General features: G+C 40.9%; 3 protein-coding genes across 4 annotated transcripts; 2 read left to right on the top strand and 1 right to left on the bottom strand.

Annotated features, from left to right (window-relative positions):
* Positions 1-6,348: 6,348 nt before the first annotated feature.
* LOC133543551 (UPF0449 protein C19orf25 homolog) lies at positions 6,349-12,003 on the top strand. The gene is made up of 3 exons (XM_061888172.1): positions 6,349-6,515; positions 11,351-11,503; positions 11,574-12,003. The coding sequence occupies exons 2-3, from the start codon at positions 11,362-11,364 to the stop codon at positions 11,750-11,752; spliced, it is 321 nt and encodes a 106-aa protein (XP_061744156.1). The 5' UTR covers positions 6,349-6,515; positions 11,351-11,361; the 3' UTR covers positions 11,753-12,003.
* A 2,482-nt stretch (positions 12,004-14,485) lies between these two features.
* LOC133543946 (adenomatous polyposis coli protein 2-like) lies at positions 14,486-46,538 on the bottom strand. The gene is made up of 13 exons (XM_061888882.1): positions 45,847-46,538; positions 45,659-45,749; positions 45,264-45,588; positions 45,086-45,194; positions 43,632-43,745; positions 43,489-43,563; positions 23,826-23,912; positions 22,207-22,612; positions 21,827-21,925; positions 21,618-21,757; positions 21,309-21,503; positions 20,984-21,198; positions 14,486-20,793 (listed from the first exon to the last, which is right to left on the bottom strand). The coding sequence occupies exons 1-13, from the start codon at positions 45,973-45,975 to the stop codon at positions 15,327-15,329; spliced, it is 7,452 nt and encodes a 2,483-aa protein (XP_061744866.1). The 5' UTR covers positions 45,976-46,538; the 3' UTR covers positions 14,486-15,326.
* Positions 29,590-41,356, top strand: LOC133543947 (tripartite motif-containing protein 16-like protein). 2 transcript variants are annotated; one of them, XM_061888884.1, is made up of 5 exons: positions 29,590-29,639; positions 29,713-30,214; positions 30,287-30,380; positions 30,445-30,476; positions 34,301-41,356. In XM_061888884.1, the coding sequence occupies exons 2-5, from the start codon at positions 29,773-29,775 to the stop codon at positions 34,858-34,860; spliced, it is 1,128 nt and encodes a 375-aa protein (XP_061744868.1). In that variant the 5' UTR covers positions 29,590-29,639; positions 29,713-29,772; the 3' UTR covers positions 34,861-41,356. The 2 variants fall into 2 exon arrangements, with proteins under 2 accessions (XP_061744868.1, XP_061744867.1); XM_061888883.1 differs by having other exon boundaries at positions 29,598-30,214.
* Positions 46,539-58,480: the final 11,942 nt, after the last annotated feature.

The raw sequence follows: 58,480 nt of genomic DNA, 5'->3' as shown, positions 1-58,480 counted from the left end.
TACACCCTCCGACAACACACCGACGAGGCATGATGTCTCCAAGGTTCCAAAAAATAGTCAAAAAACGGAAAATAACAGAGCTGAGACCCGGTGTTTGTAATGTGTTGAAAATGAAAATGGCGGGTGTGTTACCTCGGTGACGTCACATTCTGACGTCATCACCTCCAGCGCGATAAACAGAAAGGCGTTTAATTCGCCAAAATTCACCCATTTGGAGTTCGGAAATCGGTTAAAAAAATAGATGGTCTTATTTCTGCACCATCAAGGTATATATTGACGCTTACATAGGTCTGCTGATAATGTTCCCCTTTAATACAGTACAGTCGTCCTGTGCCATGAGCAGAAAAACACCCCCAAAGCATGATGCTACCACCCCCATGCTTCACAGTAGGGATGGTGTTCTTGGGACGGTACGCATCATTCTTCTTCCTCCAAACACACATAGTGGAATTATGACCAAAAAGGTCAATTTTGGTCTCATCTGTCCACAAAACTTTCTCCCATGACTCCTCTGGATCATCCAAATGGTCTTTGGCAAACTTAAGACGGGCCTTAACATGTGCTGGTTTAAGCAGGGGAACCTTCCGTGCCATGCATGATTTCAAACCATGACGTCTTAGTGTATTACCAACAGTCACCATGGAAACAGTGATCCCAGCTCTTTTCAGGTCATTGACCAAGTCCTGCCGTGTAGTCCTGGGCTGATTCCTCACCTTTCTTAGCATCATAGAGACCCCACAAGCTGGACTGTATATATCAATCCATCCATTTTCTACCGCTTATTCCCTTTTGGGGTCGCAGGGGGCGCTGGCGCCTATCTCAGCTACAATCGGGCGGAAGGCGGGGTAAACCCTGGACAAGTCGCTACCTCATCACAAGGCCAACACAGATAGACAGACAACATTCACACACTAGGGCCAATTTAGTGTTGCCAATCAACCAGGTGCATGTCTTTAGAGGTGGGAGGAAGCCGGAGTACCCGGAAGGAACCCACGCATTCACGGGGAGAACATGCAAACTCCACACAGAAAGATTACCATTTGGATTTGAACCCAGGACTGCAGGACCTTCGTATTGTGAGGCAGACGCACTAACCCCTCTGCCACCGTGAAGCCATGTTTAAAAATCTCCGAGCGAGGAGTTTTAGCACTCATTTGTGCACATAGCTTGTGCACTTTTCTTACATACTTATATGTGAGTGCACAACTTGTGCACTAATGTTGCACTCCTACATCAACACACAACTTTTGCACTTACTTGTCGCTCATATGGTCACACAACTTGTGCACTTATTTTACATACTTATTTACAGTGGGGCAAAAAAGTATTTAGAGAGCCACAGATTGTGCAAGTTCTCCCACTTAAAATGATGACAGAGGTCTATAATTTTCATCATAGGTACACTTCAACTGTGAGAGACAGAATGTGAAAAGCGCTCACTGATGGAAGGAGGTATTGGCTCAAAATCTCACGATACATGGCCCCATTCATTCTTTCCTTAACACGGATCAATCGTCCTGTCCCCTTAGCAGAAAAACAGCCCCAAAGCATGATGTTTCCACCCCCATGCTTCACAGTAGGTATGGTGTTCTTGGGATGCAACTCAGTATTCTTCTTCCTCCGAACACGACGAGTTGAGTTTATACCAAAAAGTTCTATTTTGGTTTCATCTGACCACATGACATTCTCCCAATCCTCTGCTGTATCATCCATGTATCCATTTTGGTATAAACTCAACTCGTCGTGTTTGGAGGAAAAAGAAGACTGAGTTGCATCCCAAGAACACCATACCTACTGTAAAGCATGGGGGTGGAAACGTCATGCTTTGGGGCTGTTTTTCTGCTAAAGGGACAGGACGATTGATCCGTGTTAAGGAAAGAATGAATGGGGCCATGTATCCTGAGATTTTGAGCCAAAACCTCCTTCCATCAGTGAGAGCTTTGAATGGTTGTCCATTTTTTTTTTTTTTTCTTTGTCATGAAAAAGGGAGGTTTTTGTGGTTGGTGCACTAATTGTATGTGTATATTGTGTTTTTTATGTTGGTTTAATAAAAATAAAAAAATAATAATAATAATAATAGGATCCCCCGGGAAGAGCTAGACGAAGTGGCTGGGGAAAGGGAAGTCTGGGTTTCCCTGCTTAGGTTGTTGCCCCCGCGACCCGACCTCGGATAAGCGGAAGAAGATGGATGGATGGATGGATGGATATATATATATATTTTTTTTTTATAAAAATAAATAAAAAATTATTCTGCGGCCCGGTGGTTGGGGACCACTGCCCTAAGGTGCATAGACAATCATTTGGTAATGTGAATATTAAAAAAATATTTAAAAAAAAAAATTAAGGACAAAAAAGAAGATATGTATTTATATATATAAAACTCATTTGTATACTCAAGCCCAGGGGTCGGGAACCTTTTTGGCCGAGAGAGCCATACAAGCCAAATATTTCAAAAATAATTTCCGTGAGAGCCATATAGTATTTTATTCAAGACTGAATACAACTAAATCCGTGCATTTTTAAGTAAGACCAACATTTTTAGTGTATAATAAGTCTCTTATTCTTTTTAATAACATTGTTATTCTGAAGCTAACCAACAATAAATAAAAAACTTCTTACCATTAATGCAACTTCTTGAACAGGTGCGGTAGAAACCGGATGGATGGATTAAAATGCATGAGAATGTTTTATATTTTGAACGTTAGACCAGTTGATCTGCCGCTTCTTTTCTTTTTCTTCTCTGTCCCCCCCCCCCCTCCCTTGTGGAGGGCGTCCGGTCCGATGACAATGGATGAAGTACTGGCTGTCCAGAGTCGGGACCCAGGATGGACCGCTCGCCTGTGTATCGGTTGGGGACATCTCTAGGCTGCTGATCCGACTCCACTTGGGATGGTTTCCTGTGGACGGGTTTCTCGCTGCTGTCTTGGATCCGCTTTGAACTGGACTCTCGTGGCTGTGTTGGAGCCACTATGGATTGAACTTTCACAGTATCATGTTGGACCCGCTCGACATCCATTGGTTTTCGGTCCTCTGGGAGGGGGTTTGCCCACATATGAGGTCCTCTCCAAGGTTCTCATAGTCATCATTGTCACCGGCAATATATAGCCCTAAATCACAAATGTCTCAAAGGACTGCACAAACCATTACGACTACGACATCCTCGGAAGAACCCACAAAAGGGCAAGGAAAACTCACACCCAGTGGGCAGGGAGAATTCACATCCAGTGGGACACCAGTGACAATGCTGACTATGAGAAACCTTGGAGAGGACCTCAGAGGTGGGTAACCCCCCCCCCCCTCTAGGGGACCGAAAACAATGGATGTCGAGCGGGTCTAACATGATACTGTGAAAGTTCAATCCATAGTGGCTCAAACACAGCCGCGAGAGTTCAGTTCAAAGCGGATCCAAGACAGCAGCGAGAGTCCCGTCCACAGGAAACCATCCCAAGCGGAGACGGATCAGCAGCGTAGAGATGTCCCCAACCGATACACAGGCGAGCGGTCCATCCTGGGTCCCGACGAGCGGTCCATCCTGGGTCTCGACCCTGGACAGCCAGTACTTCATCCATGGTCATCGGACCGGACCCCCTCCACAAGGGAGGGGGGGGACATAGGAGAAAAAAGAAAAGAAGCGGCAGATCAACTGGTCTAAAAAGGAGGTCTATTTAAAGGCTAGAGTATACAGATGAGTTTTAAGGTGAGACTTAAATCCTTCTACTAAGGTAGCATCTCGAACTGTTACCGGGAGGGCATTCCAGAGTACTGGAGCCCCAACGGAAAACGCTCTATAGCCCGCAGACTTTTTTTGGGCTTTAGGAATCACTAATAAGCCGGAGTCTTTTGAAGGCAGATTTCTTGCCGGGACATATGGTACAATACAATCGGCAAGATAGGATGGAGCTAGACCGTGTAGTATTTTATACGTAAGTAGTAAAACCTTAAAGTCACATCTTAAGTGCACAGGAAGCCAGTGCAGGTGAGCCAGTACAGGTGTAATGTGATCAAACTTTCTTGTTCTTGTCAAAAGTCTAGCAGCCGCATTTTGGACCAACTGTAATCTGTAGTCCTTGCTCTTATGTGGGTTCTTCCGAGGATTTCGTAGTCGTAGTGGTTTGTACAGTCCTTTGAGACATTTGTGATTTAGGGCTATATAAATAAACATTCATTGATTGATTGATATATATAAGTATATATCCACACACATGCATACATCCATACACATAAACATATAACAATATTGCACATTATAGTCGGGAGAAAATAAAAAGACATGACACATGAGGAGATGACGGACACTTTGTGCTCACTCACTGCCTGTTTAATGCTACTTTGGCTATTGGGTAAAAACTGTTTTTTAGTCTATTTGTGCCCGCTTTCAGTACAACAATGTAATATTCAGTGTTGACAGCTAGATTTTTGGTGGACATGTTCCATAAATATTGATGTCCTTTTTTTGTGAAGAAATGTTTAGAATGAAGTTGATGAATCCAGATGGATCTCTATTACAATCCCCAAAGAGGGCACTTTAAGTTGATGATTACTTCTATTTGTAGAAATCTTTATTTATAATTGAATCACTTGTTTATTTTTCAACAAGTTTTTTGTTATTTGTATATGTTTTTTCCCCCCAAATAGTTCAAGAAAGTACACTACAAATGAGCAATATTTTGCACTGTTATACAATTTAATAAATCAGAAACTGATGACATAGTGCTGTATTTTACTTCTTTATCTCTTTTTTTCAACCAAAAATGCTTTGCTCTGATTAGGGGGTACTTGAATTTAAGAAAAAGTTCACATGGTATGAACTTATTTCATCACTGAAAAAAGGTTGAGAACCATTGCCCTAACCCAGGGGTCGGGAACCTTTTTGGCTGAGAGAGCCATGAAAGTCAAATATTTCAAAATGTATTTCCGTGAGAGCCATATCATATTTTTCAAAACTGAATACAACTAAATGCGTGCATTTTTAAGTAAGACCAACATTTTTAGAGTATAATAAGTCTCTTATTCTTTTTAATAACATTGTTATTCTGAAGCTAACCAATAATAAATCAAATGTCATGTCTGTTGATCATGTTTTTGTTTGGCCATGTGCTGTTTGTCCTTTGGACTCTTTAAGTTACTGGTTTTTTCCACTCTCTTGTCTGGTTTCCTTGGTTACTCATTTTGTCCACCTGTCTCTGGTGGACAAAATGCCCGCTCACCTGCTTCCCGAGCATTAATCAGAGGCAGTATTTAAGCTCGTCTTTGCCAGTCAGTCGCCCTGTGCTGACTTGTTTCATGCCTTGCCATAGTTTCGTGCTTCATGCCATGCCAAGTAGGTTTTGTTTGATTTACATTCTTAGTCTGTTTATGCGTTAGCTTTGTTACTTAGCCCAAGTTGTGCCTCCACTGTGAGCGATTTTTGTTTGTATATTTTTTTTGTTAAAATTAAATCATGTTTTTACCTAAATGCCATGTCCCGAGTAGTCCGTCTGTCTTCCTGGGAGAACGACCCCGCAGCATGCTGCGACCCCCCCCATTGTGACATAAAATACTTCTTACCATTAATGCGACTTCTTGAACAGGTGCGGTAGAAACGGATGGATGGATATAAATGCATGAGAATGTTTTATGTTTTGCACGTTATTTTTAGCACTGTGATTACCAGCGAAACTATTCATAATTATCGTGTTAAGCAATGTCAGCTAAGATTTATCTGAGAGCCAGATGCAGTCATCAAAAGAGCCACATCTGGCTCTAGAGCCATAGGTTCCCTACCCCTGCCCTATAGCGTCGGTCCGAGGATAGCAGTTCTAGGCCGACATTTTCTAATTGGCTTAATAATTTACAATCATCAATCAAATCTTGGAGGATGATTAAGTGTACAAAAACCCTTATATTGATATAATTGTTCTTTACCACATCTGAAGTGATTCAGGTAGCCCTTTTTGTCTTTTTTTTTTTTTTAATTTCTTCATGTTATTTATTAATATTTAATACTCTATCTGTATTAGCTTTTTGTTTTCTTTCCTTGACATGGTTTGATGATGTATTGATTTGCTCAACCTGATCTGTAGATTGTTGTTTATTTTGGAAGTGCCTTGACTTGTGTGTGCATTATAAATGTATGTTTGTTGTTCAATAAAAAAATAAATAAATAAATAAATAAATAATTTGGGATATTTATAACTGTCAGGAGTTTTGAGAATCTAGTCCAAAAGTGTGCTAGTTAGCTCACTGATTACTGCAAGGAGATATAAAAAGTGTGTATTTTAAACAGCCTGTAAAATTTGTATTCGACGTTTTCACTCCGATGCGGCAGGCGGCGCTAACAGTCTTAAAATCGGCGTCATGGTCAAATACGAAAAACGAAGAAGAATTGAGTGACGTAATATGTTGTGTACAAAACCCGTAAGAACGCTTTCAGCTTCATTTTGTGCGCGAATGGCGAATTAGATTGAATACATTTGTTGCACATTAACTTGAGGAAGAGCTCACTGATGAAACGGTGACGCTTACCGGTTGAAGAGGTAAAACAAACGCGTCTTAATTCTCATTGTGTGGATGGAGTTGGGCTGCAAAATGTGACGTGTCAGTCATTTTTTTAATTTAGCAGCTAGCTTTTTCCACGTCACACCGTCTTCAAAATGACAAAAGTCAACATTTCTCATTGTGTTGTTGCTACTGTACATTGGATGTATGCTGCATTCACGGTCACTTGCATGATGACGTAAAAGTCAACATTCCTCATTGTGGTGTTGCTACTGGATGTATGTTGCATTCACTGTCACATGCATGATGACGTAAAAGTCAAAATTCCTCATTGTGTTGCTACTGTACATTGGATGTGTGTTGCATTCACGGTCACATGCATGATGACGTAAAAGTCAAAATTACTCAGTGTGTTCTTGCTACTGTACATTGGATGTATGTTGCCTTCACGGCCACTTTCATGATGACGTAAACATTCCTCATTGTGTTGTTGCTACTGTACATTGGATGTATGTTGCCTTCACGGTCACACGTATTATGACGTAAAAGTCGACATTCCTCATTGTGTTGTTGCTACTGTATGTTGCATTCACTGTCACAGGCATGATGACGTAAAAGTCAACATTTCTCATTGTGTTGCTACTGTACATTGGATGTATGTTGCATTCACGGCCACATGCATGATGACGTAAACGTCAACATTCCTCATTGTGTTGCTACTGTACATGGGATGTATGTTGCATTCACTGTCACTTGCATGATGACGTAAAAGTCAAAATTCCTTATTGTGTTGTTGCGACAGTACATTGGCTGTATGTTGCCTTCAAGGTCACATGCAGGATGACGTAAAAGGCAACTTTCCTCATTTTGTTACTACTGTACATTGGATGTATGTTGCATTCACGGCCACATATGATGACGTAAAAGTCAACATTCCTCATTGTGCTGTTGCTACTGTACATTGGATGTACGTTGCATTCACTGTCACTTGCACAATGACGTAAAAGTCAACATTCCTCATTGTGTTGTTGCTACTGTATATTTGCTGTATGTTGCATTCACTGTCACTTGCACAATGACGTAAAAGTCAATATTCCTCATTGTGTTGTTGCTACTGTATATTGGCTGTATGTTGCATTCACTGTCACTTGCATGATGACGTAAAGACAACATCTATCGTTGTACTGTTGTTACTTTCTATGCATGTTGCATTCACTGCCCACTTGCATGGTGACGTAAAAGTCAACATTTGTCATTGTGGTGTTGCTACATTGGACGTAAGTTGCATTCACTGTCACTTGCACAATGACGTAAAAGTCAACATTTCTCATTTTGGTGTTGCTACTTTCTATGTATGTTGCATTCACTGTCACTTCCACGATGACGTGAAATCAACATTCTTCAGTGTTGTTGCGCGTTGGACGTATGTTGCATTCACTGTCACGTGCAAGATGACATAAAGGTCAACATTTCTCATTGTGGTGTTGCTACATAGTACCTATGTTGCATTTACTGTCACATGCATGATTACGTAAAAGTCAACATTTCTCATTGTGTTGTTGCTACTGTACATTTGATGTATGTTGCATTCACTTCCACTTGCATGATGACGTAAAAGTCAACATTTATCGTTATGTTGTTGCTACTTTCTATGCATGTTGCATTCACTGCCACTTGCATGAAGACGTGAAATCAACATTCCTCAGTGTTGACGCTACGTTGGACGTATGTTGCATTCACTGTCACTTGCAAAATGACGTAAGAGTCACAATTCCATATTGTTTTGCTACATTGGACGTATGTTGCATTCACTATCACTTGCAAGATGATGTAAAAGTCAACATTCCTCACGGTGTTGCTACGTTGTACATACTGTATGTTGCATTCACTGTCACTTGCAAGATGATGTAAAAGTCAACATTTCTCATTGCGTTGTTGCTACAGTGGCCGTATGTTGCCTTCACTGTCACTTGCAAGATGACGTAAAAGTCAACATTTGTCAATGTGTTGCTACGTTTGACGTATGTTGCATTCATGTCACTTGCTAGATGACGTAAAAGTCAACATTTTTCATTGTGTTGCTACGTTGGACGTATGTTGCATTCACTGTCTTTTGCAAGATGACGTAAAAAGTCAACATTCCTCACTGTGTTGCTACTTTGGACGTATGTTGCATTCACTGTCACTTGCAAGATGATGTAGAAGTCAACATTTTGTCATTGTGTTGCTACGTTTGACGTATGTTGCATTCACTGTCACTTGCAAGATGACGTAAAAGTCAATATTCCTAATTGTGGTGCTACGTTGGACGTATGTTGCATTCACTGTCACGTGCATGATGACGTAAAAGTCAACATTTCTCATTGTGGTGTTGCTACTTGGACTTATGTTGCATTCACTGTCACGTGCATGATGACGTAAAAGACAACATTTCTCATTGTGTTGTTGCTACATTGGCCGTATGCTGCATTCACTGTCACGTGCATGATGACGTAAAAGACGACATTTCTCATTGTGTTGTTGCTACATTGGCCGTATGCTGCATTCACTGTCCCGTGCATGATGACGTAAAAGACGACATTTCTCATTGCATTGTTGCTACATTGGCCGTATGCTGCATTCACTGTCACGTGCATGATGACGTAAAAGACAACATTTCTCATTGTGTTGTTGCTACATTGGCCGTATGTTGCATTCACTGTCCCGTGCATGATGACGTAAAAGACAACATTTCTCATTGTGTTGCTACGTTGGACGTATGCTGCATTCACTGTCCTGTGCATGATGACGTAAAAGACAACATTTCTCATTGTGTTGCTACGTTGGACGTATGCTGCATTCACTGTCCTGTGCATGATGACGTAAAAGACAACATTTCTCATTGTGTTGCTACGTTGGACGTATGCTGCATTCACTGTCCTGTGCATGATGACGTAAAAGACAACATTTCTCATTGTGGTACTGCTACTTGGAATTATGTTGCATTCACTCTCACTTGCAAGATGACGTAAAAAGTCAACATTCCTCATTGTGTTGCTACGTTGGACGTATATTGCATTCACTGTCACTTGCAAGATGATGTAAAAGTCACAATTCCATATTGTTTTGCTACATTGGACATATGTTGCATTCACTGTCACTTGCAAGATGATGTAAAAGTCACAATTCCATATTGTTTTGCTCCATTGGACATATGTTGCATTCACTGTCCCGTGCATGATGACGTAAAAGTCAACATTTCTAATTGCATTGTTGCTACATTGGCCCTATGTTGCATTCACTGTCACTTGCATGATGATGTAAAAGTCAACATTTCTCATTGCGTTGTTGCTACATTGGCCGTATGGTGCATTCACTGTCCCGTGCATGATGACGTAAAAGACAACATTTCTCATTGCATTGTTGCTACATTGGCCCTATGTTGCATTCACTGTCCTGTGCATGATGACGTAAAAGACAACATTTCTCATTGAATTGTTGCTACATTGGCCGTAGTTGCATTCACTGTCCTGTGCATGATGACGTAAAAGACAACATTTCTCATTGCATTGTTGCTACATTGGTCCTATGTTGCATTCACTGTCCCGTGCATGATGACGTAAAAGACAACATTTCTTATTGCATTGTTGCTACATTGGCCCTATGTTGCATTCACTGTCCTGTGCATGATGATGTAAAAGACAACATTTCTCATTGAATTGTTGCTACATTGGCCGTAGTTGCATTCACTGTCCCATGCATGACGTAAAAGACAACATTTCTCATTGCATTGTTGCTACATTGGTCCTATGTTACATTCACTGTCCCGTGCATGATGACGTAAAAGACAACATTTCTTATTGCATTGTTGCTACATTGGCCCTATGTTGCATTCACTGTCCTGTGCATGATGACGTAAAAGACAACATTTCTCATTGAATTGTTGCTACATTGGCCGTAGTTGCATTCACTGTCCCATGCATGACGTAAAAGACAACATTTCTCATTGCATTGTTGCTACATTGGCCCTATGTTGCATTCACTGTCCCGTGCATGATGACGTAATAGTCAACATTTCTTATTGCATTGTTGCTACATTGGCCCTATGTTGCATTCACTGTCCTGTGCATGATGACGTAAAAGACAACATTTCTCATTGAATTGTTGCTACATTGGCCGTAGTTGCATTCACTGTCCCATGCATGACGTAAAAGACAACATTTCTCATTGCATTGTTGCTACATTGGCCCTATGTTGCATTCACTGTCCCGTGCATGATGACGTAAAAGACAACATTTCTCATTGAATTGTTGCTACATTGGTCCTATGTTGCATTCACTGTCCCGTTCATGATGACGTAAAAGACAACATTTCTCATTGAATTGTTGCTACATTGGCCGTATGTTGCATTCACTGTCCCGTGCATGATGACGTAAAAGACAACATTTCTCATTGAATTGTTGCTACATTGGCCGTATGTTGCATTCACTGTCCCGTTCATGATGACGTAAAAGACAACATTTCTCATTGAATTGTTGCTACATTGGCCGTATGTTGCATTCACTGTCCCGTGCATGATGACGTAAAAGACAACATTTCTCATTGTGTTGCTGTGTTGGACGTATGCTGCATTCACTGTCCCGTGCATGATGACGTAAAAGACAACATTTCTCATTGCATTGTTGCTACATTGGCCGTATGTTGCATTCACTGTCCCGTTCATGATGACGTAAAAGACAACATTTCTCATTGCGTTGTTGCTACATTGGCCGTATGCTGCATTCACTGTCCCGTGCATGATGACGTAAAAGACAACCTTTCTCATTGCGTTGTTGCTACATTGGCCGTATGCTGCATTCACTGTCCCGTGCATGACCAGGTGTCCGTGTGCTAGGTGGACTGAACATGATGAACATGACTTCGAGGAGCAAGAAGAGAGTCCTGCTGCCCAGTAGACCGTCCCCGCCCACCGTGGACCACATCCTGGAGGACATCAGGGCAGCTGCTCCCAGCGACCCGGTCTTCAGCATCCTGGAGCAGCCAAACGGTTCTGATCCACTTCATGCGTTGACAATGTCCGGCGGTGCGCTTCATGGACTGTTGTTGTGTGTCCTCAGCGTCTTCCAGCGCCGACGGAGACGTGGAGCGGACCTTCCAGCAGTGTCGGCGCCATGTGGTTGTCAACCAGCAGCTGCACGATGCTCAGGTCCGATTGAAGCGTCAGAGGGATGAGCTCCGAGCGGCCGGGGAGCTTCTGGACCGGGATGTGTCGGATGTCAAAAGTGGACTTCTCTGACCTGGACTATCTCCAGAGACAAAGACTGACCCATGAGTCTAGCAGCTAAACATTTAAACCACACGAGGACTTGGACTGGGAATGCACAATCAGCGGTAATGCATTAAAACATGGAGGCCTTTAACCTTCTCTTTTTAGGACTCCTGGCATTTTTTTGTGTTTTCTCACACGTTTATGTGCTCAGTTTTCTCTGTTGTTTGATGCTCTTTTTAGGGAAGTCAATAAATGCCTCACAGCGTCTGTACAACAAGCTTGGAACCTGTTAACTAGTGTTTTGTCTACAGCAGAAGTGTTAAACTCCTTTTTATTGATGGACACTTTAATTAATGTATGGAACTGATTGGTTGGCCTCTTATTTTGAAACCCACTACTACCCACCACGCAGTCTGATAGTTTATGATTTAGGGCTATATGAATAAACATTAATTGATTGATTGATATATCAATGATGAAATATTAACATTGCAACACATGCCAATACAGTCTTTTTAGTTTACTAAATTACAATTTTAAATTTCCCGCAAAGTATCCTGTTGAAAACGTCGCGGAATGATGACGCGTGTTTGTGACATCACCGGGTGTAGCGGACATAATAGCCCGGCACCACTTACGACTAAAAGTTGTCTCTTTTCATCGCACAATTACACAGTAATTTGGACATCTGTGTTGCTGTTCAATTAATAATGGAGACGTCAAAGAAGAATGCTGTTGGTGGAAAGCAGTGTATTGCAGCTGCCTTTATCACCGAGACACAGCCGGTGTTTCTTTGTTGTGAAGCTTTAACACAGACGGTCAAGCGAACATGTTTCGGTAGAGCGGCCGTGACAACAACTTGAGGGTTGCAGGTTCGATTCCCGCTTGTGCCATCCTAGTCACTGCCGTTGTGTCCTTGGGCAAGACACTTTACCCACCTGCTCCCAGTGCCACCCACACTAGTTTAAATGTAACTTAGATATTGGGTTTCACTATGTAAAGCGCTTTGAGTCACTTGAGAAAAGCGCTATATAAATATAATTCACTTCACTACGTCAACCTGCAAGTTTTTGGATGGGAAAATAGTGAAACTAAGTCAGCTCTTACCGGAGACTTCAGTGGATTATGGGACCTTCTCCTGTAGCTGTCAAAAAGGCGTCTGTGATCTTGGCTCCTCCATCGGCTTCTCTGAGAGACACTGGCGTTCACTGCAGCCATCCGACTTTCAGGTATGACTTTACAATCTCACTAAACACTATTAAAACAATAAGCAGATAAAGAATTTTCCCAGAATTATCCTAGTAGTGAAGTGAAGTGAATGATATTTATATAGCGCTTTTCTCTAGTGACTCAAAACGCTTTACATAGTGAAACCCAATATCTAAGTTACATTTAAACCAGTGTGAGTGGCACTGGGAGCAGGTGGGTAAAATGTCTTGCCCAAGGACACAACAGCAGTGACTAGGATGGCAGAAGCGGGAATCGAACCTGTAACCCTCAAGTTGCTGGCACGGCCGCTCTACCAACCGAGCTATGCCGTCCCGTAAATGTGTCAAATTACATCTGAAACGCTACCACTGCCGCCGCCCGGGGCCGTCGCTTTTTTTTTTTTTTTGTGCCTCTGTAACTGTTGCGGCTAATAATTATAATTTGTTTTATTTCTCTAGAAACAGAGTTCATAAAAGGGAATTTAAATCAAAATGTATAAAAGTTCATAAGAAGGCTTTATTTAAGTTACTATGGTTAAAAATGTAATTTCATGCCTTTTTGTTGGGTTTGTGGGCATGCGTTTGTTTTGAAGTGTCTCGATTGGTCTGTGAACGGATATAAGGAAGCTACTTCCGGGTATGAGTGAACATCTGTTTGATGCAATCCATCCATCCATTTTTCTACCGCTTATTCCCTTTTGGGGTCGCGGGGGGCGCTGCCGCCTATCTCAGATGCAATGAGAAGGGATAAAGAGAGCGACTGATGGTAACAAGGACTAAAAAGTGTCACAAGGACTTTCAGCGTTTGGGCTATAAGAGCCAGAAAATCACAATTTCCTCCTAAAAGAAGCATGCAGGCCAATGAGGTATTTGTCATTTCTGTTTGTATTTTACTTCGGTAAAATGTTTAAGTTACATGCTGTGCATGTTATTTTTACATTTGTAATGTGCTTTATTTTATTAACAGTTTTCACGGTGAATTGAAGAGAAAGGAAGCCTTCAATGAATCAGTCAAAGAAAGCTATTGTGTCAGTGCTATTTGGAGGGAGTTACAGCCTCACTCTAACTTTCCTCATCCACAAATCTTTCATCCTCGCTCAAATTAATGGGGAAATTGTCGCTTTCTCGATCCGAATAGCTCTTGCTGCTGGAGGCTCACATTATAAACAATGTGAGGATGTGAGGAGCCCTCACACCGGTGAAGTCACCCGCGCATCGCTTTTTTATTAGCGACCAAAAGTTGCGAACTTTATCGACGATCTTCTCTACTAAATCCTTTCAGCAAAAATATGGCAATATCGCGAAATGACACATAGAATGGACCTGCTATCCCCGTTTAAATAAGAAAATCTAATTTCAGTAGGTCTTTAAACAGAGCGACAGGTGATTAGATAATAAGGCCCACCTGGGCCATCTACGCTCCTGTTGCTGACTTCGAGGCCGGTCCTGGCACACCCCGCTTCGCTGCAGGCCACGCCCACCTCCGCAATATATATATATATATATATATATATACATATGACATATATACATAATATTAAATACAGAAACAAATAGTTCAACAGATTTTAATAAACAATGATGACGGGGAAGACATTGGAGCAGTTCTTTACCTTTAACTGGTTCTGTAGCGAAACATGCACATGGAGCAGTTATCCTCCTTCAAGTGAATGATAGAGCGAATACAGAGAATATTCATGGCAGTTCTACTTTGACGGATATACACTGAAGCAGCTAGGAATACCATAAAAGGACTGAAGGGTCATGACCTTTTCATGTACAAGACACGCCCACTGGAAGGTTATACCGACACCGGCGAATGCATCAGCATGCTGTCTGTACTTGAATGCAGCATCATTATTTACAAACCCGATGAGGACATACGAGTCAAGGCTGCTATGATGGACTCCTGTCAATCACTCATCAATGTTCAGCTCAAACACCGAATTGTTAGCGGTTAGCTCGTAGCATGTCGCGAAAAATGCTTAAAGAAAGATGCCAATCAAAGCGAACTTAACGATCCGGTCGGTGGAAGCAAATTGTCCAACAGACGTCAGCATGACAGGCTTGCACACAGTTCGCCCCGCCCCCTTCAAAAGTTTGCATACTGTCCCTTCAAAAGTCTGCATACCGTTCATGTGATTCATGTGTTGACTACATTTCTAGTAGGCCAATGAATTTTCTACAAATATAAAAACAAGTACAAAAAGGTGTCACTTCCTGTCACCCGGGCCAGCCTGGACCCTTTTGAACGCACAGCCACAGACCTCAGGTAGACTCGATGGACGCTATGGTGACTGTTCAAGCTTTGATGCAGCGGGTTGGAGGAAATAAAAAGGTCTCAGAACTTAAGGTAAAGGATCATTTACAACTTTTTCTTCTGATGTCCTTCCTCAAATGTCTACTTCAGACTTGTGGGTGGCCTGGTGGGTGGCTTGGCCCTGAGCGTCTTGCAGGGTCGCTGTGGGACTTGGGGTGTAGTTGAATGGAGGAACTCTGGCTGCCTTGCTCGGGCATCCTTGGCGGAAATGGACCAGTCCGCCGACATGGCCATCTGATTTTCCAGTAGACGGGGTGTTGTGGCTCCTTAGGGATACATCATAATCTCCATCTTGGACATTTCTGAAGATTGCTCGTCGTGCCGTGTCCTCTGTGATTAATAAAGATGATTCCACTGACGGAGAGGTGCTGGAGTTCATCTTGTTATTAGAGAAATCGTCAGTCTGAACCGTTGCGTCACTCATGGAGCGCGATGCCAGAAGTATGGTTGGCAGTTTCCCTGGAAGACCTGTTACTTTTGGCTTGTCCTCTTCTGGTGAAGGCACCAGGGGTAGTGCGTTTGCTGGCAGAGTGCTTTTCAAGATCTGTGGTACATCTTCATCCCTGATTCTCCTCCAGGTGACCCGGTCATTCAGACGAGATTTCTGCCCTCTCTTCTTTGTGTCATCCTCGCTTTTTGCTCTGCCGCTTGAATCGGAAGATGACGACCGGAGGGAAGAGCGGCTGGTCACTCGACTCAGGATGTTTATGCTGGGAGATGAGGAGTGCCGCTTAAATGTTTCTTTGTCCTGTTGCTGCCGAGCTCCCCAAACTTTGCTCGGCCCATTCCGTTGAGCTACCCTACAGGGGCTTTCTGAGGTGGTTCTCCTGACAGGACGTTTTTTGGGCAGGTCTCGCTCACTGGAGGTCGCCCTGGAAATGTTTGTGAGCTGTTTCTGATGTCCCGGCTGAGTTCTCTGGACTTGTTGTGCTTGTCCAGCACCTTTTCCTGTGGTCTTTCGTGGAAACTGGGCAGCCACTTTAAGCTCCTGACAGCGGGACGAGCAAAGGAAGACAGCTGAGGGCCCTGGAACTGCTCTATGAGGGGAACCGTTCTGGACTCGGGACATGTTGCGCGGATTGTCACGTTTTAGTCCATTCTTGGATTCCTTGATGAAAGTCAACTGTCTCAGGAATCCATTTGAGTCCACTTCGCCACCACTTGAATGAACTGAAGCCATCCTGACCAGGTCAAAACGATTTGCAGGTCGGACTCTGTTGCCATTGATCTGGTTTTGCCTGATGGTCACATGGTTGGTTACCAGAGGTGAAATAGGTCTAGATTGCCTCACAGAATTTTGCATAAAAGGAATTCTGACTGGTGATTTCTGAGTTTTAGGGGGTTGTGATTTATCAACTCGGTTGACAACGGTAGAGCGCCCCTTCCTTTCAGGGGGGCTGCTTGCTGGGGGACTACTTGCTGGTGTAACACTCTTTTTTTGAATGGGCCTGTTTATTGTCTGGGGAGGCGATGTCCGCTTCTTTTGTGATTGTTTGGATGGTGTAGAACTCTGTGAGGATCCAGAGGAAGAACTTTTCGGTAATCTTGGAGGTGGTGTGGAGCTTCTCTTTGGCAAAGACAGCTCCATGTCCTGGGGTCTTCCTAATCTGTGAAGGCTTTTAGATCTGTGCTGAGCAAGCTCAGGGTTTTTTGGAGCATCTGTCTTGGTCGATACTTTCCTGGGTGGAGGTATTTGCGAAGGAGCGATCTCTTTTTTCGGAGTATAGGTCACTGTTCTTCCCCTGAAAACAACTGGCAAGTTCGGGACTGGCTTGCGCTGTGCAAAGTCCAGAGGTTTGTTAGCCTTTTTATCTTTAGCAAACTTCTTTTCTTTTGGTGTGAAGCTTGATGTTGACATGAATGACATGACTGATTCGGTTTCTTCAGAAGACAGCTCTTGAGACTTGGACGCCTGAAGTCCGGTCACAACAGAATTTGCACCTTCCTGAATAGCTCTCCACTCCACACTGTTTAAGTCTGAGTCTTGATCCCACGCTGTGTCATCACTGTCCTCGTCCAAGTTCCAACTATCAGAAGTCTTCTGCATTTGTATTAGGTTGTTCTCTGCTTTCCTCTTCCTGGCCGCCATCTTTCGTCTTTGCCTGGGCATTGCAGATGTAATGCATTTCTGAAGGAGGTCGTCTTCTGAATCCATGCTGACAGAACTTGGAGAACTTGGCTCTTCAAACTGGCTATGGATACTCAAGGGTTTGGCTTGTTGCATCATATTTAGGCTTTTGTTGTGCCTGTTTTTGTGCCATACCTGCTGAGCTTTTGATTTATGGTCCTCAAACTCAGCATCGCTCAGTGAACTAAGTGATGAGCTCAATGAGTAACATGCCTGTGATTCGCTCTTGATCAGGTTTTGTTTTAGTCTGTGAAATCCTCTCGTCTTTGTTTGGGAAACACTGACCCGACCGATGTTGGTCATGCTACGAGAGAGAGTATTTCTGCTTGCTTCCCTGATCCTGTTTCTGCTCATATGCTTGCTGTCTTCCTCGTTGTGGTAGAAGTGTTTATCCCCCTCTAATGAATGTGACATTTGTCCTCTGTTTCTCTTTTGCCCTTCCTGATTAGTGTTACTTTCCAGGTTCTGTTTTATGACAGGTAATTCCAGCTTTCCAGCGGCGCTCTGATATTTCATCTTCTTCTGATGGCTGGGTGAGTGATCGCGATTCCTCTGACTAGCAACTCTGTCGGCCACTTCTTTGCTCTGCATCAGCACCTTGTGGGTAGGAATGATGTGTTTGGTTGAGCGGCCTGTTGGAATCACAGGCGGGTAACTTATCTTGTTTGGTTTGTGAAAGTGGGAGAATATTCTCAAGTCTTCAATCCTCTTTGCTTCCTCGTCAAGTATTCCTTGCTTAGAAATGGGCCTTGCCCTGCAGTCTTTTACTGAGTACTGCAGGGTTTCATCACTCAGTGAAGTCGTGCTGGAGAAGTTGACTGGTGTACCTTCAGCTGAATCAGTGATGGATGAATCATCATACTTGATGTTCTTCTGTGGGATGACAATTCTCCTCCCAGGACACAACTGTGTTTTGCCATTTGGGAGCATCATGTACACCGGAAGATGTAATGCTTTTTGTGCACTGAGATAATGAGGAGGAATGCTGGTCATCAAGGAAGGTCTAACCTTCCGAAATTTGGATGGCATTGCTGAGTTGATACATTCCTTTAGAATCTCTATGTCGTCGTCGGAATTGCCTTCACTGTATCTCTCTCCTTGGTCAAGGCCCTGGTCATCATCATCATGAAATTGTAGGTTGCTGTCATTTTGCTGGAGCAGGGGGGTCAGTTTGAGCTCCACATCTTTCTGGATGTAGTGTTCATGAAGTGGCAAAGCACTCAGACTCGAGGCACAGGAGAAATTCTCAATGGGCTTTTCCACGGTGAAATAAATCATTGTGTCTAAGTCGGGAGGAATGTTAAACCTGTCCTTGGAGTCTGTAACCTCCATTAACTTTCGCAGACTATTTTCCCACTGTCCTGCCAATCCAGCCGTCTGCACTTCAGCTCCATTTGACTCGACACAACACGGAGTCTTGCTTCGACTGGGAGGCATGGTTTGGCCGGGGCTGTCCGGAAGATCACTCGGACTGATGGTTCCATCGATCATCTCACTGCAGGGATCACTTTGGATTGAGCTTGCAATGGACGGAGACTCAAAACTTCCCAGTGAACTGACTGAACTGCAGCGACTCATGACCAGAGGGGTCTCATGTATATAGTTTTCAGAAGAACTGGATGGCGATCTGTCTTCTAATTCTGCTGGTAAAGAGCCCTTAAGGAATACTTTTTCCCTTTTGGAAGGACACTGAATTTCAATGGGATCTGCCTCTTTGCCAGGGAATGTTTTTGAGTCAGTCATCAGCAACTGGCTGTCACTCAGATCCTCCAAGGTCTCATCCTCTTCAGCCCTCTTCACCTCTTCTCCATCTTCAACTTCAATAATTTCAAGTGACGAGTCACTCTCCAACTCATTGTCACTTTGTCCATCCAGCACTCCGTCCCCAGAAGACAGGGAGGACAAGGAACTGCATCGAGAGAAGCAGATTGGTGTGTTCTCCACTGAGTATTTCTGGACTGTTTCCATGGTCCCGATAGTTGGACTTCTGCTGGATGCCATTGGGGAAAATTTTGTCATGCTTCCCCCTGTCATCACAGTGGGTACCCAGGCCTGCCTCCTCATGGCTTCAGCTGCCTGAACGTTAATGGATGTTTTTGCTACCCCAAATTTAGCGACGCTCTGAATGAGAGGAACTTGTTGATATGAGGGAGAGAGTTTTATGGAGGCCATGCTGATGTCAGAGGAGACTTTGGTTGATGCACTTACAGGTGTTTGCACAGGGTGATCCTGATTCTTTTCTGCATCTGTGTCAAAGAGCTCTAAAGATATTTTGTCTTTGATATCCACAGAATCTCTCTCAGGAATATCTTGTTGGTTCATCTTACTCAAAATGGCAGGTTGAACATTCAGATATTCTTGATGGGCGACTTTAAGATCCAGCTGATTAGGTCGTTGTTGGAGGATGGGAGCTTTTGGGGCAGGTCGGATTTGGTCTTTACTGCCACAGTAACCATCGCTGGTGCTGCCACTATTCAGGCTGTCTGTGGATACACTTGTATGAGCACTTTTGAGGCGCAGTAACGCATGTGCCCTGCTGAGGCGCTCTCTTTGGGCCAAGCTGCTTGTATCCGAGAGACGACAGGGAGAACATGACTTGGCTCGGGCTTCGTTGAGCTCATCCATTCCATAAGGCCAATCTGCCAGGTGATCTTCAGAGCTGAGGCTAAAACTATCCTCAGAGGACGTGTGCATGGTTATGTCGTCCACTAATCTGTCAATTTTAGCAACCGTGTTGGTGATTTTCTTAGCTAGCTTCTCAGCAGCAGCAGACACAACGTCATCAGACACCCCGTTTCTCCTGTCCATCTGAGGCGGGTCCACATCCCTCTCTGGCTCATTGTCCTGCTTACGGTTTTGTAGGAAGTTTGAATTGGTGAGGTACATGGAAAGCATGGAGATACTTCCAGTATCCAGACTACTGGAGACTATAGGGGCCTCTTCATCATCAAAGCAACCAGAATCGGACGCATAATCCTTGGCGAGACTTTCAATGTGACGGAGCTGCTTGTTGAAGCCCAAATGCTTGGGACTCGGTTTGTCCAGGGTGTCAAAGGTTTCAGTGAGGTGTTTGGAATCAAGCTCTGCCTCCAGCGCCCTCTGTTTTCTCATGTACAGCGAGGGGACACACGAGCCCGGGGAGAGCACCGAAGCATCCTTGTACTTGGGGGGTCGATTGGTCAGGAGGTTCCTCAAAGCGGCAGCACTGCCCATCGCGATCATCTTGTGTTTGGAGTGGATGAGGTTGCGCAACATGCTCACTGCACCCAGGTCCCAAAGCAGCTCCTGGTCTTTGGGACTTCTGGCAGAGAGATTCCAAAGTGTTCCACAAGCATTGCTTACGATAGTCAGGCTGTGAGAGCGCAGGTGCTGCAGCAGCGTCTGGAGGCAGTTGTGATCCCGCAGGACTTGCCTGAAGAAAAAAAACAGAGACTTGTGATAATTTGACAGTTTGACTTCCACCCCTCTAGGTCCATTCAGAGTTCGGATCTTTGAATGTGTCTTTCTTTTTCTACGATGTCGAGATCATCACAAAACAAGAACATGTGGAAATGTGGGATGGAGAACTGGTAAAACATTCCAAAAATCCCACACAAACCCACCTGTAGTCTTCTCGTGCGGCCACCAGACTCGACACATTTCGCAGGATCCCGCCTCCACTTTCAATGATGGCCAGAGAGTTGGTCTGACAGCGGTACGTGAGTGTGCTGACCAGGAAGCCAAGAGCACCGTCAACGGCGCACACCGCCTCCTTGTTGTTCATGCTGTGTGCTGACAGATTCCACAAAGCACTCAGCAGGCTTTTCAAAGTGGACTCCTGGAAAGCAGAAATGATTCGGGAGTGTTTATCCTTGCTTAGCATTGGAAAAATACCTTAGATGAAGATTCAGCATAATGGTCACAATGGGCCTTTAAGGTGCTCAGTACCTTGGTGGCCTGTAGGGCGCAGGTCATCAGAGCAGACACACAGCCAATATCTCGTAGTACTCGCTTGCTGCTGATGTCGGCCCTCCAGGACAGGTTTCTGAGGATGCTGGAGACCACCTGGTGTAGCTCCTCACTCTCGGAACCCAACTGATACACCAAAGCCTGCAGACAACCCTTTTTGGAGCATAGAGTGGCCTGCGGAGTGCAAAGAGGCATACAGAAACTGAGCACAGTACCATGTATTTGACACAGGTAGTACAGATAACTTTAATCAAAGCTTTTCTCAGTACTGCCCTCTGTAAACACTACCTTGTTAACCACGTCCCCAAAGGTGAGGTTGGTCAAAGCCATGCCAGCGTAGCGCCGAAGCGCCATGTTGATGGGGTCATTTTGCATGCCGTACATTTCTTGCTCTAGGTAGATCAGGTCTGCTACCACCTGCAATCCACCTAGAAGACAACGCAATAACCTTAGCATCTTATACAGAATATTTTTTATCTTTTATGTAGTTCGTTTACCTAGTTCATTCATTGCACGCCGGAACTCTTCTTCAAAAGAAAGCTTCATTATGGCACATATGGCCTGACAGAGATGAGGGTCCACCGGTTCTGGAATATCTGCCACACAGATAGAGGGCGAAGAACAACAGAATATTTCTGTAAGGGCTCCAGGTTGTCTAGAAGACTGCTCTGCGAAAAGGACTTGTCAATAGATGCCGTTTTTAATCCAATCTGTTATCGACAGTTGTCCAAAAAATGAAACTCTACACACTCTCGCTCGTGTGCATGATTCCACATCTGACCATCCAATAGAACCTAACTAAACCAGTTACGGTTCTCGAGGAAAACTTCACTAAACGGGTTCAAGTTACACTGTTTCCAGGGGCAACACGGCTTACCTGTAATTCTGATTTGACCAGATGTAGTCTCGGTGTGGTTCTCAATCCAGTCCCAGCCACTGTCGCAGTAAATTCGTATTTGCTCCAGCATGTGCAGAACCCTCATCTCCCGGCGGGCTTGGCCCTCATCCTGCTGGGAATAGATGACATTGTGCAGGGCGGCGCTGGCCCGTGACTTAGCCTCACGGCTACAACACGATGTCGGACCACCGGCAGCTTCGTCCGATGTCCCACCACCACCACCGCCTGGAGCTTCGTGAATGATCTGGACTAACAGGGGCACGCAGCCAGACTTCCTCATGGCGACGCAGCTGTCCTGAGAACTGGAAAGGGCCAGGAGAGTCCGGGACATCTCTTCCTTGTCCCTGTTGGCCAACATGGACAGCAGCCAGAACACCATCTCCACCTGCAGGGGTTAGAAGTCAACGGTTTGCATTCTGTCTGCTTCATGTTCAGCTGAGACCAGACAGAACCTGTGGCCATCTGGATAGTATTTGGTTCTAAAAAGGCTATGTTTAGTTGGTGTGAATTGCCGGCAGTAAGTCGGACACGTTTCTAGTGAGGGTTGGACTCCGCCAAGGCTGTATTTTGTCCCCGATTCTGTTCATAACTTTTATGGACAGAATTTCTAGGCGCAGTCAAGGCGTTGAGGGGATCCGGTTTGGTGGCCGCGGGATTAGGTCTCTGCTTTTTGCAGATGATGTGGTCCTGATGGCTTCATCTGGTTGGGATCTTCAGCTCTCACTGGATCGGTTCGCAGCCGAGTGTGAAGGGACCGGAATGAGAATCAGCATCTCCAAGTCCGAGTCCATGGTTCTCGCCCGGAAAAGGGTGGAATGCCATCTCCGGGTTGGGGAGGAGACCCTGCCCCAAGTGGAGGAGTTCAAGTACCTAGGAGTCTTGTTCACGAGTGAGGGAAGAGTGGATCGTGAGATTGACAGGCGGATCGGTGCGGCGTCTTCAGTAATGCGGACGCTGTATCGATCCGTTGTGGTGAAGAACGAGCTGAGCCGGAAGGCAAAGTTCTCAATTTACCGGTCGATCTACGTTCCCATCCTCACCTATGGTCATGAGCTTTGGGTCATGACCGAAAGGACAAGATCACGGGTACAAGCGGCCAAAATGAGTTTCCTCCGCCGGGTGGCGGGGCTCTCCCTTAGAGATAGGGTGAGAAGCTCTACCATCCGGGAGGAGCTCAAAGTAAAGCCGCTGCTCCTCCACATGGAGAGGAGCCAGATGAGGTGGTCCCTGCATCTGGTCAGGATGCCACCCGAACGCCTCCCTAGGGAGGTGTTTAGGGCACGTCCAACTGGTAGGAGGCCACGGGGAAGACCCAGGACTAGTTGGGAAGACTATGTCTCCCGGCTGGCTTGGGAACGCCTTGGGATCCCCCGGGAAGAGCTAGACGAAGTCGCTGGGGAGAGGAAAGTCTGGGCTTCCCTGCTTAGGCTGCTTCCCCTGCGACTCGACCTCGGATAGGTGGAAGAAAATGGATGGATAGTTGGTGTGTTTGCTGGGTCTGGTCTAGTCCAGATCAACATTTAGAAACTTCTAATAGTCATTGTCAAGCATTTAAACGTTGTGTCATGTGTGCACTTAAGAGGAAACTGATTGGCTACCTTGTTTGCTCCGTCTGCTGCACCTTCTGTTCCTGCCGACATGTTGTTGTCTACTTCTCCAGCAGGGGGCCTCTCTGCACCAGACAGCTAAGCAACCACACAGTAGAAGAAGAACACGATAAAGTTTTTCCTCATTGCTAAAATTTGTAATCAATTTGTGTATAAAGAATGTTAACACTTGCAGTAAACATAAAATTGTTCTAGAGGGCGCTGCTGAGCAGGGAAGAGGTAAATGCGTTTTGCAGTGACTCTGCCAGAAAGGGACATTTTATATTTATATCAAATATATCAAACTCGTAACCAGATTCCACTCCCGAGGTTTCTCGCTCTTCGACATGGGCAAGAGGATCTTGATTTTACCGGCTTTACTAGGACCGAGGCTCGGAAATGGACCGCTTTGGCCCCGGTGAAGAAGAGACTACACACCTGCCCCAACGTGAAGTTCGGTCTTCTTTACCCAGCGAGGCTACGGATCACTCTACCCAACGGCCAGACTCACAAGTTCAAAGATCCAACACAGGTAGCGGTCTTTTTGGACAAAAAATGGGAGTCGGAAATGTTGCAATCAAGGAGACATGCTAGCATGCTAGCTGGCCACCGCCATCATGGGTCTTGACGTCTACAAGTCCCAGAAGCGTGAGATATCTTGCCTTAATTTTCAATCTTGTTCTACAAACCCCGTTTCCATATGAGTTGGGAAATTGTGTTAGATGTAAATATAAACAGAATACAATGATTTGCAAATCCTTTTCAACCCATATTCAGTTGAATATGGTACAAAGACAACATATTGGAGATCACTCCACGTAAGCGGCATGGCCAGAAACCAACATTGAATGACCGTGACCTTCGATCCCTCAGACGGCACTGTATCAAAAACCGACATCAATCTCTAAAGGATATCACTACATGGGCTCAGCAACACTTCAGAAAACCACTGTCACTAAATACAGTTTGTCGCTACATCTGTAAGTGCAAGTTAAAGCTCTACTATGCAAAGCGAAAGCCATTTATCAACAACATCCAGAAACTCCGCCGGCTTCTCTGGCTCCGAGATCATCTACAAACCCCATTTCCACATCCATCCATCCATTTCTACCGCTTATTCCCTTTTAGTGTCGCGGGGGGTGCTGGCGCCTATCTCTGCTACAATCGGGCGGAAGGCGGGGTACACCCTGGAAAAGTCACCACCTCATCACAGGGCCAACACAGATAGACGGACAACATTCACACTCACATTCAAACATTAGGGCCAATTTAGTGTTGCCAATCAACCTATCCCCAGGTGCATGTCTTTGGAAGTGGGAGGGGCCTATCCCCAGGTGCATGTCTTTGGAAGTGGGAGGAAGCCAGAGTACCCGGAGGGAACCCACGCATTCACGGGGAGAACATGCAAACTCCACACAGAAAGTTCCCGAGCCTGGATTTGAACCCAGGACTGCAGGAACTTTGTATTGTGAGGCAGACGCACTAACCCCTCTGCCACCGTGAAGCCCATGAGTTGGTAAATTGTGTTAGATGTAAATATAAACGGAATACAATTATTCGCAAATCATTTTCAACCCATATTCAGTTGAATATGCTACAAAGACAACATATTTGATGTTCTAACTGATAAACATTTTTTTTTTTGTGCAAATAATCATTAACTTTAGAATTTGATGCCAGCAACACTTGACAAAGAAGTTGGGAAAGGTGGCAATAAATACTGATAAAGTTGAGGAATGCTCATCAAACACGTATTTGGAACATCCCGCAGGTGTGCAGGCTAATTGGGAACAGGTGGGTGCCATGATTTGGTATAAAAACAGCTTCCATGAAATGCTAAGTAATTCACAAACAAGGATGGGGCGAGAGTCACCAATTTGTAAGCAAATTGTCGAACAGTTTTAGAACAACATTTAGGGATTTTACCATCTACGGGCCGTAAAATCATCAAAAGGTTCAGAGAATCTCGAGAAATCACTGCACGTAAGCGATGATATTACGGACCGCTGATCCCTCAGGCGGTACTGCATCAAAAACAGACATCAGTGTCTAAAGGATATCACCACATGGGCTCAGGAACACTTCATTAAACCACTGTCAGTAACTACAGTTGGTCGCTACATCTGTAAGTGCAAGTTAAAACTCTACTGTGCAAAGCAAAGCTCATTTATCAACAACACCCAGAAACGCCACCTGCTTTGCTGGGCCAGAGCTCATCTAAAATGGACTGATGCAAAGTCGAAAAGTGTTCTGTGGTCTGACAAGTCCACATTTCAAATTATATTTGGAAACTCTGGACGTGGTACCCTCTGGAACAAAGAGGAAAATAACCATCCGGATTGTTATAGGCGCAAAGTTCAAAAGCCAGCATCTGTGATGGTATGGAGGTGTATTAGTGCCCAAGGCATGGGTAACTTACACATCTGTGAAGGCACCATTAATGCTGAATGGTCCATACAGGTTTTAGAGCAACATATTTTGTCATCCAAGCAGCATTATCATTGACACCCCTGCTTATTTCAGCAAGACAATGCCAAGCCACGTGTTACAACAGCGTTGCTTTGTAAAAAAAAGAGTGCGAGTACTTTCCTGTCCCGCCTGCAGTCCAGACATGTCTCCCATGGAAAATGTGTGGCGCATTATGGAGCGTAAAATACGACAGCGGAGACCCCGGACTGTTGAACGACTGAAGCTCTACATAAAACAAGAATTGGAAAGAATTCCACTTTCAAAGTTTCAACAATTAGTTTCCTCAGTTCCCAAACGTTTATTGAGTGTTGTTCAAAGAAAAGGTGATGTAACACCGTGGTGAGCATGCCTTTTCCCAACTACTTTGGCACGTGTTGCAGCCATGAGATTCTAAGTTATTTATTATTTGCAAAAAAAAATAAAGTTTATGAGTTTGAACATCAAATATGTTGTCTTTGTAGTGAAAAGGACTTGCAAATCATTGTATTCCGTTTATATTTACATCTAACACAATTTCCCAACTCATTTGGAAACGGGGTTTGTTTTTTGTGGATCTCTTGTTTTGGGGGAGAACATTTGATATGTAATTACATTTGTGTAACATGTACTTGCCATTAAAACTCAATAAACAAATGTTTTTTTAAAGTAAAATTGTTCCACTATAAACACAAATACAGACCCACAAACCCGACATCCGTCACCACGGCAACATCTTGGCTGTGATGTGCAATGTGTGTGTGTCTTGGATGAAAGATGGACATAGAGGGATATTTTACAGTATTATACCGAAAGGTCAAAGAGGTCACTTGCGGACGACGCAGATGACCTTTGACACGCTGCATTCTGGACTGCAGCAGGAACAGGAAGTGGCAGACTGGCTAACGCGGACGTGACCTCGTGTCCTCTTCAGCTCGTTAACATTCTACCAAGCGCTGCGCCAACTGTGCAGCCGGCTGACAGCCAGCCAATGGCTGCCCGGCTCATCTCCATGGCGACCGGCTCGAGTCAGGAGGAGGAGGCGCAGGACCCTATCATGTAGGTGGCCAGCATATTAGGAACGCTTTGGTCAAATAAATACCCAATGAAGAGACCGTATTGTAGACTTACTGTGTGTTCTTGTATTTCTACCCTTCTTGAGACATCAACAAGGTAAAGTACCTTCCATATGAGGAGGTGTGAACAAGTTAAGACATAAATCATGGTCCCAATACAGAAAACCATTGAATCTACAAACCCCGTTTCCATATGAGTTGGAAAATTGTGTTAGATGTAAATATAAACAGAATACAATGATTTGCAAATCCTTTTCACTACAAAGACAAGATATTTAATGTTCAAACTCATAAACTTAATTTTTTTTTGCAAATAATAACTTATAATTTCATGGCTGCAACACGTGCCAAAGTAGTTGGGAAAGGGCATGTTCACCACTGTGTTACATCACCTTTTCTTTTAACAACACTCAATAAACGTTTGGGAAGTGAGGAAACTAATTGTTGAAGCTTTGAAAGTGGAATTATTTACCGTTCTTGCTTGATGTACAGCTTAAGTTGTTCAACAGTCCGGGGTCTTGTCATATTTTACGCTTCGTAATGCGCCACACATTTTCCATGGGAGACAGGTCTGGACTGCAGGCGGGCCAGGAAAGTACTCGCACTCTTTTACTACGAAGCCACACTGTTGTAACACGTAGCTTGGCATTGTTTTGCTGAAATAAGCAGGGGCGTCCATGATTACGTTGCTTGGATGACAACATATGTTGCTCCAAAACCTGTATGGACCATTGTGCATTAATGGTGCCTTCACAGATGTGTAAGTTACCCATGCCTTGGGCACTAATACACCCCCATACCATCACAAATGCTGACTTATGAACTGTGCGCCTATAACAATCCGAATGGCTATTTTCCTCTTGGTTCCGGAGAACACCACGTCCACAGTTTCCAAATATAATCTGAAATGTGGACTCGTCAGACCAAAGAACATTTTGCCACTTTGCATCAGTCCATCTTAAATGAGCTCGGGCCCAGCGAAGCCGGCGGCGTCCCTGGGTGTTGTTGGTAAATGGCTTTCGCTTTGCATAGTAGAGTTTTAACTTGCACTTACAGATGTAGCGACCAACTGTAGTTACTGACAGTGTTTTTATGAAGTGTTCCTGAGCCCATGAGGTGATATCCTTTACACACTGATGTTGGTTTTCGATGCAGTACTGCCTGAGGGATCAATGGTCCGTAATATCATCGCTTACGTGCAGTGATTTCTCTATATTCTCTGAACCTTTTGATGATTTTTCGGACCGTAGATGGTAAAATTCCTAAATTCCTTGCAATAGCTCGTTGAGAAATGTTGTTCTAAAACTGTTCGACAATTTGCTTACAAGTTGGTGACCCTCGCCCCATCCTTGTTTGTGAATTACTTAGCATTTCATGGAAGCTGCTTTTATACCCAATCATGGCACCCACCTGTTCCCAAATAGCCCGCACACCTGTGGGATGTTCCAAATAAGTGTTTGATGAGCATTCCTCAACTTTATCAGTCTTTATCGCCACCTTTCCCAACTTCTTTGTCACGTGTTGCTGGCATCAAATTCTAAAGTTAATGATTATTTCCAACAAAAAAAACATGTTTATCAGTTTCAACATCAAATATGTTGTCTTTGTAGCATATTCAATTGATTATGGGTTGAAAATGATTTGCAAATCATTGTATTCTGTTTATATTTACATCTAACACAATTTCCCAACTCATATGGAAACGGGGTTTGTAATAGAGAATGTCTCATTTGCACCCCTGGTGGGGAAATAAAAATAAGGGTGGACCCAAAAAAAAAAGAATTTTTGCAATTGACTGTGTGTCGCTTTTAAAACTGCTCCCCCTCTGGTCAACATATGCAATAACGAGTGTGTGTAAGAAATTGAAATGCGCCCCTTCGGCCAAAATTTATTTAAAAAAAATTAATAAATATGTATATAGAGACATACTGTAATAACTTGAAGTAAATAATGAAGATTAAAAACAAAATACAAACAAAAAAACTAAAAGGTTACCTTTTTTTTATATTGGCATAGTATGTATATATTATTATTGTTGTTAAATCCAAATCTTTATGTATCTAGAAAGGGTGGTCCTAAAGAGGTAGGCATTTTTCGGAGAGGTCCCAAGAATGTACGAAATACAAGAATGTGTGTGTGTGTGTGTGTGTGTGTGTGTGGTCATGTGACCGTGGTGAGCCAATGAGCTGCACAGTTTCAGAAATGAAGACAAACGAGTTGAACCAGAAATGAGCTGAGATTCACGACAAAAAAAACAGACAGAACAGTGCGAGGACTAGCAGAGTCTGAAGTCTGGCTCAGTTTGGTGAGTAAGAACTACAGAGAAAACATTCGTTCATTTTTGCGTCATGATGATGTCACTTCCTCTCAACGGGAAGGAAGCGTAAAGGAGTCTCCCTGAGGACCAGCCGGTCCATGCGTGGTACACAGACCCGCATATGGACTCGAGGAAAGCAGAAAGACAAGAGCGCTCCAAGGACCAGGAGGGTCAGAGGACAACAAGAACCTCGAGTCCAATGCGGATTTTCAGGGCAGACCTGAATCACTTCAAAGAGAATATGTTGAACGCCTTCAAGGACTCCAGGTCGACTCTGGAGGACCCAGAAAACACAAGCACCCTCAGTCTGCTGAAGGAGGACTTGAACCAGTTCAGAGAGGACATTTCCAGTGTCTTCAGGGTTACTGACAATGCAAGCACCGACATAAAAGAGAGCGCAGAAGAAGAACCCGGAGAAGACCAGAACCAAAGGTCTGAAGAGCTGAAGGTCCAGGAAGACGCAAAGAGGGCTATTTTGAAACCAAGACGGAAAAAAACGGACACCAGGGACAACAACGATGTCTTGCGGGAGACGACATCGAGCAGCAGTGCCTCGTTGCCAGGTAAGGAGGTCGACCTTCGACACCGAGCGGGTGTTGTCGTCAAGTAGGCGTGGCTTAACGCTTCTTCTTCAGACTCTGCAGGAGACCACCATGAAGAAGAAGAAGGACCATCACAGAGTCTTCCTTCGGACTTTCTGGTACGCATGCGTTGGCGTGACGGCGCCAGGTGAGTGAAGACAGGAAATGTCCGAGAGGTGACCTGGTAGACTAACAACTTTGACCTTGGACAGGCAGCCGCTGGACGGAGCCTCTGTCAAAAACTGTAAGAACACACACACTTTTGTATTTCTGACCTTTTTGGGACCTCTGAAAAAAATGACCACCCTTTCTAGATATATAAAGATTTGGACAATAATAATTCATAATATATACATATATACTATGCAAAAGGTCATGATTTCACAAGAAAAACATTTTGGCAGTATTATAACCTACTTAGTGGCCTAGAGGTTGGAGTTTCCTCCCTGAGACCGCTAGGTTGTGAGTTCAAACCCCAGCCGACTCATACCAAAGACTATAAAAATGGAACCCATTACCTCCCTGCTTGGCACTCAGCATCAAGGGTTGGAATTGGGGGTTAAATCGCCAAAAGTGATTCCTGGGCGCGGCCACCGCTGCTGCTCACTGCTGCCCTCACCTCCCAGGGGTTGATCAAGGGTGATGGGTCAAATGCAGAGAATAATTTCGCCACATCTAGTGTGTGTGTGACAATCATTGGTACTTTAACTTTTTAACTTTAACATTTGTGCGATGTTACGACAGAAGTTGGAATTTTACTCAACAACAGTCGCAATTTTACAAGAACAGCTAAAATTTGGGGAAATTTCATGAAAAGAGTCGTCATTTTACTCGACAAAAGTCACAATTTTATAAGAAATTTTAAAAATGTTAGAATATTAATCGGAATTTTACTTGGCAAAATTATGACAAAAGTCATAATTTTACCTGAAAAAATTTCACCATTTTACAAGAACCAAATAATTGGCAATAGTGTGATAGAAGTTGTAATTTTACTCGACAAAAGTCACAATTTTATAAGAAATTTTAAAAATGTTAGAATATTAATCAGAATTTTACTTGGCAAAATTATGACAAAAGTCATAATTTTACCTGAAAAAATTTCACCATTTTACAAGAACAAAATAATTGGCAATAGTGTGATAGAAGTTGTAATTTTACTCAACAAGAGTCACAATTTTACAAGAACGACTCAAATTTGGGGTTATTTTATGAAAAGAGTCGTCATTTTACTCGACAAAAGTCAAAATTTTATAAGAAATTTTAAAAATGTTAGAATATTAATCGGAATTTTACTTGGCAAAATTATGACAAAAGTTATAATTTTACCTGAAAAAATTTCACCATTTTACAAGAACAAAATAATTGGTAATAGTGTGATAGAAGTTGTAATTTTACTCAACAAGAGTCACAATTTTACAAGAACGACTCAAATCTGGGGTTATTTTATGAAAAGAGTCGTCATTTTACTCGACAAAAGTCACAATTTTGTAAGAAATCCTTAAAATGTTGACAATATTAGAATATTGATCAGAATATTACTTGGCAAAATTATTTCAAAAGTCATCTTTTTACCTGAAAAAAATTCACTATTTTACAAGAACAACAAAATTGGCAATATTGTGATAGAAGTTGTAATTTTACTCAATAACAGTCACAATTTTACAAGAACAGCTAAAGTTTAGGGCAATTTTATGAAAAGAGTCGTCATTTTACTCGACCAAAGTTACAATTTTATAAGAAATTTTTAAAATTTTGGCAATAGTATAATAAAAATCTGAATTTTACTTAGCAAAATTATGACAAAAGTCATAATTTTACGTGAAAAAATGTCACTGTTTTACAAGAAGAAAAAAATGGCAATATTGTGACAGAAGTTGGAATTTTACTCAATAACAGTCACAATTTTACAAGAACAGCTAAAATTTGGGGCAATTTCATGAAAAGAGTCATCATTTTACTCGACAAAAGTCACAATTTTATAAGAAAATTTAAAATTTTGACAATATTATAATAATACTGCGATGAGGTGGCGACTTGTCCAGGACGTACCGTGCCTTCCGGACGAAACGCAGCCGAGATAGGCTCCAACGACCCCCACGACCCCAAAAGGGATAAGCGGTAGGAAATGGATGGATGGATGAATTATAATAATAATCGGAATTTTATTAGGCAAAATGATGACAAAAGTCATTCATTTTACACGAGAAAATGTCACTATTTTACAAGAACAACAACAAAATTGGCAATATTGTGATACAAGTCAGAATTTTATATGACAAATGACACCAATTTGCATTAAAAGTAATAATTGTACATAAAAAAGTGATAATTTTACGAGAAAATATAAGCAGAAGGAATATGAGAAATTGTTCCCAATTTTATAGGAAAAAAGTCGACACATTGTGAGAAAAAGTCTGCTTGTAGTTCATTTATTTATCTATTTTTTTAGTTTTTTTTACTTCAAGTTATTACAGTATGTCTCCATACACATATTTAATTATTTCTAACTATTATGATAGAAATTGACATTTTACTCAATTACAGTGGCAATTTTACAAGAACAGCTCAAATTTGGGGCAATTTTATGAAAAGAGTCGACATTTTACTCGACTAATGTCACAATTTTCATGAGAAAACTTGAAAATGTTGGCAATATTATAATAATAATCGGAATTTTACTTGGCAAAATGATGACAGAAGTCATCATTTTACCTGAAAAAATGTCACTATTTTACAAGAACAACAAAAAAATTGGCAATATTGTGATACCAGTCAGAATTTTTTAGGACATATGTGACATATGTCATAAAAATTCTGACTCGTATCAACACCTTTTGTCGAGTAAAAATGCCCCAAATTTGAGCTGTTCTTGTAAAATTGCCACTATTATTGAGTAAAATTCCAACGTCTATCATAATAGATAGAAATAAATAAATATGTATATAGAGACATACTGTAATAACTTGAAGTAAATAAAAACTAAATAAATTAATTAATTAACTAAAAGCAGTCTTTTTCTCACGTGTCGACTTTTTTCTTATAAAATTGGGAACAATTTCTCCTATTCATTCTGCTTCTATTTTCTCATAAAATTATCACTTTTTTTATGTAAAATTATTGCTTTTTAATTTAAAATGGTGACATTTGTCATATAAAATTCTGAGTCGTATCACAATATTGCCAATTTTGTTGTTGTTCTTCTAAAATTGTGACATTTTTTCAGGTAAAATTATGACTTTTGTCAAGTAAAATTCTGATTATTATTATAATGTTGCCAAAATTTTAAAGTTTTCTTATAAAATTGTGACTCTTGTCGAGTAAAATGACGACTCTTTTCATATAATTGCCCCAAATTTTAGCTGTTCTTGTAAAATTGTGACTGTTACTGAGTAAAATTCAAACTTCTATCACAATATTGCCAATTTTGTTGTTCTTGTAAAATAGTAACATAGTGAAATGATGACTTTTGTCATAATTTTGCTAAGTAAAATTCCAATTAATATTCTAATATTGCCAGCATTTTAAAGATTCCTTATAAAATTTTGCTTTTAAAAGTAATAATTTTACATAAAAAAGTAATAATTTTAAGAGAAAACAGAAGCAGAAGGAATATGAGAAATCGTTCCCAATTTTATAAGAAAAAAGTCGACACATTGTGAGAAAGAGACTGCTTTTAGTTCATTTATTTTTTGGGTTAGTTTTTTTTATTTACTACAAGTTATTACAGTATGTCTCTATATACATATTTATTTATTTATTTTCATTAATTTTGGCCAAAGGGGGCGCATTTCAATTTCTTACACGCTTGTTATTTCATATGTTGACCAGAGGGGGAGCACTTTTAAAAGCGACTCACAGTCACTTTAAAAAATTCCCTACTTTTTGGGACCACCCTCATTTTGAGACATTGTCTATTAGATGCAATGTTATTGGGACCATGATTTATGTCATGACTTGTTCACATCTCCTCATATGGAAGATACTTTTCCTTCTTCATGTCTCAAGAAGGGTAAAAATCCAAAAACACACAAACACACTCTGATGACACTTCTCTACCTCGTCCAGTTGCCTGTTATTTGACCTTTGACCCCAACACGGCCAACGCCGAGCTGCGACTCAGCGAGTGTAACCGGAAGGCGACCCGGGTCTGGTCGGACCAGAGACCCGGTCAGCACTCGGACCGCTTCCTGCACTGTCCTCAGCTTCTGTGTCGCGAGGGTCTGCTGGATGCGGCGTACTGGGAGGTGCAGTGGAGCGGCGGCGCCGATGTGGGCGTGGCCTACAACAACATCTCTCGGGACGGGGACGTGGCCCGCTGCCTGCTGGGCCACAACCCACGCTCCTGGAGTGTGGAATGTTCCGCGGGAAGTTACCTGGCGTGCCACGACAACAGGAGAGTGGCACAGTGCACACCGCGACCTTTCACCCACAGAGTGGGCGTGTACCTGGACTGGCCCGCAGGCTCTTTGTCCTTCTATTGTGTCTCCAAAGAAACCATGGTCCACATCCACACCTTCACCTCCACCTTCACAGAAGCCCTCTACCCCGCCTTCTGGGTGTGGGCTTACCACGGCTCTGTCTCACTTTGTCAGGTGGAACTGGACTGGGAACGTCTTCTGCACTGACCTTCTTATGTACCTTATACACATTCTTATGTACCATCTACTGTACACCTTGTAGACATTTTATACACCTTGTAGACATTTTATACACCCTATGTACCATCTAATGTACATCTTACATACCCTGTATACACCTTCTTATGTACCATCTACTGTACACCTTATATACCCTGTATACACCTTCTCATGTACCATGTACTGTACACCTTATATACCTTTTATACACCTTCTTATGTACCTTCTACTGTAAACCTTATATACCTTTTATACACCTTCTTATGTACCATCTACTGTACACCTTATATACCTTTTACACACCTTCCTAAGTACCATCTACTGTACACCTTATATACTTTTTATACACCTTATTATGTACTATCTACTGTACACCTTATACACCTTTTTATACACCTTATGTACCATCAACTGTACACCTTATATACCTTTTACACACCTTCCTAAGTACCATCTACTGTACACCTTATACAACTTTTATACAACTTTTTATGTACCATCTACTGTACACCTTATATAACTTTTATACACCTTCTTATGTACCATCTACTGTACATGTTACATACCTTTTATACACCTTATGTACCATCTACTGTAAACCTTACATACCTTTTATAAACCTTCTTATGTACCGTCTACTGTAAACCTTATATACCTTTTATACACCGTCTTATGTACCATCTTCTGTACACGTTACATACCTTTTATACACCTTATGTACCATCTACTGTACACCTTACTACCTTTTATACACCTTCTTATGTACCATCTACTGTACACCTTATATACCTTTTATACACCTTCTTATGTACCATCTACTGTACACCTTATATACCTTTTATACACCTTCTTATGTACCTTCTACTGTAAACCTTATATACCTTTTATACACCTTCTTATGTACCATCTACTGTACACCTTATATACCTTTTACACACCTTCCTAAGTACCATCTACTGTACACCTTATATACTTTTTATACACCTTATTATGTACTATCTACTGTACACCTTATACACCTTTTTATACACCTTATGTACCATCAACTGTACACCTTATATACCTTTTACACACCTTCCTAAGTACCATCTACTGTACACCTTATATAACTTTTATACAACTTTTTATGTACCATCTACTGTACACCTTATATACCTTTTATACACCTTCTTATGTACCTTCTACTGTACACCTTATATACTTTTAATACACCTTCTTATGTACCATCATACACCTTCTTATGTACCATCTATTGTACACCTTATATATCTTTTCTACACCTTCTTATGTACCTTCTACTGTACACCTTACATACCTTTTATACACCTTCTTATGTACCATCTACTGTACACCTTATATACCTTTTATACACCTTCTTATGTACCTTCTACTGTACACCTTATATACTTTTAATACACCTTATGTACCATCTACTGTACACCTTATATACCTTTTGTACACCTTCTTATGTACCTTCTACTGTACACCTTATATACTTTTAAAACACCTTCTTATGTACCATCTACTGTACACCTTATATACCTTTTATACACCTTCTTATGTACCATCTACTGTACACCTTATATACCTTTTATACACCTTCTTATGTACCTTCTACTGTACACCTTATATACTTTTAATACACCTTCTTATGTACCATCTACTGTAAACCTTATATACTTTTAATACACCTTCTTATGTACCATCTACTGTACACCTTATATACCTTTTATACATCTTCTTATGTACCTTCTACTGTACACCTTATATACTTTTAATACACCTTCTTATGTACCATCTACTGTACACCTTATATACCTTTTATACACCTTATGTACCGTCTACTGTACACCTTATATACCTTTTACACACCTTCCTAAGTACCATTTACTGTACACCTTATATACCTTTTACACACCTTCCTAAGTACCATCTACTGTGCACCTTATATAACTTTTATACACCTTCTTATGTACCATCTACTGTACACCTTATATACCTGTTACACACCTTCCTAAGTACCATCTACTGTACACGTTACATACCTTTTATACACCTTATGTACCATCTACTGTACACCTTACATACCTTTTGTACACCTTCTTATGTGCAATCTACTGCACACCTTATATACCTGTTACACACCCTCCTAAGTACCATCTACTGTACACCTTATATACCTTTTATACACCTTCTTATGTACCATCTACTGTACACCTTACATACCTTTTATACACCTTCTTATGTACAATCTACTGTACACCTTACATACATTTTATACACCTTCTTATGCACCATCTACTGTACACCTTATATACCTTTTATACACCTTCTTATGTACCATCTACTGTACACCTTATATACATTTTATACACCTTATGTACCTTCTACTGTACACCTTATATACCTTTTACACACCTTCCTAAGTACCATCTACTGTACACCTTATATACATTACACACCTTCTTAAGTACCATATACTGTACACCTTATATACCTTTTATACACCTTCTTATGTACCATCTACTGTACATCTTATATACCTTTTATACACCTTCTTATGTACCATCTACTGTACACCTTATATACCATTTATTCACCTTCTTATGTACCATCTACTGTACACCTTATATACATTTTATACACCTTCTTATGTACCTTCTACTGTACACCTTACATGCCTTTTATACGCCTTATGTACCATCTACTGTACACCTTATGTACCTTTTACACACCTTCCAAAGTACCATCTACTGTACACCTTGTATACCTTTCATACACCTTTTTATGTACCATCTACTGTACACTTTGTATACCTTTTACGCACCTTCCTAAGTACCATCTACATGTACACCTTATATACCTTTTATACACCTTATGTACCTTCTACTGTACACCTTATATACTTTTAATACACCTTCTTATGTACCATCTACTGTACACCTTATATACCTTTTCTACACCTTCTTATGTACCTTCTACTGTACACCTTACATGCCTTTTATACGCCTTATGTACCATCTACTGTACACCTCACATACCTTTTATACACCTTCTTATGTACCATCTACTGTACACCTTATATACCTTTTATACACCTTCTTATGTACCTTCTACTGTACACCTTATATACTTTTAATACACCTTATGTACCATCTACTGTACACCTTATATACCTTTTATACACCTTCTTATGTACCTTCTACTGTACACCTTATATACTTTTAAAACACCTTCTTATGTACCATCTACTGTACACCTTATATACCTTTTATACACCTTCTTATGTACCATCTACTGTACACCTTATATACCTTTTATACACCTTCTTATGTACCTTCTACTGTACACCTTATATACTTTTAATACACCTTCTTATGTACCATCTACTGTACACCTTATATACTTTTAATACACCTTATGTACCATCTACTGTACACCTTATATACCTTTTATACACCTTCTTATGTACCTTCTACTGTACACCTTATATACTTTTAATACACCTTCTTATGTACCATCTACTGTACACCTTATATACCTTTTATACACCTTCTTATGTACCTTCTACTGTACACCTTATATACTTTTAATACACCTTCTTATATACCATCTACTGTACACCTTATATATACCTTTTATACACCTTCTTATGTACCATCTACTGTACACCTTATATACCTTTTACACACCTTCTTATGTACCATCTACTGTACACCTTATATACCTTTTATACACCTTCTTATGTACCATCTACTGTACACCTTATATACCTTTTACACATCTTCCTAAGTACCATCTACTGTACACCTTACATACCTTTTATACACCTTATGTACCATCTACTGTACACCTTATATACCTTTTATACACCTTCTTATGTACCTTCTACTGTACACCTTATATACTTTTAATACACCTTCTTATGTACCATCTACTGTACACCTTGAATACTTTTAATACACCTTCTTATGTACCATCTACTGTACACCTTACATACCTTTTATACACCTTCTTATGTACCTTCTACTGTACACCTTATATACTTTTAATACACCTTCTTATGTACCATCTACTGTACACCTTATATACTTTTAATACACCTTCTTATGTACCATCTACTGTACACCTTATATAGCTTTATACACCTTCTTATGTACCTTCTACTGTACACCTTACATGCCTTTTATACGCCTTATGTACCATCTACTGTACACCTTATGTACCTTTTACACACCTTCCAAAGTACCATCTACTGTACACCTTGTAAACCTTTTATACACCTTTTTATGTACCATCTACTGTACACTTTGTATACCTTTTACACACCTTCCTAAGTACCATCTACTGTACACCTTATATACCTTTTATACACCTTATGTACCATCTACTGTACACCTTATATACCTTTTCTACACCTTCTTATGTACCTTCTACTGTACACCTTATATACCTTTTATACACCTTCTTATGTACCTTCTACTGTACACCTTATATACTTTTAATACACCTTCTTATGTACCATCTACTGTACACCTTATATACCTTTTATACACCTTCTTATGTACCTTCTACTGTACACCTTATATACTTTTAAAACACCTTCTTATGTACCATCTACTGTACACCTTATATACCTTTTATACACCTTCTTATGTACCTTCTACTGTACCCCTTATATACTTTTAAAACACCTTCTTATGTACCATCTACTATACACGTTATATACCTTTTATACACCTTCTTATGTACCATCTACTCTACACCTTACATACCTTTTATACACCTTATGTACCATCTACTGTACACCATATATACCTTTTACACACCTTCCTAAGTACCATCTACTGTACACCTTGTATACCTTTTATACACCTTCTTATATACCATCTACTGTACACCTTATATACCTTTTATACACCTTCTTATGTACCATCTACTGTACACCATATATACCTTTTACACACCTTCTTATGTACCATCTACTGTACACCTTATATACCTTTTACACACCTTCCTAAGTACCATCTACTGTACACCTTGTATACCTTTTATACACCTTCTTATATACCATCTACTGTACACCTTATATACCTTTTACACACCTTCTACGTACCATCGACTGTACACCTTTTCATGTTATCTGACCCCAGAACCTTCCTCCAGAATGTTATCTTTGTCCATGTTATGTCAAATGAAACAGAAATTGAGCTGGTTGGCCACAATACCCAGCAATATGTTTGGCGGTGAAAAGGTAAGGCTTTTAATCCCAGGAACACCATCCCTACCGTCAAGCATGGTGGTGGTAGTATTATGCTGTGGGCCTGTTTTGCTGCCAATGGAACCGGTACTTTAAATGGGACAATCAAAAAGAAGGATTACCTCCAAATTCGTCAGGACAAGCTAAAATCATCAGATCGGAGGTTGGGTCTTTGGCGCAGTTGGGTGTTCCAACAGGACAACGACCCCAAACACACATCAAAAGTGGTAAAGGAATGGCTAAATCAGGCTAGAATAAAGGTTTTAGAACTGCCTTCCCAAAGTCCTGACTTGTGGACAATGCTGAAGAAACAAGTCCGTGTCAGAAAAGCAACACATTTAGCTGAACTGCACCATTTTTGTCAAGAGGAGTGGTCAAAAATGGAAGCAGAAGCTTGTGGATGGCTACCAAAAGTGCCTTATTGCGGTGAAACTTGCCAAGGGACATGTAAGCAAATATTAACATTGCTGTATGTATACTTTTTCAGTAGAGCCATAATAAATTCATAAAAAGAACCAAACTTCAAGAATGTTTTTTGTGAGCAACAAGTATGTGCTCCAATCACTACATCACAAAAAAATGAGAGTTGTAGAAATGATTGGGAACTCAAGACAGCCATGACATTATGTTCTTTACAAGTGTATTTAAACTTTTGACCATGACTGTACCTTTTATACACCTTCTTATGTACCATCTTATCCACCTTCTTCTACACCTGTGAACACGCCTTCTACACCTCTTTCTACACGTTCTTATACAACGTTTATACATCGCTTACGCGCAGACCTTCTAGACCACGGGTGTCAAACTGGTTTTCATTGAGGGCCACAACGCAGAAATGGCTGCTATTCAAAGGCCGTTTGTAACAGTAAATAATTAATGAATTTGCCTATGAACTTAAAATATTTAACTTTTTTTTGAACAAACAGTAAAAAAAAAATCTGTGGATTTTACCTCTGCTTTTTATAGAAAAAAATGGCAGCTTAGTTTTTTTTTTACTGTAAAATATATGGTATGGACACATATTATTTCCAGGCCTTATAAAATGGCGTGGAGGGCCAGATCTGGACCGCGGGCCTTGAGTTTGACACCTGTGTTCTAGACCTTTTTTATACATACCCTTACATACATTCTACACCTTCTGCCCTGATGTTTGATTGACTGCTGTTGACGCGTGTGCTGTGTTTCTGAGATTGCTGCTGCACAATAAACCTGCTCAGTGGCCTTGTGGTTAGAGTCTCCGCCCTAAGATCGGTAGGTTGTGAGTTCAAACCCCCGCCGAGTCATAACAGAGGCTATAAAAATGGGACCCGTTACCTCCCTGCTTGGCACTCAGCATCGAGGGTTGGAATCTGGGGTTAAATCACCATAAATGATTCCCAGGCGCGGCACCACTGCCGCACACTGCTCCCCTCACCTCCCAGGGCGTGTGTGTGTGTGTGTGTGTGTGTGTGTGTGTGTGTGTGTGTGTGTGTGTGTGTGTTCGGGCAATTCAGGCTTAATGGGGACATCACTCTGTTTACACATATTTAGGGGACTTCTGACGGTATGGGAACCAAAAAAAAAGATGTGAATTGAAGTGAAATATATTTATATAGCGCTTTTTCTCTAGTGACTCAAAGCGCTTTACATAGTGAACCCCAATATCTAAGTTACATTTAAACCAGTGTGGGTGGCACTGGGAGCAGGTGGGTAAAGTGTCTTGCCCAAGGACACAACGGCAGTAACTAGGATGGCGGAAGCGGGAATCGAACCTGCAACCCTCAAGTTGCTGGCACGGCCACTCTACCAACCGAGCTATACAGCCCCCTCACACTTTAATTCATCACCAAATTTTATTCTGTGCTTCTTTCCTCCTTGTAGCTGTTTCTTTGCTTTTGGCCCAGATGAGCCGTATAAGAGAGCCGTGTACATGTACAGTGGAGTTTGATTTTCTTCTTCTTCTAAAGGGGAACCATTTTAAATGATAGTCAGATCCATTCTGCACCATATTAACTCTTTTACCCCAGGGTCCCCAGTAAGAATGATCAGCACATTACTTCATCAATCCAGAGATTTAAAGACGTGTATGAGCTAACTGGGCAGTGGCCATTTTACCTCATTTTTTTTATGCCTTCACAACCTGTAGAAATGGTGGTACCCACAAGTGATGATCAAAAACTTGGTCCCCCTTCCAAATGATAACCAGTATGTAAGTGTGTGTACATGTTTGGGCAATTCAGACATAATGGGGACATCACTCTGTTTACACACATTTAGGGGACATCTGACTGTATGGGGACCAAAAAAAAAAAGGTCCCCTAAAGGGGAACCATTTTAAATGATAGTCAGATCCATTCTGCACCATATTAACTCTTTTCCCCCAGGGTCCCCAGTAGGAATGATCAGCACATTACTTCATCAATCCAGAGATTTAAAGACGTGTATGAGCTAACTGGGCAGTGGCCATTTTAACTCATTTTTGTATGCCTTCACAACCTGTAGAAAGAGTGGTCCCCACAAGTGATGATCAAAAACTTGGTCCCCCTTCCAAATGATAACCAGTATGTAAGTGTGTGTACATGTTTGGGCAATTCAGACATAATGGGGACATCACTCTGTTTACACACATTTAGGGGACATCTGACTGTATGGGGACCAAAAAAAAAAGGTCCCCTAAAGGGGAACCATTTTAAATGATAGTCAGATCCATTCTGCACCATATTAACTCTTTTCCCCCAGAGTCTCCAGTAGGAATGATCAGCACATTACTTCATCAATCCAGAGATTTAAAGATGTGTATGAGCTAACTGGGCAGTGGCCATTTTACCTCATTTTTTTATGCCTTCACAACCTGTAGAAATGGTGGTACCCACAAGTGATGATCAAAAACTTGGTCCCCCTTCCAAATGATAACCAGTATGTAAGTGTGTGTGTGTGTGTGTGTGTGTGTGCGTTCGTGCAATTCAGACTTAATGGGGACATCGCTCTGTTTACACACATTTCGGGGACCTCTGACGGTATGGGGACCAAAAAAAAAGGTCCTTGAACCTTTTCAAATGATATTCAGATCCATTCTGCACCATATTAACTCTTTTTCCCCAGGGTCCCCAGTAAGTATGATCAGCACATTACTTCATCAATCCAAAGATTTAAAGACGTGTGTGAGCTAACAGAGCAGTGGCCATTTTACCTTGTTTTTTTTTAAGCCTTTACAACCTGTAGAAAGGGTGGTCCCCACAAGTACTGATCAAAAACTTGGTCCCCATTCCACATGAGAACCTGTGTGTGTGTGTGTGTGTGTGTGTGTGTGTGTGTGTGTGTGTGTGTGTGTGTGTGTGTGTGTGTGTGTGTGTGTGTGTGTGTGTGAGACAGACCTGCAGCTGGCTCTCCTGACTCCCTCGGGTCTCCTGCAGTTCTTTCTCCAGCTGCTCCAGACGAGCAACACGCATCTGCAACACACACACACACCCGTCCAGATGTTGTTGTGTTGCGCCGACTCGGCATGTTGTTACGTCACCTGAGTGCGTTGGATCATCTCCTCGCTGGTCCCGAAGCGTTCCTCCATGACCGAGCGCACCTGCTGGACCTCGAACTCCAGCTGCTGGCGGATCAGATCCATCTGCAGGGAGAACTGCACCACGGGTCAAAAGTCAGTGGCATGCACATACTACATATGTCGTACGTGTGTGTGTGTGTGTGTTCTTGTATTTTTACCATTCTTGAGACATGAAGAAGGAAAAGTATCTTCCATATGAGGAGTTGTGAACAAGTGAGGACATAAATCATGGTCCCAATAACATTGCATCTAATAGAGAATGTCTCATTTGTGGTGACATCTATCAAAATGAGGGTGGTCCCAAAAAGGAAGAATTTTTTAAATTGACTGTGTGTCGCTTTTAAAACTGCTCCCCCTCTGGTCAACATATGAAATAACAAGTGTGTGTAAGAAATTGAAATGCGCCTCATTTAGCTAAAATTAATTCTAAACAAATAAATAAATATGTATATAGAGACATACTGTAGTAACTTGAAGTAAATAATGAAGATTTAAAAAATATGAGTAAAAAAAAGTATTACACAAAAGGCTTACCTTTTTTATATTTGCATAGTATGTATATATTATTAATGTTGTTCAGGATGAGGGTGGTGCCAAAAAGGAGGGATTTTTCAAATTGACTGTGTGTCGCTTTTAAAAGTGCTCCCCCTCTGGTCAACATATGAAATAACAAGAGTGTGTAAGAAATTGAAATGCGCCTCATTTAGCTAAAATTAATTCTAAAAAAATAAATAAATATGTAAATAGAGACATACTGTAGTAACTTGAAGTAAATAATGAAGATTTTAAAAATTTGAGTAAAAAAAAGTATTACATAAAAGGCTTACCTTTTTTATATTTGCATAGTATGTATATATTATTAATGTTGTTCAGGATGAGGGTGGTCCCAAAAAGGAGGGATTTTTCAAATTGACTGTGTCGCTTTTAAAAGTGCTCCCCCTCTGGTCAACATATGAAATAACAAGTGTGTGTAGAAAGTTGAAGTTAAGGTTAAAGTACCAATGGCTGTCACACACACACTCAGTGTGGTGAAATTTGTCATCTGCATAAAAGTGCTCCCCCTCTGGTCAACATATGAAATAACAAGTGTGTGTAAGAAATTGAGATGCGCCCTCTTTGGCCAAAATTAATAAAAATAAAAATAAATTTATATAGAGACATACTGTAATAAATTGAAGTAAATAATAAATAAAAACAATTAAATAATGAACTAAAAGCTTTTTTATATTTGTATAGTATGTATATATATATACATATATATTATTATTGTTGAAAATACAAATCTTTATATATCTAGAAAGGGTGGTTCTAAAGAGGTAGGCATTTTTCGGAGGTCTCAAGAAGGTAAGAAATACGAGTGTGTGTGTGTGTGTGTGTGTGTGTGTGTGTGTGTGTGTGTGTGTGTGTGTGTGTACCGTGTCGATGCGAGGCAAGTGGGTCAGTTTCTGGGACAGCGCCTCCAGCTGGCTGAAGTACCAGCAGCGCTCCCGCTCCTCGTGGTCGATTTCCCCCAACAGCTGGTTCCTGCCGCGGAACGTTAGCGCTCAGCTTGAGAAAAGACACAGGTGCTGCCCTCTAGTGGCGGGCACTCACCTCTCCTTGTACAGCTCCTCCACGTGGTGGTCGCTGAGCCGCCCGTCTGCCCCGCTGATGACCGCCGTCTTGGGCGGCGCTCCGTCCAGGAAGTGGTGAGGCAACAGGACGCCGGCGACGTCCCCGCCGCGACACGAGGCTTTGGCGCGGCCCGCCACCGCCGAGGCGGAGGAGGGGCAGGACGGCGGGGGAAGAGCCAAGCGGTCTTCTCGCTCGGCCCCGGGCGGCCCCGCCCCGCCCAGACTGTCAGCCAGCAGCCGGAAGTTATGAGCCTGATGAGCTTGATGCTTCAGCTCGTAGTAGTTGGTCAGGTCCATGTGCAGCTCTGCGTCACATGACTCACCGTCATCATCATCGACATCGACATCATCATCGTCATCGAAAACGTGTCTAACCTTTGAGTTGGTGCAGCACGTCACTGCGGCCCGACGACGCCAGAGTCCCCGCCTCCTGCTCCAGTTTACACTGCAGCTGCCTGAGCACTTCCTGTGTGGATGCCATGACAACGGGACAAATTCAGCTAGGGCTCGTTTTACACGTTCACTTCTCACCGAGTGGACGGCGACAAAGGGTCAGAGGTCACCTTCATGCCGAAAGTCTCTGTCTCCAGCTTGGAGAGATGGTTGGAGTTGTCCTCCAGCTCCCTCCGCAGGTGGGAGTTCTCCTTGCGCAGCGCCGCCACCTGGTGGGCCAGCTGGTCGTACGACGCCATGGTCGCGCTCCGTGGCGCCCCCTGCAGAGTGCACGGGGACGGGTCAGTGGTCTCGCTATGTCGGGCTTTGTCATTTAATGTGGAGTTACGTGGAACTTTCACTGAGCTCCCTCTTTTTTTTTACAACCGGTGGTTCTCAAACTCTAGTAAGTGTACCACTCGTAGTACGTGAATAACCACTTGATTAAAGTACAGTGTTTTATGTCCCTATATTCAAACACTGTGATACTGTTCAAACTGTGTGTGATGTGACAAACAGTGGCCACAAATATTGAATATGCTAGTTAAAAAAAACCTCCGCATTGTTTTGGATGAATACTTAAGTCTACTATGCTACTGTAGTTTTATGTTGGCTATTATGCTGGTACTTGGAGAGCCAGGTTTTTTCCAAGGTGGTACTCTGTGGAAAAAGTTTGACAACCACGGACAGACTGTTTTTTCTTTTATTTATTTAATGTAATATATTTATTAATTTTGATGTATTTTTATTTTATGTACCATTTGTTTTTTGTATTTTTACTTTATATAACATATTTTAATGTATTTTCATTTTATAAGAGCGAATGCAGTTGAAATAGGCTCCAGCACCCCCCGCAACCCCAAAAGGGACAAGCAGTAGAAAACTGATGGATGGATAAAAAATGTTTATGTATTTGTATCTTATATAACATATTTTTAATGTATTTTTATTTTATGCAAAAAAAAAAATATTTTTTTTATTTTATGTAACATATTCTTAGTGTATTTTTTATTTTATATAACATTTATCTACTTATTTTTATTTTATGTAAAATATTTTGTTTGTATTTTGTATGTAACATCTTTATTTTTTTAAATTTTATGTACCATATTTTAATGTATTTTTGTTTTATGTAAGTTTTTTTCTTTATTTTTAATTTATGTAACTTATTTTAATGTATTTTTATGTACCATTTTTAATTTATTTTTATGTTTTGTACAATATTTTTTATGTATTTTCATTTCATGTAACTTTTATTTATTTTTATTTTATGTAACATATATTTAATGTATTTCTATTTTATGTAACATTTTTTTTTATTATTTTATGTAACATATTTTTAATGTATAATTTATGTAACTTTTTTTATTCGTTTTAATTTTATGGAACATATTTTTATGGATTTTTCCATCCATCCATCCATCATCTTCCGCTTATCCGAGGTCGGGTCGCGGGGGCAGCAGCCTAAGCAGGGAAGCCCAGACTTCCCTATCTCCAGCCACTTCGTCTAGCTCTTCCCGGGGGATCCCGAGGCGTTCCCAGGCCAGCCGGGAGACATAGTCTTTCCAACGTGTCCTGGGTCTTCCCCGTGGCCTCCTACCAGCTGGACGTGCCCTAAACACATCCCTAGGGAGGCGTTCGGGTGGCATCCTGACCAGATGCCCGAACCACCTCATCTGGCTCCTCTCGATGTGGAGGAGCAGCGGCTTTACGTTGAGCTCCTCCCGGATGGCAGAGCTTCTCACCCTATCTCTAAGGGAGAGCCCCGCCACCCGGCGGAGGAAACTCATTTCGGCCGCTTGTACCCGTGATCTTATCCTTTCGGTCATGACCCAAAGCTCATGACCATAGGTGAGGATGGGAACGTAGATCGACCGGTAAATTGAGAGCTTTGCCTTCCGGCTCAGCTCCTTCTTCACCACAACGGATCGATACAACGTCCGCATTACTGAAGACGCCGCACCGATCCGCCTGTCGATCTCACGATCCACTCTTCCCCCACTCGTGAACAAGACTCCTAGGTACTTGAACTCCTCCACTTGGGGCAGGGTCTCCTCCCCAACCCGGAGATGGCACTCCACCCTTTTCCGGGCGAGAACCATGGACTCGGACTTGGAGGTGCTGATTCTCATTCCGGTCGCTTCACACTCGGCTGCGAACCGATCCAGTGAGAGCTGAAGATCCCGGCCAGATGAAGCCATCAGGACTACATCATCTGCAAAACGCAGAGACCTAATCCCGTGGCCACCAAACCGGAACCCCTCAACGCCTTGACTGCGCCTAGAAATTCTGTCCATAAAAGTTATGAACAGAATCGGTGACAAAGGACAGCCTTGGCGGAGTCCAACCTTCACTGGAAACGTGTCCGACTTACTGCCAGCAATGCGGACCAAGCTCTGACACTGATCATACAGGGAGCGGACTGCCACAATAAGACAGTCCGATACCCCATACTCTCTGAGCACTCCCCACAGGACTTCCCGAGGGACACGGTCGAATGCCTTCTCCAAGTCCACAAAGCACATGTAGACTGGTTGGGCAAACTCCCATGCACCCTCAAGAACCCTGCCGAGAGTATAGAGCTGGTCCACAGTTCCACGACCAGGACGAAAACCACACTGTTCCTCCTGAATCCGAGGTCCGACTATCCGGCGAAGCCTCCTCTCCAGTACACCTGAATAAACCTTACCGGGAAGGCTGAGGAGTGTGATCCCACGATAGTTGGAACACACCCTCCGGTCCCCCTTCTTAAAGAGAGGGACCACCACCCCGGTCTGCCAATCCAGAGGTACCGCCCCCGATGTCCACGCGATGCTGCAGAGTCTTGTCAACCAAGACAGCCCCACAGCATCCAGAGCCTTAAGGAACTCCGGGCGGATCTCATCCACCCCCGGGGCCTTGCCGCCGAGGAGCTTTTTAACTACCTCAGCAACCTCAGCCCCAGAAATAGGAGAGTCCACTACAGATTCCCCAGGCACCGCTTCCTCAAAGAAAGACGTGTTGGTGGGATTGAGGAGGTCTTCGAAGTATTCCCTCCACCAATCCACAACATCCGCAGTCGGAGTCAGCAGAACACCATCCGCACCATACACGGTGTTGATAGTGCACTGCTTCCCCTTCCTGAGGCGCCGTATGGTGGTCCAGAATCGCTTCGAAGCCGTCCGGAAGTCGTTTTCCATGGCTTCCCCGAACTCTTCCCATGTCCGAGTTTTTGCCTCCGCGACCGCTAAAGCTGCACACCGCTTGGCCCGTATTTTTATGGATTTTTACTTTATGTAAAAAAACTATGTATTTTTTTTTATGGAACATTTTTTAATTTATTTTTATTTTATGTGAAATATTTTTAATGTATTTTTTCATGTAACATTTTTTATTTTTTATTTTACGTAACATATTTGTTATGTATAATTTTATGTAACATTTTTTGAATTATTTTAATTTATGGTACATATTTTTATGTATTTTTATCTTATATAAAAAAATTTAATATATTTCTGTTTTATGTAACATTTATTTATGTATTTTTTATGCAACATTTGTTTTATTTTTTATTTAAGTAACATATTTTAATGTATTTTTATTTTATGTAATATTTATTTACTTATTTTTATTTTATGTAACATTGTTTTTATGTATTTTGTATGTAACATTTTTCAATCATTTTTTTATTTTATGTAACATATTTTTAATGTATTTTATTTGAGGTAACTTTATTTATGTTACAAACTTTAAATGTATTTTTTATTTCTTTTCATTTTATGTAACATATTTTTAATGTATTTTTATTTTATGTAACCTTTGTATTTATTTTTATTTTACGTAACATATTTTTAATGTATTTTTTCATGTAACATTTTTTATTTTTTATTTTACGTAACATATTTGTTATGTATAATTTTATGTAACATTTTTTGAATTATTTTAATTTATGGTACATATTTTTATGTATTTTTATCTTATATAAAAAAATTTAATATATTTCTGTTTTATGTAACATTTATTTATGTATTTTTTATGCAACATTTGTTTTATTTTTTATTTAAGTAACATATTTTAATGTATTTTTATTTTATATAATATTTATTTACTTATTTTTATTTTATGTAACATTGTTTTTATGTATTTTGTATGTAACATTTTTCAATCATTTTTTTATTTTATGTAACATATTTTTAATGTATTTTATTTGAGGTAACTTTATTTATGTTACAAACTTTAAATGTATTTTTTATTTATTTTCATTTTATGTAACATATTTTTAATGTATTTTTATTTTATGTAACCTTTGTATTTATTTTTATTTTACGTAACATATTTTTAATGTATTTTTATTTTATGTAACTTTTTTTAATTTTTATTTTATTTAACATATTTTTAACGTAGAAATTTATGTAACATTGTTTTATTTGTATTAATTTTATGGAACATATTTTTTATGTATTTTTATTTTATGTAAAAAAAAAACTATGTATTTTTATTTCATGTAAAAAAACTAATCATTTATTTTATTTGTATTTTTTAATGTAACAGGTTTTATTTTTTTATTTATGTAAAATATTTGTTATGTATTTTTATTTTATGTAAAAAATATATTTTTTCTTTATTTTATTTATCTGTTTATTTTTAACATATCTATTTTTTAATTTATTTGAATATTTTTTTATTTTTAACACATCTTTTTTTTTTTTTTTCTTTGGATGTTATTTTATTTTATTTTTTGAGGCGTGTTTGGGAGGGTAGTAAAAGGGACGTTCTACTACAAAAAAAAATGTATTTTAAAATTATGAGCCTTTATCTCAGCAACAGTGTGTTGTACTGCATTGTTTATATGTACTAAAAAAATGGTTCCATTATTTGGTGTTCAGAACACGGCTGTAAGCGGAGCCTTGGAGGATTATGGGTAAAAAAAATGGACTCAGAAGTGATTTTGTTATGAAAGAGGAGCAGCTGGAAAGATCAATAAACACGTGGGGGATGGAGGAGCACGTTGCCATGGTGACTCAGGACATCAATGCAGAAGAGGTCTTTGATGTCACACACGCGCACACGCAACATGACCCAGGAGTGGGATGGGAGGAAACAGGAAGTGAAAAATGATGTCGACGAAAAGAGATGGTCACCATGGCAACCAGCCATGAATTCAACAACCCCTCATCATCCTCATGGCTTTCGTCAAGAACAAAGAGCATCCATGACTCCGCCCCCTTTTTGTCCCCCTCCTCTCCTCTTCCTTGACTTGTCTGGTTACCGTGGCAACCGCATCCCCCCGACCAGGGTGCAGCATGTGTGAGGTTTGTCTGCTCACGTCAGACGCCGACCTTTGACCTTGCCAACATTACTAAGATAGGTCGCTAACGTGCTGGCGTCGACTAACGAGAAAAGAGATCTTCTACAAAAGAAGTTCATGGCGGCGACAACATCTGGCCACGCCCTCCTCCATGCAAACCACACTTAGCCACGCCCTCTGTCCCTTCCATTAGTACACTGCAATGCGAATATGATAATAATAATAATAATAATTAGCGAAACAATAAATAACTCAATTAAATACAGATAGGTTCTTCATCATCATCATCATCATCATCATGAGGTAGTTTTCATGGATGGATGGATGGGTAGGAAGGTAGATAAATAAGTAAATAGACAGGTAAACAAAACACATAAAACCCAGCATTTGACCAGCAATAGTGCCAAGCAGAATCCAGAGCTTGAAAACCCTCGTCTCTCGTTAACGTTTCCATGGCGACACAAGGCTTTCCCATCAGGAATAGGGAACTATAATCCATTAACTACAAACCCCGTTTCCATATGAGTTGGGAAATTGTGTTAAATGTAAATATAAACGGAATAAAATGATTTGCAAATCCTTTTCAACCCATATTCAGTTGAATATGCTACAAAGACAACATATTTGATGTTCAAACTGATAAACATTTTTTTGTTGTTGCAAATAATCATTAACTTTAGAATTTGATGCCAGCAACACGTGACAAAGAAGTTGGGAAAGGTGGCAATAAATACTGAAAACGTTGAGGAATGCTCATCAAACACTTATTTGGAACATCCCACAGGTGTGCAGGCTAATTGGGAACAGGTGGGTGCCATGATTGGGTATAAAAACAGCTTCCCAAAAAATGCTCAGTCTTTCACAAGAAAGGATGGGGCGAGGTACACCCCTTTGTCCACAACTGCGTGAGCAAATAGTCAAACAGTTTAAGAACAACGTTTCTCAAAGTGCAATTGCAAGAAATTTAGGGATTTCAAAATCTACACTCCATAATATCATCAAAAGGTTCAGAGAATCTGGAGAAATCACTCCACGTAAGTGGCATGGCCGGGAACCAACATTGAATGACCGTGACCTTCGATCCCTCAGACGGCACTGTATCAAAAACGACATCATTCTCTAAAGGATATTACCACATGGACTCAGGAACACTTCAGAAAAACACTATCACTAAATACAGTTTGTCGCTACATCTGTAAGTGCCAGTTAAGGCTCTATTATGCAAAGCAAAATCCATTTATCAACAACATCCAGAAAGGCCGCCGACTTCGCTGGGCCCGAGCTCATCTAAGATGGACTGATGCAAAGTGGAAAAGTGTTCTGACGAGTCCACATTTCAAATTGTTTTTGGAAATATTCGACATTGTGTCATCCGGACCAAAGGGGAAGCGAACCATCCAGACTGTTATCGACGCAAAGTTCAAAAGCCAGCATCTGTGATGGTATGGGGGCGCATTAGTGGCCAAGGCATGGGTAACTTACACATCTGTGAAGGCACCATTAATGCTGAAAGGTACATACAGGTTTTGGAACAACATATGCTGCCATCTAAGCGCCGTGTTTTCCATGGGCGCCCCTGCTTATTTCAGCAAGACAATGCCAAGCCATATTCAGCACGTGTTACAACAGCGTGGCTTTGTAAAAAAAAGAGTGTGGGTACTTTCCTGGCCCGCCTGCAGTCCAGACCTGTCTCCCATGGAAAATGTGTGGTGCATTATGAAGCGTAAAATACGACAGCGGAGACCCCGGACTGTTGAACGACTGAAGCTCTACATAAAACAACAATGGGAAAGAATTCCACTTTCAAAGCATCAACAGTTAGTTTCCTCAGTTCCCAAACGTTTATTGAGTGTTGTTAAAAGAAAAGGTGAAAAGATGTAACAGTGGTGAACATGCCCTTTCCCAACTACTTTGGCACGTGTTGCAGCCATAAAACCAGCCATAAGTTAATTATTTTTTGCAAAAAAAAAAGAAAAGTTTATGAGTTTGAACATCAAATATGTTGTCTTTGTAGCATATTCAACTGAATATGGGTTGAAAAGGATTCGCAAATTATTGTATTCCGTTTATATTTACATCTAACACAATTTCCCAACTCAAATGGAAAAGGGGTTTGTATATATGATTATATGTGACATCCCAGCAGGCACAAGACATTGAAACAACGTTAAGAACTTGTTGAATTAGGTCCTGACGTTGAGCAACACAAACACAACGTTGAAACAACATGCTTTTTGTCGACGTTAAATCAATGTCAGGTTCTGACGTTGATTTAACCATTGAAATTTGGTAATTTCCCAACCAATATTCTACAACACAAATACAACCTTGAAACAACATGCTTTTTGACGACGTTGATTCAATGTCAGGTTGATACGTTAATTTCCTTATTGAAATGTGGTCATTTCCCAACTAATATTTTACAACGCAAACACAAACGTTGAAACAACAGGCTCTTTACCAACGTTCAATCAATGTTAAGTTCTGACTTGGATTTGACCATTGAATTTTGGGCATTTCCCAACCAACATTCTACAACACAAACCTAACGTTGAAACAACATCCTTTTTTTAACAGTGTTTAAAAATGTCAGGTTGTGACGTTGATTTGACCATTGAAATTTGGTCGTTTTCCAACCAATATTTTACAACACAAACCTAACGTTGAAACAACATGCTTTTTGACGACGTTTAATCAATGTCGGCTTTTGACTTGGATTTGACCATTGAATTTTGGGTGATTTCCCAACCAATATTCTACAACGCAAACACAAGGTTGAAACAACATGCTTCTGACAACATTCAATCAAAGTTGGGTTCTGACGTTGATTTGACCATTGAATTCTGGTCATTTCCCAACCAATATTCTACAACACAAACAACGTTGAAACAACATGCTTTTTAACGACGTTTAAACAATGTCAGGATCTGACGTTGACTTGACCATTGAATTTTGGTCATTTTCCAACCAATATTTTCCAACGCCAATACAACAATGAAACAACATGCTTTTTAACGACGTTTAAACAATGTCAGTTTCTGACGCTGAATAGAGCGTTGAAATGTGGTCATTTCCCAACCAATATTCTACGACACAAACACAACGTAGAAACAACATGCTTTTTAACAATGTTTAAACAATGTCAGGTTCTAACGTTAACTTCACCATTGAATTTTGGCCATTTCCAAACCAATATTCTACAACACAAACACAACGTAGAAACAACATGCTTTTTAACAATGTTTAAACAATGTCAGGATCTGACGTTGATTAGACCATTGAAATGCGGTCATTTCCCAACCAATATTCTACAACGCAAACACAATGTTGAAACAACATCCTTTTTAACAATGTTTAAACAATGTCAGGTTCTGGCATTGACTTGACCATTGAAATGTGGTCATTTCCCAACCAATATTCTACAACACAAATACAACGTTGAAACAACATGCTTTTTGACGACGTTGATTCAATGTCAGGTTGATAGGTTATTTTCCCCATTGAAATTTGGTCGTTTCTCAACCAATATTCTACAACGCAAACACAACGTTGAAACAACATCCTTTTTGACGAAGTTTAATCAATGTCAGTTTCTGACGTTTAATAGACAGTTGAAATGTGGTCATTTCCCAACCAATATTCTACAATGCAAACACAACAATGAAACAACATCCTTTTTAATAATGTTTAAACAATGTCAGGTTCTGACGTTGACTTGACCATTGAAATTTGGTCGTATTCCAACCAATATTCTACAACACAAACACAACGTTGAAACAACATGCTTTTTAACAATGTTTAAACAATGTCAGTTTCATACGCTGAATAGACCGTTGAAATGTGGTCATTTCCCAACCAATATTCTACAACGCAAACACAACGTTGAAACAACATCCTTTTTAACAATGTTTAAACAATGTCAGGTTCTGACGTTGACTGGACCATTGAAATGTGGCCATTTCCCAACCAATATTCTACAACACAAATACAACGTTGAAACAACATGCTTTTTGACGACGCTTAATCAATGTCAGGTTGATAGGTTAATTTACCCATTGAAATTTGATCATTTCCCAACCAATATTCTACAACGCAAACACAACGTTGAAAAAACATCCTTTTTAACAATGTCAGGTTCTGACGTTGACTTGACCATTGAAATTTGGTCGTTTTCCAACCAACATTCTACAACACAAACCTAACGTTGAAACAACATCCTTTTTTTAACAGTGTTTAAAAATGTCAGGCTGTGACGTTGATTTGACCATTGAAATTTGGTCGTTTTCCAACCAATATTTTACAACACAAACCTAACGTTGAAACAACATGCTTTTTGACGACGTTTAATCAATGTCGGCTTTTGACTTGGATTTTGACCATTGAATTTTGGGTGATTTCCCAACCAACATTCTACAACGCAAACACAACGTTGAAACAACATGCTTCTGACAACATTCAATCAAAGTTGGGTTCTGACGTTGATTTGACCTTTGAATTCTGGTCATTTCCCAACCAATATTCTACAACACAAACAACGTTGAAACAACATGCTTTTTAACGACATTTAAACAATGTCAGGTTCTGACGTTGACTTGACCATTGAATTTTGGTCATTTTCCAACCAATATTTTACAACGCCAATACAACAATGAAACAACATGCTTTTTAACGACGTTTAAACAATGTCAGTTTCTGACGCTGAATGGAGCGTTGAAATGTGGTCATTTCCCAACCAATATTCTACAACACAAACACAACGTAGAAACAACATGCTTTTTAACAATGTTTAAACAATGTCAGGTTCTGATGTTGATTACACCATTGAAATGCGGTCCATTTCCCAACCAATATTCTACAACACAAATACAACGTTGAAACAACATGCTTTTTGACGACGTTGATTCAATGTCAGGTTGATAGGTTATTTTCCCCATTGAAATTTGGTCGTTTCTCAACCAATATTCTACAACGCAAACACAACGTTGAAACAACATCCTTTTTGACGACGTTTAATCAATGTCAGTTTCTGACGTTTAATAGACAGTTGAAATGTGGTCATTTCCCAACCAATATCCTACAATGCAAACACAACGATGAAACAACATCCTTTTTAACAATGGTTAAACAATGTCAGGTTCTGACGTTGACTTGACCATTGAAATTTGGTCGTATTCCAACCAATATTCTACAACACAAACACAACGTTGAAACAACATGCTTTTTAACAATGTCAGTTTCATACGCTGAATAGACCGTTGAAATGTGGTCATTTCCCAACCAATATTCTACAACGCAAACACAACGTTGAAACAACATCCTTTTTAACAATGTTTAAACAATGTCAGGTTCTGACGTTGACTGGACCATTGAAATGTGGCCATTTCCCAACCAATATTCTACAACCAAAAATACAACGTTGAAACAACATGCTTTTTGACGACGCTTAATCAATGTCAGGTTGATAGGTTAATTTACCCATTGAAATTTGATCATTTCCCAACCAATATTCTACAACGCAAACACAACGTTGAAACAACATCCTTTTTGACGACGTTTAATCAATGTCAGTTTCTGACGTTTAATAGACAGTTGAAATGTGGTCATTTCCCAACCAATATCCTACAATGCAAACACAACGATGAAACAACATCCTTTTTAACAATGGTTAAACAATGTCAGGTTCTGACGTTGACTTGACCATTGAAATTTGGTCGTATTCCAACCAATATTCTACAACACAAACACAACGTTGAAACAACATGCTTTTTAACAATGTTTAAACAATGTCAGTTTCATACGCTGAATAGACCGTTGATATGTGGTCATTTCCCAACCAATATTCTACAACGCAAACACAACGTTGAAACAACATCCTTTTTAACAATGTTTAAACAATGTCAGTTTCATACGCTGAATAGACCGTTGATATGTGGTCATTTCCCAACCAATATTCTACAACGCAAACACAACGTTGAAACAACATCCTTTTTAACAATGTTTAAACAATGTCAGTTTCATACGCTGAATAGACCGTTGATATGTGGTCATTTCCCAACCAATATTCTACAACACAAATACAACGTTGAAACAACATGCTTTTTGACGACGCTTAATAAATGTCAGGTTGATAGGTTAATTTACCCATTGAAATTTGATCATTTCCCAACCAATATTCTACAACGCAAACACAACGTTGAAACAACATCCTTTTTAACAATGTCAGGTTCTGACGTTGACTTGACCATTGAAATTTGGTCGTTTTCCAACCAACATTCTACAACACAAACCTAACGTTGAAACAACATGTTTTTGATGACATTTAAAGGCCTACTGAAAGCCACTACTACCCACCACGCAGTCTGATAGTTTATATATCAATGATGAAATATTAACATTGCAACATATGCCAATACGGCCGCTTTAGTTTACTAAATTGCAATTTTTAATTTCCCGGGACTTTTTTCTTGAAAACATTGCGTAATAATGGCATGTACGCGTGACGTCACGGGCTGTTGTGAATATGAGCGCTGCACACACACACAGCTAAAAGTCGTCTGCTTTAACGGCATAATTACACAGTATTTTGGACAACTGTGTTGCTGAATCATCTGCAATTTGTTCAAATAATATTGGAGAAGTCAAAGTAGAAAGACGGAGTTGGGAAGCTTTAGCCTTTAGCCACACAAACACACGGTGATTCCTTGTTTAAAAGTCACGGAGGTGAAAATTTAGTATGGATCACAGCGGACATGGATCCCGACTAGATGTCAACCAGCAGGTTTGGGTGAGAAAATTGTGGTTAAAAAGTCGCCTCTTACCGGATATCAGCTGAGCTTGTGCCGTCCATAAAGCTGCCGTCGACTTCCCCGAGACACTGCGTGTCAACACCCGGCCGTGGACGTACACTTCCGACTATCAGGTACTATTAAACTCACTTAAACACTAGCAACACAATAGAAAGATAAGGGATTTCCCAAAATTATCCAAGTAAATGTCTATAAAAACATATGAATCCGCCTCAATGCAACGCGATTGCAATCTCGTTTTTTTTCTTTTTTAACTTTTTGTTTTTTTTTCTAGTTTGTCGCTATCAATATCCTCAAACACAAATTTTTCATCCTCGCTCAAATTAATGAGGAAATTGTCGTTTTCTCCGTCTGAATAGCGGTTTTTGTTGGAGGCTCCCATTAAAATCAATGTGAATATGTGAGGAGCCAACAACATATGACATGGGTGTCAAACTCTGGCCCGTGTAATTTAATTTGGCCCTTGAGGCAATTTCAAATTAACATTAAAGCTGGCACGCCGTTATTACACAGTAGCGCAAATTTTCACACTTGCCAATCCTCCCGAAGTTCAGTGCCCCTCCCGAAAATCTCCCGGGGCAAGCATTCTCCCGATTTCCACCCGGACAACAATATTGGGGGCGTGCCTTAAAGGTATTCTCTACAACCTGTCGTCATGTCCGCATTTCCTCC

Source organism: Nerophis ophidion, linkage group LG26, assembly GCF_033978795.1.
Source record: "Nerophis ophidion isolate RoL-2023_Sa linkage group LG26, RoL_Noph_v1.0, whole genome shotgun sequence".
NCBI classification, from domain to species: domain Eukaryota; kingdom Metazoa; phylum Chordata; class Actinopteri; order Syngnathiformes; family Syngnathidae; genus Nerophis; species Nerophis ophidion.
Note: the sequence above shows the minus strand (reverse complement) of the source record. Positions and strands in the feature narration are given on the sequence as shown.

What these genes read in the sequence shown, in the direction of transcription:
- LOC133543551 (XM_061888172.1), top strand. Translation starts at nt 11,362, where the DNA reads ATGATGAACATGACTTCGAGGAGCAAGAAGAGAGTCCTGCTGCCCAGT. An exon ending in CATCCTGGAGCAGCCAAACG is followed by an intron (nt 11,504 to 11,573) that starts GTTCTGATCCAC and finishes GTGTGTCCTCAG; the next exon opens with CGTCTTCCAGCGCCGACGGA.
- LOC133543947 (XM_061888884.1), top strand. Translation starts at nt 29,773, where the DNA reads ATGGACTCGAGGAAAGCAGAAAGACAAGAGCGCTCCAAGGACCAGGAG. An exon ending in CAGCAGTGCCTCGTTGCCAG is followed by an intron (nt 30,215 to 30,286) that starts GTAAGGAGGTCG and finishes CTTCTTCTTCAG; the next exon opens with ACTCTGCAGGAGACCACCAT. An exon ending in CGGAGCCTCTGTCAAAAACT is followed by an intron (nt 30,477 to 34,300) that starts GTAAGAACACAC and finishes TACCTCGTCCAG; the next exon opens with TTGCCTGTTATTTGACCTTT.
- LOC133543946 (XM_061888882.1), bottom strand. Translation starts at nt 45,975, where the DNA reads ATGGCGTCGTACGACCAGCTGGCCCACCAGGTGGCGGCGCTGCGCAAG. An exon ending in GCGTGCAATGAATGAACTAG is followed by an intron (nt 21,758 to 21,826) that starts GTAAACGAACTA and finishes GTTGTCTTCTAG; the next exon opens with GTGGATTGCAGGTGGTAGCA. An exon ending in GCGCCCTACAGGCCACCAAG is followed by an intron (nt 21,199 to 21,308) that starts GTACTGAGCACC and finishes TCTGCTTTCCAG; the next exon opens with GAGTCCACTTTGAAAAGCCT.